Genomic DNA, 71,797 nt, shown 5'->3' with positions numbered 1-71,797 from the left:
AGTTGGAGTCTGACTACATATTCTTGTGCCCGCCCTCGTGACAAGGCGCAAAGATTAGTATCCTCGGCGGCTGTTTAATTTCTATCATTATTATTCTTATTTTTCTGCTGTTTTTTTTCCCTTCGGGTAACTAGTCCTGCAACGTTGGACGCACAGACACAAAAAGCACATCAAAAAATGCCAAAAGTCTTTTGTTAATGATTCGGCTAACTGTTTTGGAAAAAAAAGAAAGTCCCGTACAAAACAGATGGGAGAGGCACCTCATGGATGAGATGAAAGGTGATCAAAGAAAAGACAGGCACACAAAATTTCCTCTGGAATGTTCCAGCTCTAGTTATCACTGCTGTCCTCCTGATGAATTGAGTGATCTGTGGTACTTACACTGTGAATCTGTGTGATTTATATGTAGGCTACTGCTGCCATGAGAATCAGCTGTAATTAACACTCCAGAGATGCTGGACTCAGCTTAATTCCATTAATCAATTAATCACTGATTACCCTGAATGAGAACTCTAAAAGAGCATTACATAATACAGTTTGCAGACAGGCTGAGGCCTCCTCTCTATCAGTCCTCAGGCAGACGGGTAGTAATCTTTGAGGCTTTTTTCTGCTCTTCTCTTATACAACAGTTTATCTCATCGGACCGAGAGCCAAGGTGCGGAACCATCCCAACGGGGGGCACACACTCTTGCCCCCTTGTGAGTGACTATTTGACCTGTACTGGAGCTATGTTTTCCATACACACCCTGTTCACGTCATTCAGGTATTTCACAGCGTTGTGAAAGAGGCCGGGGACAGAGAACGTATCAGGACATTTCCCCTCTGTGATTGCGCCATCTGTTTGCACATGTTTACATCCTTCATGCTGGTGTTAACTCACAGGGCAATCTCGAAATCTGCAGAAATGTTCCCAGTGTGCTCAGGCCTATACATGAGTTCATTGTTTCTAAAGCTCTCCCTCTCATACCCATTAACTCAAAGAGGATTGGGTGTCTCGCGTCAGTGGTTTTGTACCAGGATGTTTCATACTAAACCTGCGTCATTCCCGGGGATGTCAATGCACCGGGGCTCAAAGGTAGAGTGCGATGAGTTTGTGAAGCAACAACTCTGCACTTGCTCGACAGTTAAACGAATGAGGCTGGTGGGTGATCACAGAGCGGTTTCACCGTATGAGAAGAGTGTTAGTGGGACGTGACGGTGTGATTATGCAATGCCCAAAAGTACTGCCACCACCACGCTCCTAGAACTGAGTCTGGTCGGTTTGTTTACTGGGTGATGTATTGGTCGCTTCGGAATACAGGCATGGGCAATAACTAAGGAGAGTGAGTTATTAACAAGCCCAATGCAAACAGATGTCGGAGCAACAAGTTCTTCTCCGCCCACCGATCGATTTCAAAATCAAAGTGTGCAAAATGGTATTTTTTCAATCAAAAGTGACCGTGTAAATAAACAGGGCCATCATATCATCCAGGAGGAAAATGCTTTGCTGCTGCTCTTAAAGAACATCATGATCCCAGGGTTGCAGATCTTTAGCCCGTTGACCTGCTTTGCCTTAAATCACAGCACTTTTTGGAAGCAAGAAAAGTGAGAGAGGAGAGGAGAGGACCATCTGCCGTCGCTTTGCTTTGCTATCCTCTCACCATCTGTGAGTATAGCATCCCAAGACCTACGGGCTGTGTGTGTGTGTGTGTGTGTGTCTGTCTGTGTGTGTGTGTGTGTGTGTGTGTGTGTGTGTGTGTGTGTGTGTGTGTGTGTGTGTGTGTGTGTTTGTTGGGATATGAACTCTCCTCCCTAAGATGTGACGTAACCTGTTTAGATTCTCCACACAACGAATTCCCGGGATATTCCGAAAAGAAATGATCAAGTGATCTGGCAGGTACATGGTGTGTATTGTGTGAGTGTGTTTATGTGTTTGATGTGATTGGATTTGTTTGTGTGGGGTCAGAGATAAAACTGGTTGTTTGGTGGTGATGTAAGAGGATCAGAAGCTTTGGAATCTGGAGATTTCCTAACAGCACTAATACAAAAAAAAACCTTACGCTGTTATAGGTGCTCATGTGATTACATCTTTGCAACAGGTTTAGATGAAAAAAGATAATAAAAAATAAAACTAAAAAACCCAGCAAAAGTCATTTTCGTGGACCAGTTACTCATCAAAAGAATATTTGTCAGATTAAAAAGGGTAATTTTAAGCGAAATTACCCCCCAAAAAAAAAAAATAAAATCTCTGAAGGACTGACATAATGAAGAAAATATGGCACTTCTGAATAAGACCTTTTCCCAAATTATAATGACAAACTTGAATGGAAATCTTTTTTGGCCCTCTTACAGTTTTAAACCCATAAAGATTAGAAACAAGGTCACAGGTAAAGGCTTTCTTCTGCAGAATTAACCGGACTAATCCTGCCCGGGAAATTCACTGTTCAATGTCTGGGAAAGACCATAAAACAGAGATAATTGCACCTGGGACATGATGTCCACAACACACACACACACACACACACACACACACACACACACACACACACACACACACACACACACACACACACACACACACACACACACTTGCCTTCACCTTAAGTTGGATAAAGTTATTTCAAAGACGGATGGATAGATCTACTGTATGTCAATGTTTTTCAAGACATTATAATCATAATTCAATTTTCAAACACAGTCATCTGTAGGCACTTATACAGAGAAGAAACCAACTATTCTGTCCTTTCATTTTCTTTTTGTGGTCTGCAAGGTCTTATTATACTCATAATATTTGGGCTTCAAATAAGATCAAGAACATCCTGTATCACCATCAGCAGTACCTTTCTGTCTGAGCATATTTCATAACACCTGCTTGTGTCTCCCTCAGCTGGATTTATTGTTGGTGCTACTATTTGCCTGATGTGTTCTTTAGTTGCGTGTCTCTGTTGCATCAATAAATGGCTTGTTTATATGTTTGTCTGTGTTGTATGTAGGTGTTGGAAGTGTGTGTTTGTTTATGTACGTAGGTGCCGTTCCTGTACAGAAGACCTGTACTGTGACTTAAATTTCAATAATTACATAAGACTTCACACGGACACACTTTGACTTGCTCCCTGGCTGCTCCATTCGCCCTGCAGCAGCAGCATCGAGCCCCTTATCTCACTTTTGGTCACAACAGCAGTGTGTCTAGGATTGATTGGCCTCTTCTCTTGGAGTGCTTGTGTCACAGTGGCACTCTCCATAAATCACAGGCCCATCACAGCTGAGCCTGAAACTCACACAGATTGCTCATCGCTTTGGCCTTCATCCTTTTTCAGTTTGCCTTCACTCAAGTGGGGGGGGGGGGTACAGAGCGGATGGCTCATTGACGAAGAGTAGAAGTGGGCTTGTGTTGGGCACAACCAGCCAACGGCATTAAGAATACCAGGAGGAGATCAGCCATGTCGTCCAAGAGTGGCAGAAGTCGGTGAATACCGCAGCAGCTGCTCTTACTGCCCCGCTTCTTTAGTCTCCCTGCTTTGGGCTCTGTGTGCCTGTCACCACGGATCAATGCACCACTCAAGCAGGGGGAAAGCACACTGTGTTCAGAGCTATCGGCTGTGCGGCAGGTCTAATGGGGAGCCTGTCTGGCCACTCTTTGCTTGACCTGGCCAAGCTGTCGCTGGCGTTGGCCCACCCTAGCATACAAATTACTGGATAAAAGGGTTACGCGATACTCTGCCTGGATTGGCTCTCTCCATCTCCAGGGTGACATCGCAGGCCAAGTGCAGCAAAAATGCCAAAAGGTGCTCGTCTGAGACAAATCCTCCAAAGCTACACTGGGGTTTAAAAGTCAATACAACTTCCGTCTCCAGTGACCGTAAACACGATGGGTGAAATGAGATTTTCCAGTCACACCAAAAGCAGGTCTGTGATAGTACGCCAACCGGCCTGTGTAGAGCATCAATCATTAACTTGCAGGATGTGATTGGAGGGTGGAAAAAAACACCTTGCTGTTGTTGCAGGACATATGCACCACATCCTAACAACGGACACTGAACTCAAGTTTGTTTTACAATAATATGTAATCCTATACCCTGGAATGCTGCAGCTCGTGGACCAACTGAGGTGTGTGTTCATTGGATAATCTTGAAGCTTGTGGGAGTGTGTGTAGAGGTGCATATATTTTCCCAGCAGCACAAGGTCCATGATACACCCCGGTGTGTTTGTGGAAAGTTTTTCAGAGGACGGGTCAGTGTAGTTCAGTTCATCTGTTCTCCTCTGCAGTGCTGCGAAATATATTGCAGAATAAAAAATAAGAAAAGCTAATGAAATGGGATTGGGGTTCATCTATTGCAGCCCATATAACCTTTATCAGGAAGGATTAGATTTGGCGATTGAGTGGCGCAAGCTTCACCATGAAATCCCTTTAAGAGCACATCAGAAATTGGGATGGAGAGACTCTATAACACTGGAGTGGTTACATAACCGTAGATGACAGAGACAGCCACGCCGTCGCTCCCCTCTCTGCTGAGCCGTTTTTCCTTATGACAGAAATGACACACCCCCCGTGACGTCAAAGAGTAATGATAACAGATCAATAACAGGGTTGGCTGGCTTTTAGGGTGTGTGTGTGTGAGCTGCTAATGAATGGGGCACATAAATCAAGTGCTGAAGCAGATAGACTGAATCCATCATCCACCGTTAAATACCTGCACAAACTCAGAAATGTGACGGAAAACGATTATTGTCAGGTCTCCTTCTGCGTCTGTGTAAAGTCTACGAGCCACAGCCGCTTCCTGTTTTAACCTGACACTCACTACTGCACACCTGTCCTTCCTGTCTGCCCTAACCTCATGCGTCTCATTCATTAATATGATTCATCTGTGTCTTTCCTCTCCCCAGTGTGTATGTCCAGTCTTTTGGGCAGTGGGTGCGATCTATCGACTGCGCTACGCAAATAATGGATCCTTAATTAGTGCACATATTTGCCGATCGCATAGTGGTAAAGGTTAGGGTTAGGGTTACAGTTAAGGTTAGGGTTAGGGGTGTTTTGGGCTTACCTTTTGGATTACCCCTCCACCTCAGATTCAACCTCAATAAACTGTTAAAACTATTTTTGTGTATGAGTCTGCTTTAAGGTTCACCACTGATCTCTGACAACTATTAATTTTAGCCACAGCTCAAGTTGTTTCATTAATAAAAACAATAAGAATTGTACTAATTTGTACATAAAGACACTACTTAGGAAACATTTGAAATATTTTGCTACAGGAAGTTATAAATACCCTTGATATGATTATTTGCTGTGTTCATTTAGGGTTCAGCTGAAAAGTGGTTGGCTCATTAACAAAATACATTCTGTACCACATAAAAGTCTCAATATTCACATAATATATGCAAAAATATAACCACAACAAAACAAATGTTTTGATAAAAATAGTAACGTGCAACTGGAATGTTTCTCTTTTAAATCATACTTGCTTTGGAAAAGTGCAGTTAATAAACCTGACTTCTCTTAGAGTGCAGAAGGTGCAATATTGATTAGTACACCCCCCCCCCCCCCAAAAAAAACAGTAAATCCAAAAAGTAAATGGTTATATAATCGCAGTGCAATGTATGAAACTTGTGCAATATAAATAGCAAGTAGTCTGGGATAGTTTTCATAATTACATAACTTATTTCGATCATGCATGAGGTGTTGAACCCTGGAGGCTGTGTTCTTGTTCCAACTGCAAAGCACAGAAGACAGAGAGAAATGTCTGAGTTTACTGCGCAAAGTATAAATAAGGAAGGAAAGTTATGAATAATCATCTTTTTTTTTTCACTTTGTCAGGTTGCTCTGCAAATTGTTTGGGATAGTGTTTGAGTTTCAGTATTCTCTTGTGAGTTCTGTGCTGATAGGGTCAGAATCATCTCTCGTTTGACGTTACTGTATGTCGTGCTATGTTTGGACAGCTGGTTGATGTTTTACCTACATTTGCAGCTCCATTAAAGCATCATCAAAACTCTTAAACCTTAAATAATGGTGTCAAAATAAAAAATCTCTATTTAATTTTTTTTTAGATGGCCTGAAGCTTTGCTTCCCCTGTGAGCCATTCATGTGACTGTCTGTGGTTCTCACATTGACTTCTGAATAATTGTTCTGCACAGAATGAATTGGAATTCGACGGCTGTAGTAGGAAGATAATAATCTGTGTTACACACTGCAAAATAAGGTTTCAGAGAAAGTCGCTGCAGCAAATTGTATAATTGTAAAATCCACAACCAATTTCGCGCCCAGTTCTCTGAATAGATGTAATCCAAACATTGCGGGAGAAAATAGCTTGAGAAGGAGATATAATGACCATGTACTGAGATAAGAGAAACACAGAGCAGAATGCAAAGTGGAAAATGTTGAAATTTGCAGAGTAACAAATGTACAAAGAATATCTTGCATTGTTTGGAGATTTAGAAAGACACACATTGCCTTTTCCTCTGATAGAAATAACTATGGATGACTAACTTTCCTGTCATTATCATTGTAATATTGTGATAGTTCAAAATGCATGTTCTCTAGTTTGGTGCATCTTCATCACATACGTTGTTGTATATCCTTTCTAGTAATATATTTAAAAAGAAAATTGTGGTTTCAGTGATATGCTGAGTCGAGCTAAAACCCAATAATGGTTTACTTTAAGTCGGGGGACAAGGAGGAGCTGAGGGAAAACGTTGCTACAGGAGGAGGATGGAGGAACAGCTGCAGGAGTGCATTTGTTCATTGTCTCCTTCACTACAAGAAGAATGTAATGTGTTCCCATCATTCAATGAGTTGAATCACGTTCATTGTGTCGTCTGAAGCTCCTCTGGAGTCCTAATGAGCTCCTGAGGGTCAAACAGAGGAAACAACAGAGACGCTGTGGGTTCATGAGCTGCTGTTTTCTCCATCATGTGAGGCGATGCGGACAAACACCCTTCTTCCCTGCAGGATTGGCCTGTGCGTTGTTTCACTCGCTGCAGTGAAAGTTCACAGGTAGACAAACGGGGAATAAACAGGTGAACGAAACGCGCTCGCTGGTGAGAGAACGGAGAAGAGTGCGGCTGCGGCGGCCTGTCAGCTTCAAAGCCTTCAGCATCCTCTCTGGCCATCAGACTGAATGTGCAGCCGAGCAGAACTCCCATCTCTCCCACACGTTACTCATTTATAGCGAAACGTGCTGCACGCATGGCGGGCTGAGCTGTGTGGATTCTCTTCACATGCCTCCACACTGACCTTTACAGATGTGGCTTCAGAAACATCGTTTTCAAGTATACAGACTCAACCAACAGAGCCGAGCTCATTCATCGTCCCCATGGTGGCTTCAGTAGTCAGGTATTCAGCAAAAATCAACACTTCAAAGGAGATAGCACATTTCACATCCCAAATCCTCTACACCTTCTTCCAAGTGTAGAGTAAGATAAAGCTAACTCTTTGAGATTTACGTTCTACATGAGAAACATTTTAACCCATTTTTTTGAACTTAAAGAAATACTCAAGTTCCAGTGAAAATGCTCTTTTAGTCATTTAATGTGTGATAAAAACCCGTGTTCAAGTGTTAAACCTCACAGAATCACATTTAGTGTAGATCGTTGTAGAATGAACGGCTAAAGTGGGTAAATAAAAAATACATATACATCATGTTGTCCTCGCTGAAACTTCAAACCAAACTTTAGCATAGCCCCGTTTTTTTAAAGTAGAGATAGTGCTGCTTTGATTATTGGATTTATTTATTTACAACAGATACGATCACGGTGACCTCTACAGTAACACACCACCTGACGCAAACATCTTTAAAGCTCTCTGCTTAAACTGGATCAGATTCTGGAGTAGATAAACCTCTCTCTTTATTTCAACCTGTATTGCCCTGCAGTAAAAAGATTTTATTTTCTAGCGTGTCGCACGCACACTTGCTTAAGTCCTTTGAACTTTTCCTTTCAACCCTCATGATGACGTCAGCAATTTTCAACAGAGTTATTACTGTTTTAATTGATGCAATTCTCTGTTTGATGACTTATACAATATGAACTGCCAACAGCTACTATCATGCCGTTGAGCGCAGTACCTATTTGTTAAATGTGTGAAGCTGATATTTTTCACACAACCACAAATATAAAAGTGGCAGCGGTTAAAAAAAAAAAAAAGGGTGGTGATCACCATGAGGTGCCAGGTTGCCATGGCTGTATGTGGTTCCTTCACACACTACTTCCTGTTTGGTAAATGATCAAGTCGCAATTAAGTCTCATTGACGTCAAACAGCCAATCCAATCAAAAAAAAGGAGTCAATAAACAAAGAGATGCTGTTTTCGGGGCAGATTTGACAAACTTTTCATGGACGCAGTCCACACACACACGTAGCTCTGCTGCTCATCCCACAAATGTGTGTTCTTCACAAATGAGGTACTGCTACAACATTAAAAGAAAAAAAAATCTTACAAACACAAACATTTTTCAGTGTGTAGTTCATCATCTGTGAAATATTGCGATCTGATAATTCAATTTCAATGATTGTTTCAGGGAAATGCAAATCTGTGAAACTCAGTTCTTCCTGTCCTGTGAGTGCTGATACAGCAGGCACCTTTGTCCTCTTTTCTGTCACAAGTATTCAACCCATCGACTCCACGACTCGCTGCTGCATGACTTTCCTCCACTTGCAGGCTCAGTGCACGAGGACCTTTAACCTACATACCATGAGAACCGGAGGAGACGAGTTATTCTGAGGAATAAAGTAAAGCACAATCACCCCGACGTCTGTCAGACTGATTGACACAAAAGCAATCCAGACAACAGGGGGGTGTGGGGGGGGCAAAGAGAGAAAGACCTGGAGAAACTAATGAGAGGGCTTGTTGTAGAGGGGGAGACTGGGTTTTCCCCAGGGAGACATGTCAGGGCCAACAAGAATGCAGTCTGTCTGATTAATCTGGTTGCCAGCCAAGAAAAGCAGGAGTGGGGAAAGGAGTTTAGTGGGTGACTGTCAGTGAATTGAAAACTTGACCAACGTGATCAAAATGATGCTTCTAAAAAAAAAGAGAAAACATAGAAAGTAAAGAGAATCATCCCTGCATGTGTACACATGTGACAGAGTTTTTCATAACATCCATTCTAAGAATCAGAACCACCTATATAGTACTGCCTATTTTTAACTACTTTCCATGTGTGCGATGCTCTCAGTGTAGATCAGGGGAGGTAGCCTGCATCACGTCAGGATATCTGCATCATCATGAACGGAGCCAGTAGATGTCGAGGAAGTCAAAGCAGTGTACGGGACATCTGACGTCTCCATTGATTCTTCCCAGAACAGTGCTGCAGAGTCCAATGTACTTTTTTTTAACTCACACTCTGAGAAGCTGTAAATGAACAGAAAAAAAACAACAAAAAAACTGCCTCTTAGAGGAATAATTGAGCAATAAATGAAGTACAAGGTGCAGTTTGGGTTCAGTGGGTTTAGCTGAGTGAGCGGAAGACTTCAACTCTGGGAGGAATCTGAGTCCTCAACAAAATGTGCTGCTCGTCACCATTCGGCTCGCCATGGAGATTCCCCATTAAGACGGAGGCAAGACCTCCCAGCATGCAACAGAGCCTGCTGGCATTTGTTAATCCAGTCACTCACTCAAACATCCCCTTTAGAGTGATGGGGTCACGTACTCGGGGTACTCCAAAAAAAAAAAAAGTCAGTGGTGTAAAAAAACAGTTTGAACTGTTGTGCATGTTGAGCAAAAAGCTTGACCACTTGATCTTTGTTTCAGGATAAAGTTTCATAATCTTTGAAAATCTATGTTCAAAAAGGAAGAAACTATGAGAAAACTTGATATATTTTTCCAATAATAGGCAACATGTTACCAAATAAATGGCATGCACCCATACATAGTGTTGATCTTTAACAAGTCAAGTTTCAGTCATAAGATTCAAACATCTACTTATGTGGGTTTTTTTTCTCTCTTCCACAATCATTCTTATCAAAAAATTAATCTCATGTTGCTTTATTGCAGAAAGGAACTGGGATAATTAACAGAGTGATCTCATTTACAACATTCGCATGACAATAATAAACAGCATTACTACCAGGAATGCCGCTTAATTTCCAATTCAAGCTTTTCATCAAAAATATGATACATAAAACTCAGGAGGTTCAGTTTGATCCACACTGCATTTAAACTCGTACACTGTACTTCATAGTTGTTGCTTTGTTTTTGTTTATTTGTTGCTTATGACCGTTGCCATAAAGCCTCATAGTTACAGAGGGTGAGTCGCCTTTAACTAAAATTGTGAGGGAGGAAGTGTTCTAGTTTATGAGGATAAGCAAAAATAAGATGATAAAAATACTTCATATGTGCATTAGGTAAGTTTATATTTTAACATTCACTGAGACTGTCCCTATGTTGTGTGACATCAGATGTGTTTTCTGTAGCTCCCAGTTTGATCATGTTTGAATACATTTTTCCCACTGGGAAATGGGATCTTTCCCACCAAGCAGTTACTCGTGAATCCATTCTAATTGTACATTCTCTCATATGTCCCTGTTGTGGTTTTCTTGTGTAAGTTTACTTTTCAAAGAGTACCATGGTAATCTTTTGTCATGGCTGCGGACTGATTTGATCTAATGTCAAATACATTGGCAGCAGTTTTTGTCAAGGTGATTTAAAACCCCATTCTGTGTTTACATTAGGACATTTTCCTTCCTACCTCCTTTTGCCACTCTGGAGACGGATTTCTGACTTCTTTATATCCCTTGACAGATTTTGTTCTCCGGTGTGTTTGCGGGTTCATATCTGAATGTGCTGAGGCATGACTGTTAATATGATGTTGAAAGAGAAAATCCCCACGCAAAGGTATGTAACCTCACAGATCAATCCGCTTAAATGATTAAAGCTGTACCAGAGGTTTCACTCCCTGCAGCCATCCACAGGTCAGCTGCCTGCAGTTATGGAACAAACTTGGCTCAACTCTAATTAGGATAATTACATATGAAGCTATCTTTACACCGGCAGTTATTCTTGAGCACACTGGATCGATTTGCATGTAGAATTGAATCAAACAAACTTTTTTGTTTGTTTTCAGCTCCATCATCGTGACACTAAGAAATGACGATCTGATATTAAAGATTTCAAATTCCACTTCACTCTCGACCCAGTTGAGACGCATGATTCAATCCTCTATTTGTTTCTTGTCCGTTTCCACACTCAACTGCGATGTAAGGAGACTAAAAGTGGGTCAGACCAAATATTGGAACATCGGAGGGGCCCTGAAGTGAGGCGGCCCAGTTGGCGAGACAATTGTTCCCGTCCACTCCAGGTATGAAGAGTGTGTGAGTGCATGTTTGGCCTCTCCCTAATGCACTGGCCGTTCTTATTCAACTGATGCTCTATTTGTGGAAGTATCCATGGTGATAATGATTTGCAGTCGTGGAAAAAAGGGCGGATGGACAAGTGGATAAGTCCATTTGGCACACATGGCTCAGATCACTGCTGTCCCCGCCACTTTATTTACCTTTTCAAACAGCAGTTGGGCTGGGTTCGATAAGAAGGCGGATGAAAGTTCCCAGAAAATTCATGGAGGATGAAGTAATAAGAGACCGAAAAGAGGAGCACAGAGACGTTAGGGAGTCATGACAGGAACAAATGGCTGACAGAGCTCCAGTTAGTCCCCCGGGGTGATATGGGTGTGCAGAGAGACATGTCGCTGTACATTCCCAGCATGACGGAAGCTGCCGCATTCTGCTTTCCTTGCTTTTCTACAGTATAAGCAGTTGCATAACCAGCAGCTTAAGGCGTTGATGATGGTGTTCACAATTCCAGTAAAGACAACAGTGCCTTCACGGTGCAAACACACTGTGGTAATTTGCAAAGAATCTATCTGGGTCTTTTTTTTTTTTAAATCTTCATGACTGACTTTGCATTACTGCCACTGATAAGAGGGAAGAGAAAGAGGGAAAGTGGAGTAACAGGTAATTAGCACAAATCAAATGTTTAAGAGACTGGGAATAAGTATAAGGTACATATACACACTTTGGATTATTACAACACTGTTATAATTCCCTCTCTGAACAGCTTGTTGTGAGCAGGGAAAAGGGTTTTGCTTCGGCGGGAATCAGCTTTTCTCCCTATGCCGCAGACATTTTACAGCAGGGTGATTTCATAACTGCAGTCCAGAAAAGAAAAGAAAAGAAAAGAAAAGAAAAGAAAAGAAAAGAAAAGAACGCAAAAAATACCAGACATCCAATTATGAGCAACTCAAAGCAGACATTTGAATAAAAATGTCCCGGAGAGTTTTAAATTACACCCATAGTGTCGTGTGGTTTTTGCTTTGATACTTTCCGGCTGCAAATTTGTGCCACATGACTGAGTTCATCAGGTCACTGCAACGTAAAAAAAAAAAACAAGCTACCTAATGCTTACTGGAATAATTATCATTATAGTGAAGAAAGTAACTATTTCTGCCTTTTTTACTGTGCTGCCTTACACTTCATTAATCCGCATCATGACTGTTATGAGAAGTAGTGGGGCACTAGGTCAAAGCGGAAAAAAAGAAAGTTAATAAAAACATTAATCTGTCTATGAACGGAAGTAAAGCCGGTTTCCATCCAATCCAGGAGCTAATAAACTAAACTGATCACGCAACCCGACGAATGCAGAGATAATTCATTAGTCATCTATTATCCTCCCCTACATGCTCTGGCTTATCTAACTGCAGTGGTGGGACAGAGTGAGCACAGTCGATGAGTCAAGAGGCAAAAGAGAGAGAGACAGAGTTTGCTGGTTAGATAACAAGAGGTCAGAAGCAGAGTGTACTGTGCGGTGAGTCGCAGCGGGCTCTGAAATACCGTAGGCCGGGGAGATTGGGTGAAGCTTCGGCCCACACCTGACCTCAGCAACTTTCTCCCGTCCTCTCGTCCTCCACAACTCCTTCTCTCTGTCACCGCCTCTTCACCCCGTGAAGAAGACATATGCACCCTTCGATCAGGACTCAGTGAAACACAAATGTTAAAGGTCAACTATCACTTTAAAAGTTACTGTTGTGCTTTAAGACCCCTAATTGGTTTAAACAGAATTCTTGAATTGAGAATATTATCCCAGTGAGTCAAGAGTGCTGCACCGCTGCGACATTCGAGGTCACTGTCATGCCCAATCTAATGTCCCATATTATCCTGTATATGAAGCTGTTCACTAGGATGCAGGCGAAACACCTGGGTCAATAAATGTGACACCATCGTCTCTTGGTTGTGTTATCAGATGTCTCCTATTACAGGATGCCTCATAACTGGTTGGAAAATAACTTGCTCTGTTTGATGTATGAGCGTGCAAGCGGCCTCAGTTTTAGTTGAATGTGTTAAAAGACTTTCAAGCTTTTTTTGTTCTGTTTTGTATTGTGTTGTTTGAGAAAATTGTATCTGTGAGTTTCGGCTCCTGCTGATGAGTTGTATTGGTTTGTTTGTATTTGAAGCATAGGTACGTAGATAGATAAACCAGTTTGAAAAGTCTGCAAGAGCATTCAGACTGCATTGCTTTGTTTTCTTAATCCTAATCTAATCAGAGTTTACTGCGGCTGTTGTGATACCGTTTTGAAAAAGTAATATAGAAAAACTGAAAATCCTCAAATTTCAACAAACGTGTTGAGATTTCACTACATCTGTGTGCATTCCTCAAGTGAAATCGATCTTTCAACCGTTGTGATTGACTGTTATGCAGGGATTGTTGTTGAAATCTTAATGGTTGAACAGGCGGCCTGCTGAACAACCAGTTATTTTAGGTTTTTTTTAAAAGCATGAATCTGAGATGAAATAGTGATTCAGGATTGGCCGTAGGCATGAATGTATGGGTGTGACTGTTTGCTCTGAGATACTGGCGAGATGGCCAGGGTGCATGCTGCCTTTGCACAATAAATCACATGAAGGGGTGTAGAGGATGGATGTGATTTTGGCACCAACCCTGCCGTTCCAACTATTCCCAGATTCCCAGACTGGGGCTTTGTACCAAGAGTTATTAACAGTGTTTTTAGGGAGACAGACTATTATTTGTGTTTCTGGTCGTTCAAGATTGATCTGGTTTCTGGAGAATATGTAACACAAAGGGTCACCTTTGTCTTTCCCCTGTTTTGTTTTTCTTTTCTTTTTGATAAATCCCAAATGTAATCAACACAGAGCAGCTCATAGTTGAAGGTAACGAGTTGTTTACAGATTAAGCACCGTTCCTTCAGCAGAACAGCCTGACCTAAATTGTTAAGGTCAGAACAGAGTGAGAGAGAGAGAGAGAAAAAGAAAAAAAAGGATGACACTGGAGTGTTACAGTTGTGTGTACGTGTGTGCAGATAATACCCACCTGCTCGTGTGAAAGGGAAAATGTTCCCGCTGAGCCCCTCACCGCAGTCTTTGGAACAGTGTCATGTGCGAGTGTTTGAGGGTCCTGTTGTGAGAGTAGAGTATTGTGTTTCTACTTTATTTATTAGCCTCTTATATAAGCACCAGCAGGGGAATGGGACACACTGAGATGGGGTAAAGGGCACCGAGCTGCGAAATACAATCAGGGTAGACAGCGTTAGACTGTTCTTCAGGTCATGTACAAAATGTATACGGTCAGGTGAAAATACATGATCCCAGGCATGGATAAAGGCTTCATGATTTCTAGAAAAAAAAAAAAAAAAAAAAGCAAACAAATAAAAAAACAACAACTCATGATTACTATTTATTTTCATTTAAAGTATTGAGTTGGTGAAAAACCTATGTTGGTTTAGCAGCATCTAGTGTAAAAACTTAAGGTACGTTTACACGATATCCGGTTCATGACCACCGTCAACAAAACGGGATGGACGTGGGACAACGCAGGGGGACGGGACGTGACAGGTCGTGGTTGCCGCGGCTGCCGCGCCAGATTTTTAAACTGTCAAAAAGTTTGCCACGGCGCGGATGAGAAACTCACCAAGCGGGATGAACGTCACAGCGTGACAGCACGTAACTGGCCGTAATAGAACTTGGAGGCGGTCCGTCGTGGGACGGGAGGCTTACAGGAAGTGACGTTTAAAGCTCGTTCTATCGCAGTTGTTTCACGGTTGTTTCGCGTTTTATCACGTCGCGCCGCGCTTCGTCACGGTTCTCACGGTGTCGTTACGGTGTCGTTACGGTGTCGTTACGGTGTATGGTAGCCGTTTCACCACGTTCAATCGCGGCGTGTCCCGGCGTGTGACGGTTTGTGGATCCGGTCTGCCACGGCGCGCACGGTCTGGGAGGAAGCCGGGCCCGGAGGGGATTTTCATTCAAGTCTGAGCAATCAACGGCAGAACACCTTCTACAAGCTCTGCCGCCGAAAAAGAAATCAAGAGGTATGTATGCACCCAGCAAAAATCTCAGGAGACAATGATTACATTCACTTTTGGTGAAGCTTTGGGGCATAAACTTGCTTCAAAATGGCCTCGACGTCCACATTTCATCCGTAGAAAACCTTGACAGAACGTGAATAACGCGCCACGCCTTCTTCAGAATTCCCCAAAATCTCAAGGCGCACTACGTTTCGGGTAAACGGGGCTGCCGTGAACATACAGTAGAGTAAATGTACCCTTACCAAGTCACTGCAGTGACCTGCTGTGACGACCCCTGTAAAAGGGAACACTTCTTAAGATGGATTGAATTCAACAGGCTATTAGAACCAGTCGTTACACAATGCATATTCTGAAATGTCTGGCGTTTTACTTTCTGGGCATTTTTTAAATAAATTTTTTTTTTTGGTTCATCAGATCTACATCACTGAATTTGCATCAATTTAACCTCAAATTCAAGCTGGAGCACCTGGAGAAATGCACTCACACGGAAAACACACAGAGAAAGGCTCTCAGTATGGGACTCAGACCAGGAGGGTGCTGACCATTACTCCACAGCTCTGCCCTGAGTATTCTCATGTGTTTACCTTTTATTTTTGCACAGAAAGAACTGATTATCAACATATGCCGAGGCCAAGCCACTGCTTTAAGCCACTGAGATGTTACACCAGGATTAGGTCGTTGACATGCTGCCTGTTAGTGTGTTGGATGATTGAAGGTCTTAAGTCCAAATTTACACTAAACACTTTGCTCCTTTATCAATATCCAAAACTCGCTCAGTGGTCAAAAACTGTTCCTTCTTATGTGTGGAACACTTGACCAACACAGAAAAGTCCCCCTATCCTGTATTAATACAGTGCTATAACAGTCATGTTCTTCGATTGGCAATTATTGGCAGATGGATGACCAATTTACTCCTGAACTACAATTGGAGCTCCTCCCTCTGATGGAGCCTCAGTTCAGTGTGTGTGTGCCAGCCAAAAAAATAAATCAAACATACTATTCCTTCTCTGTTGTGTATTTCTTCAGACAATATTATGATATACAGTACACTTTCAGGATGGAAGGTGGGGTGCCAATTAAAAAAAACAAAAAAACATACAGGCAGAATAAAGAGAGAAGGTGGAAGGATGAGAAACCCAAAAAGAGGGTAAAATGCTGCAGCCCTCCCCTCAGTCTCATCCACCCTTCAGCCAGTGCTGACTGTAGCAGTGCCGCCCCCCTCTTCCCTCCGATCTCCTCTCCTGACTGTGTTGAATTGGGTTTACATAACCTACTGCAGTCTGAGATAACGCAGCACACCACAGCTGACAACACCTCCTCTCGAAAGGTAACAAAGACTCACAGCATTTGCATCAAGCTGCATTAATCATTCATTGTATGTACTATACATAGATTAGCATGTTCTGTACCGAGCAGTTCGGGTTCTGCTGTCTGCCGTCTAAATACGGAGCATCTGCACACACAGGCCTGTTTGGACAGTCTGATGAAGACGCTGTCGGGGGCATCCCGTCTGCAGGAAAAAACGCTCTCGTCACATAAGAAAGAGCAACTTTGGTTTAAAAAAATAAAAAATAAAAAATAAACAAAACAAGGGGGTTGTGCACCGATTCTGACACTCTTCTCCAAAACACAGCTGTCCTGACGGAACCTTTCGGAACCCCCGTCCTCCACGAGCCTGAACAACACTCCAGACGTCTTTCTTCTTATACCGTCTTCAGCCACGTTCCAAACAATGCATGTGTTCGCAGCACAGAGAGGTCGTTGTCAGGAAAGGGAATGCAGCCTTTTTATGTAACTGTTCTTACTTAATCACTTAGTGTTTTACCAGTTTTGTTTTCTAGGTGGCTTCAGCCAGTTCTGTCTGGACAGGACTGGGGAGGGGAGAGGTCGTATTTGGAGGGTTGTTATCTGTCTCTGGGAACCCGGCGAAATGCTTCTGAGTGTGACGCTGTGCGTCATTCTGGCTGATGAACTGGAATCAGTAACCAGGCCTGTTGTTGCCTCCATTCTCCTCTGACTGTACGGCTCAGAGGGGATCAGGACACAATACCTCACCCCAACACATTTGGCTTCAACCGGCTGGAGCACTGCACACCTAACTGAAGACATTTGAAGCTCCTTCTGCTGCTTCATGAAGGGAATTATGAATGTCCAAATAATCAAAAATGTTCAATTTGGGTCCTCGCTCAAATATTGGGTACTGTTTATCATATGCAACAATTGCTTAATCCAGGTCAAGGCAACAGGAAGCTGGCGCCTATCTCAGCTGGCATTGGGCAGATATTAATTATGAAAAACCAAACTGTCTCAGGTGAATAGACTCATCAATTAGCCCAACAAGCGTGTCTTTGGAATAAACACTAATAAAGTAACAACAGATTATTTAAATAATTATGGTGCATCAGGTCGAGTCCTGACCTGGAGTACGGGGGACCAGATTTGAATCCTGGTAAAAACTAGCCAAGTCTACAGTATAAGTGAAAATAACATGTTGCGGTTTACATTTGTAAAGGGGAGCAGCTGAATTGACCTTTATAATGTAAATCTATTTTAGCTTAATTTTTAGAGAGATTAATGTAAATTCAGGCCAAAATGTAAATAATATTGATGCATATTTGATGGACAAAACCCTCGTCGGCACAAGAAAACAAACATGCAAACTCCACCCAAAGACCCCTATTTTAATATAAATTTTAATCTCCTTGTGTGTTGAGACCATTAACCACTGCACAGTGAAATTGGTACTGGGTAGCCAATTTGGTGACTTTGATATAATTTTTTTCAAATTCAAGCGTTTTCATGACTGATTCACATCATCAGTAGCTCACTGCACAGATTGCATGGTGGCCGATCACCCCCCAATATGTGGAATTCATTTATATAGCACATTTGACCACTTACGGAGTCTCACAGTAATGTGTTCACGCACCATTTGGACACTTCACCACATGGGCAGGACAACAAAACCTTCAGCCGAGCAACAGTCACTCTGATGGTTAGTAAGTCTAATCGGCTGTTGTTTGAACTCTGTCAGTGTGATATGTTCAGGTGAACAGAAGAGGAGAATCAGAGAAAGGCCATTCAGTTCACGTTGTTCAGTTCAAAGATGCTGGATTTTGAGCCTCTTTGTGTCTTATTTATGCTGCAAAGGACTGTCGTGTTCTTAATGTTTAGCAGAAGAGTGTGAAGCTGGAGGAAACAAAGTCAGCTTCACTTTAAACAGCTGCGACACCAGAGAGGCTTCGGCCGATATAAAACGTTATGCCCTTTCTCCGGGCTCTTCCAGGTGATCGACTGGCAGCCCCAAGAGGATCCTCTCTCTCTTTTGTCTCACTTTCCCAATTCCTTTGCTCTCATCCTCTCCTGTCAGGTGGGTTTTGTCAATTCTTTCTTTCGGCAGCAGCTGAGATCCGTTCGTTTTCCTCAGGGGCATTTTGGTCCGTCCACATGAACTGCAGGAATCTTCAAAGATAATCCAGCACGCTGGTGAAACTTCAGCCAGCGGTGAGAGATTAACAGAAAAGCTAAACCTTAAAAGCTTCATCACCTTGCAGCACCGCTCCCATTAATGCTTTTGTGGTTTTGCTGGAAAAACGGAGCTGAACGGTACGTTTCATATTATCACCACAGTGTGATTCAGACATGTGATTCATAATGTTGAAAAACACAAAGGGGCGTTCAGGAGCTTCGGTTACATAAGTCCACAAACTCTTTATTTCTCACCTCTGCTGTACACGACAAACACACACACTCACCCACACACACACTGCTCATAGGAAAATATACAAAACAAAATATGGCTGTTTATATGCCATGTGGGCTGAAGCACTGATAATACAGTGGAATGATTAAAAAAAAAAAAAAAAAAAAATCATTATTCATCATCGTCATCTTCTTCATCGCTGATGACATATTTTTTAGCCCTTTTGGTGGACGTTTCTTCTTCGTCGTCGTCGTCGTCTTCTGCCTTCCTCTTCCCTGATCCCTCGCCCTCCTGTGCAAATCAGAGCACAAGAGAGATGACACGTCGAGGAGCACGTCAGCACACTTTCTGTACAGTGTTTCTGCACGTTCAGCTGCTTTTCTTTCACTTTTTTTCTTTCTATTTCTTTCTGGGAATTTGGAAGAACCATTAGTTCACTCAAGGATAATATGAAAAGTTGGCTGTTTAACCCCCCAGAGTGTCCTGTCTCACACTGCCCCCTGTCTCTCTACCTGAGCACTGCACTTACCTCGTCACTGTCCAACTTCTTGGCCTTCATCAGCCTTTGGGCTTTATCATCATCGGAGCCTTCGTCACTGTCTGACGAGTAGATCCTTGCTCGCTCCTCTGCAATGGAAGTTTTTCATTAGACTTTTTATCATGTCCGAAATGTCTTTGAGACAGACTGCAATATCAATCAGACATCACCTCTCAGGCCTCCTCCTCCTCCTCCCTTGTACTTGCTCTTGATGGCCGCCAGGCTGATGGCCTCGTCGCCCTCCTCCTCGTCATCGTAGCGGTCGGGCTCCAGGTAGCCGCTGCTCAGGCCCCTCTGGTGCTGCTTCTCTCTCATCCTCCGCTGCTGGGACTCTCGGCGGATAGACGCTCGCAGCCGCTCCTCTTCTTTCTGTCACCAAAGGTTCAGAGGATTAGTGTTTCAAGCAAGGTACGTCCCTTCGCACGGCGGGTCAGGGACTTGTTGGGCAAATAGAGACGGCGCCGCTGTCGGTAGAGAAGAAACCACAACAAACCTACAAGCACGAAGTGGTAGAATATAGTTCTTCATGACTTGGGTCATCTCTGATCAAAAGAAAAACTCTGATTGACATGAGACGACTTGGTTTATGTGGCTCAAGTTCTTATCAAATTTATCAACACGTAAGTAACAACAGACAACTTCAAGGTATGATCCTTTCTTGCATTTGGTGGAGTCTGTTAAGGGTCAAATGAAAAGACAGACGAGTTTGAGAAAGCCTTGACCCACAGAAGATACCATTTCACCATTCAAACAGGGCAATTCACAGTGCTTTACAAATAAAGAAAAAAGAAATTCAAGAAATACAGAAAAGCCTTATAAAGACATAAAAAATATATATTAATAAAAGAAATACATTATACGATAAGTAGAAAAGATGAAATGTGCATGATTCTGGTCAGTGTTACGTCACTTCATAAGAGATTTGATTGTACGATTGGCATGCAGATGTGTCTCTGGAAGTCTTGAAGTAAAGAAATATTCTTCAGTGGCATCTTAGGGTTGAATTTACACAAAAAGATATACAGTATATTCTCTTATAATTAGTTATCAATAACCCAACTGGGGGTTTTTCCCCTAAAAAGAAAATATTAGACATTTGATTTTCAGCTTTTTAATGTGTTTCAAATATATTTTAATGTCAGATGCAAAACATGTACTGTCTGAGCTGCCTTTGCTGTATTCAGAATACATAAAGATGACAATGTGACATTTTATTATTTCTATCTGTTTCTGCCTTTTATTTTTCTCTGCCCCCTTGAAAACTCTTATGCTACTCATTGTTTTGTGACTAATGCAAAACGGCAGCGGCAACAATGAAAATCCAGCCTGTGATTAAAGTCTGAAATCAATCTACATGGAACAGACTGTTCAAGGTTGAGAGGGGGGAAATAAAAGAGAAAGGGCAATTATTTCATTGGAGATTTCTCATTCTGTACTCGTCAGGTCTTAAGGGCCAGGAGCAGATGGAAAGCTTTGACATTGAGCATCCTTTGCTCGAACAAGCTGGACTTCTGAAGCAAAAGCTGCTTTGTCAGCTCTAACCTGCCGACGGTGACCGTAAACAATCTAGAAAAAGGAACATACAGGGGCGATTGTTAAGATATCAGGCTGACATGTTCAAGTGTCAGTGTTTTCAAAACAACCTTGAACTGAAGAATGAGCACAGGAAAATAATGGAGGGCGTTCGAGGGGACAAAGCCGTGTCTTCATTCCCACTATAGAGTTACACATCCTCTTTGGGTACGTGCTGCGGCAGGTGGGCACTGGGAATGGTGACACTATAAACAGTGCTATCTCACACACACGTACACATGTTTGGGCTGAAAGTAAATCCACAAGCAGCCACACAGCCCCGCTGATACTGTTTCCACCTCTGTGACCACCGCATGACCTCATTATGTAAGCCTGTCAGGTTACGTCTTTATGTAACGGGGGGGCATGATGCCTCGGGTGAACTTTTCAGATCTCTTTGGTGACAAAAGCATTCCCAGACGAGACCTGAGGAAGGGAAACGGCGAACAGACGGACAGAGATGTGTGAATTGTGTGGCACCTTGATCATTTCATTGCGCTGTGACTCCGGATCGCGCCCGGCCATGGGCAGGATTCTGATTTTCTGAGTCTTGGAGCAGCGGTCAGCCAGCGACAGCGTCATCTTCCTGTGGGTGGCGCTGTCTGTAGAGTGGGGTCTAAAATGACGGCAATGAGACACGGTTAAAAAGGTTCAATATGGAACATTTTTGTTTAAACAAGTAAACAACAGCTTAAGATAATCAGCAGAATGAGGAAAAACATCCGAAGGACAATTTTGTGATTTTTTTTTTTGATGGCATAGTCCAGGGGTCTGAAAATGTTCCCATGAAAATAATCATTTTTGTCACTTTTCACCAATTAAAATTCTTCTAACACATTTCTAATAATACTTCTTTTCTGGTTTTAAGCAAGTTTATCAGTTTTAGCTTTTTTTAACCATTTCAGCGAGACGTATTTTTGAAAATAAGGCAGGTATGCAAATATAATAATACTAATAATAATAATAAAACAAGATAATAATATGATGAAAATTGTTCAACATATAATTTTCAGAAAGTCGTACAGAGCAAATACAGAGGAACTAAAGACGCAGGTTGCAGACCTCTGGTATAACCCAGCCTGTCTATTCCTACAATACATGTTAGGATCACAACAGTAACGGAAATCAATAACACAATGACTGAAGTGGTTGCTGTGGTCCAGCTTTACACCATTTAACCCCCCCCCCCCCCCCCCCCCCCCCAAAAAACCCACCAAAACAAAACAGTGACTCAACACTGCCACCCACTGTACAAAAAAAGCATGACTGAAATTTCACAATGCTTTCTGAAGGTCAGATTTAAGTTGGAACAAAGTCTTATCTTAGCCAAGTTTATCAGCTTATGCACATATGCGCCTGAGAAGCACGAATAGCTGGAACAGTTTGTAGTGTCAGATTTTGAAGCGACACTAGCAGTTTGTACAGACTTTATCGAGATAATTTTCTCTTCTGTAACAAACAGAAACATCACATCAGCACAGTAGATTGCTTCTGACAAACAAGAAGAAAAAATACATTAACTGCATGGCAGATCGTCTATCGCAATCTTTTTTTACTTTTCCCACATTTGTGTTGTAACACTCCAATATCTTGATCTTCCCTAACCAACTTTGTTAATTTCATTTTTGTGCTCATGGCATTCAGCTTTTATTTCAGTCTTTCCATACGGACATGAGGAAAGCAACTTCCCCATCATTATTATTATTATTATTATTATTAACAATAAAGCCTCATACTCAAAATATGTTTTTTAATCAGTAGCTTGACAGATTTGTTTTAGCAAAAGCAAACATGTTGTGGTTTTGTTGTTACACACAGACTCAGACAAGATCCTCATCCTCTTTAATATTCGACTGAATGCGCCAGTTTCATGTTTTGGTACCACTGTGGTTTTAGTGAAATCAGCATTTTGTCTCGTCTCTGCCTGCATGTGTTGTGTTTTCACAACAAACTACACTACATGCATAATTAAACTGGCTTTGTTTTTGTTCTTACCTGGTATGTTTTGCTTCAGTATTGGCTCGGCTTGAAACTAAACGTTTCAGCTCCAATTCAATTTAAAAATAAAAGGCAGTGGTCTGATTGGTCTGTGAAAACATGCAAACCTGCCGGACGTTGAAGCAGGTCTGGCTGGAGTCCTACGAGACACATGTGGTCTGAGCAGACAGAACATTGAGGTGGACTCGGAGGCTTTAAGAGGCTTACGCACTTCTTACTGGGAGAAACCTGGGCAGCGTGCACAAGGTGATTCAGCGACTTACAGGATGAATTACATTTCTGAATGAAGGGTGCCATTGTTTTTGTTTGGAATTAGAGGCCGCCCGGAGCTCGTTTAGTGCCTATTCCACTGTCAGGGAGCCAGACCGAGGGGAGAGTCTCCCCAACCACGCCCGATTTGTGCTCCTGGTAGAAATCTGTGTCTCTGCGTGAGACTCATTGCGGCCTGTCGCCATTCCGACAATGGCATGTCGGTGTATTACCTGAAGGTGAGCTTGGTTTTGAACACAGCCTGTCCCTGCAGTCCCGTGCCCTGTCGGATGAACAGGTGGTTGTGGTCGCCCTGGAGAGGGGCTTTGTAAACATCAAACACTTCGTTCCCCAGGTGGAGCGACATGCTGTGATGAGAATAGGAAACTTAGAAGCATGCCAGGCACCACGGTAAGAACGGCCGGCCCGGCATTACACACACCTGCCGTCAGACCATTTGACGATGCGGGCATTGCTCTCTCTGGTTTCAGTTCCCTCCTCGTCGCGCTTCACTCTCCACCGGATCGTATTCTCCACCTGGCAAAAGCAGTTATTGTTTGTTTTTCAAATGTCCTGACAAGCATCATGGCAGATATTTAATTCGCCGGGGGACTGGAACGTCAGCTGAAGTCATTTCCAGGCCACACAGATATCTCTTTACCTTCAGCTTGAGCCTGGTTCGTCCCTCCTCATCCAACATCTCTTCATCTTCAAACTCATCCTCATAATACTGAGGGTCAAAGGGTCTGTAAAATCACATTCACCAGGAAATTAAAGGAAAATTTAGAGTAAGCCACAAGAAACATGACTTTTCTGGTCTTGAAGCTTAAAGATGTTCCCACTCCTTTTACGCTTTTCCGTCTCCTTTTGTTTTTGTTTATTTCTTAAATGAACTTTGGAGTACCGAAGGGGGAATTAAGGTTTTTTGTTTTTTTTAAATGTGTAAAAGTAAATTAAAAATCTCTATTCATATACATAATACCAATAAAATAAAGTTGGGAAATCTCAGCTTTTTGTGCATTTTATAAAATTCAACACGAGGCACCATTTTAAAACAGTAAATAAATATTTAAATCACAAAAACTGTTCCTTTATTTCTAATTCTAATTGGATATAGCAGGTCAAAGTTATTGGATATGACAAATTTTTGCTTTTATAACAAACATGGATTTAAACACTTTCATGACTAGAACTATGATCAGGACGCCTGGATTTGTTTAGACTTTATGTCTGTTGATTTCTTTTTTTTTTTAAATGTACTAAGAGTGATTGCTTCTGCCTGATTTCCCCCCGGATAAGCTCACCTATCAATATCTGGCAGTGTTTATAAAATACTGTTTATGACGGGGAAGCTTGGGTTATAAATGTTTGGCAGACTTGTGAATGTTTTCTGGGCAAAGAGAGCACAAGTCTTGTCAGATACAGTAAAGAGTAGACATCATAAATTGTTTGACAGTTATGGTTCTGTGAGGGGAAACTATTTCAAGAGTAATAACATCTAAACTGACTCAGCTCACGATTTGGAACTAGGCTGAATTAAAAAGTTCAAATCGATGCGATATTGACAATAGCCAGGAGCCACTGTGCCACATTTTGAAAGTGCCTAGAAAGTCCATGTGTTGTTATTTGACTTGAGTGACGGTGCCAACATGCTGACCTGGGCTCCACAGACAAGAAGTTAGGCAGCTTGACAAAATAAAGGTCGGATCCCAGGTCAGTGCTGACTTTCGGGATCTCTACTTCAATACGAGTTTCAGGGGCAGGTTCCTCTTCTGCCTGCTCCCCATCCAGCCCATCTTCTGTATCCTGATGAGTGAGAGAGTGAGAGAGTGAGAGAGAGAGAGAGTGAGAGAGAGAGAGAGAGAGAGAGAGTGAGAGAGAAAAAGAACATTTCAACAAACACTCCATGATTCAACGAGCCATGATAATAAGGATCAGCTCAGAGAGGCTTAACGAGAGGCTCCGAGAAAAAGAGATTTGGGGAACTTGTATAAAAGGAAATCTGTGCAATTAAAGAGGGATGATGATCGGCACGGGAACAGGGCAGAGAGCCAGAGGACAGACTCATACCAGCGGCTGTCCCGGGGTCGGAGGCTTCTCTGCATCGCTGTCGGAGGAGATGTCGTCTGCCTCTCCAAACAGGTCATCTGCTGCCGCCTTCGTTTCTGGGGATCACAAAGAAAAAGAGGGGCTCAATAACAGTCCATCGTAAGGATGTTATTTCAGGTGCAGCTACAATTATCACCTAATAAATTTTAATTCGAGGCAAAAGTGTTTTCTTACTTTTCTTCGTCCCGATGTCACTGTCTGAATCGGAATCAGAAGCAGCCTTTGGTTTGGGTTTCCGACCGATGAAGTCGTCCTCGCTGTCGCTTCCCTTCGCAGACTCTGAAGAGCAAAATCACATCAGGTCTCGATCAGTAAAAGTTCCACATAGATAAAAAAAAAAAAACCAAAGGTGCATGACATGAACACATTTCACTGGGGAGGAAAAAGGTTTAATATGTTAGCGCGAAAAGTCAATCCAGAAATTTAATCTCATATTAACCTCACAGTTCTGAGCTAAACCTCACAGCTCGGGATGAAACGCTCACATTTAATCCACAGAATCTAATGTGTAAAGATTAATGGGCTCATAATCCCGCTCCCGTACGAATGCCTCTTAAATCTCGTTAGACACCTGATTTCCCGTTTCTTGGGCCCTCGTCGTCAGAGTTCTCCCTCTCTTCATCAGAGTAATGACGTTTCTCCTCCTCGTCCTCCGACTGGTCGCTCTTCGCTCCTCCTCCTCCTCCTCCCTCCCACTTCTCGTCATCCGACTGGTTCTCCCTGCCGGACGCTTCCCCTTCTGAATGCGGGGAGGCCAATCCCGACTGAGGAGTCCCGGGATCACTGTGCACACTGGTTCAGAGCAAACAGTGAAGGGATCAGAACATTAACATCTGGTTCTTTAACATTCCAACATGACAAACACACACATGTTGTACTGAAATCAATTATTTATCAACGAGATGATGTCAACCGGTTCATCAGCTTCAATCTCAAAGGTTCATCTGTAACTTTCCTCTCTAAAGGTAAAGTATAATGCAAATTATCTTTCTAATCGAGGTTCACAAATTATTTTAGAATTGATGTAACGGTCATCAACTAATAGTGTTGATATGCATTTTATTTTTTAGATTCATCGCTATTTCTTGTTTTTCCAGTGGAGTGCGTTTTTTTCTATAGTCCCGTCATCATGTTTGTTTTAGTGGACTATTAATGTGTGTTGTGGTTTTTCTCTCCCTCCTCGGGATCCTGTTACCTCCTCCTCTGCTCCGTCTAACCTCTTATACTCCCCCAGTAACAATAATACTAATAAATCACATTACTATATTTAAACGGGTAATTGAGTTGCTCCTGGCTGTGAAGCCTCAACTTGGAAAAAAAAAACCAAGAAGCTTCCCTTCAATGTCAGGCAATTTTTTAAATTACGTCCTATTTTATTTCTACCCAGAATTTCAATGCTGAAGCTTTAATATCATATTCTTAAATTTTTTTTTGCAATTGTTAGCTGTTATTAAACGTGCTTTACAACCAAAAACGACTCACTGACACACACAGAAATAAATTACACAAATGTGACTTTGGATGCAAAGAAAGAAAAGAAAAGAAAAGAAAACTGTTCATCAATAAAAAAAACCTCCATATCTTGTCAAGTTTTCACAGAGATGGAGCTGTTCTCCGTCATCGTACCTCCGGTCTGAACGAGGGCTGCCTCGCTCTGAACGAGGACTTCCACCACCCGAGATCCCGCTGCCCGCCGGGCTTCCCCCCTCTGACCGGTGGCCCCCGTCGTCCTCGTCTTCGTCCTCGTCGCGGTGGCCGTGCTCCGACCCACGCTCCGATCCGCGCTCCGACCCGCGCTCGGATCCGCGCTCCGACCCGCGCTCGGATCCGCGCTCCGACCCGCTGTGCTGCTCCACATCCGAGTGATCGTTGTCCCCCTGGTCGGAGTGCATGCTGGCGTCTGAATGGTTCCCGGAGCGCTCGGACTGGTTGTCGCTGCCACTGTGCTGACTGTGCTGCTCGTCTTCACTGTCGTCTCCAAACAGCTCCTGTAGCACGCAGCGTTCAACGTCACGGATATGATTCCAGCGCCGACTCAAGCATTTATCACATTTCTGACCTTAATAATAAGTAGTTTACCTTTGACTTATTTTTTTTTATATATATATTATTCCAGACTTTCGTATTTGGCTATTTGAAAATCGTGACTAGATAACACTTTATTCCAATATTCAAGCTCACTGTTGAAATGTTTTAAACAATGATCAATGACCTGGAAATCAGATTAATGATGGCAGATCTTCAAATCATCGCCGTGACTCAGACAACTTCATTTACCTCTAATGAACAACTTCTTTAGATTGCACCCGTTTGTACACACAATGGTAAAACAAAACAACCGTTGTAGTTGAAAGGTTTGAAACTTAAATGTTGTGGAACAGTTCAGAAGGTAGAAAAGACAAATAATGTTGGCATGAAAGTGTATTGAGAAAATAGTAAAGGTAAGAAAAATCTTAATTCTGTGCAGGTATTGCCACATGGAACAAAACAACTTTTCACATTAGAATTGTATTATGACTGAATTCTATTCAGAATTGTAATGATTTTTAATGGCTAAATGAACATTGCCATATACGATGTATATCCTCAGGACGGAGCAGGTCAGACTAACAGACTCACATACGAACCTTATTCATGCTGGGTTTTCCAGTGTCCTGCCCTTCTTCCTCGTCATCGTCGTCCCGCTCCCTCTCGCTGTCGCTGCCGCTGCCCGAGGCGTTGCTGGCAGATCGAGGTCTCTCGTGCTCCGAGTCGGAGGCGGAGCCGGAGCCAGACTCTGCAAACCAATAAAGCAAAGTTGGTCTTAGTTCTAGCCTACGGTTTGCTTTACCACTGCGGCAAATGGCTACAAACATTTAACAGCATATTTTGGCAAAATATACAGCTTATTAGTGTGCAATGCGCATTTGTTTTAAAACTCTAATTCAATTGTACGTTAACCATTTCTCAATTCTTTTGTGTAAAGTATTCAAATAATACTTTTTCATCAAGTGCCACAGTCTATATTGCCAGAAAAATGTTAGGTCAATAATACTAAGTGGTTTCATGTGATAGAAGGCCCCTGCATACTCTCATTTAGAAGCCATACTAATGTTTTCAGAAACACATTTCTCTGAACTGTTTCAGTAATAAAAGAGAAAGTTTGTGTCCGAGCCGCGGTGTTGGTCAGGAGCTGACAGCTTTGAGTGATGCGTCCCGGCGCATCACGTAAACCCTAACCTAACCCGCTGACATGTTAACGAGCTGCGGGGCTCATACAGTAGGGAGGTTACATGCTAAACGTGATTAAAATATGACTGATACAGTCATTAGCGGGCTGGAACACTAACGACTGGCAATGCAGCACAGACGTTCTTCGGCTCGGATGATTGGAACAGCTGAACCATAGTTCTTCTTGGCCAAAGTAAATGACGTATTTTTGTTCAGCAGGACCCCCGGAGTGCCGAACTTTCTTCTTGTTCTTATGGAGTATGAATCGGCCTTCACAATGCTTATTCGCCCACCTGTGGATGTCTTCCCAATTAGTTATTTATACACAGGAAATCATGACCGATACAAGTCAGATTTGTTTTTATTGGGAATTTACAGGAAAACAAAAAAGTCTCTGATATCAAACTGACAAATTATATATATATATATATATATATATATATATATATAGTTAAAAAAAAAACTATCACAAATATTCACTCTCTTGAATCTGACCTTATTCAATAGAGGTCAAGATAGTTGATGCCACACAAGTAGTGAAATGACGATTGACTGAGTGCAGCTGATGTGTGGCAAGTGACAGTGGTATAAAAATATAAAAAGCAGGTTCCTTGGTTTGATGAGACAGAAATTAAAAGAGTTTTGGGGACCCGAGAGCAGTTTCTATGTTTGGTGAATATAAACAACACTGCACATCAACACAAACACAACATCCACTGTCAAGCATGGTGGTGGCAGCATCATGTGTCTGGGAACGTTTCTCAGCACAGAACCCAAAATGACTTGTAAAGGCCCAGTGTGGAACATGAAAGTAGAAAAATATTACCAAATCTTGAGAGGATAATCTGACTCAGTCTGCAAGAGAACTACTACTTCAGAGAAGATGTATTTTGCAGCATGGCAGTGGCCCCAGGCGTACAGCAAAAGCTACACGGAAATGGATCAAAGACAACGCAGTGAATGTTCCAGAGCGGCCAAGTTTAACCGCAGATTTCAATTTCAGCGGGGATTTGTGGCTGGACATGAAAGAAGCTGTTCACACCTGATCCCCGACTAAATTCATGACAGAGCTTGAGCTGCTTTGCCATGAAAAATGTAGAAAAACTGCAGGCAAGGCGGTTTGAGACACATCCACACAGATTTGGTGCTGAGACTGCAGCCAAAGGTGCTTCTACTAAATACTGTCCTGAAAGGAGTCAATATTTGTACCGCCGCCCGCAAAAAAATGCACTTACCGTATTTACAGTGAGCATGATTTCATTTGCATTTTATTTTCTGACTTATCAGGAAAGTTAACTGTTATTTGTTCAAGTCAAGTAGGGTTTTTTTTGCCTTTTCATGTGGAGTGTGCATGTTTTTCCTGTGTGTGCATGGGTTTTCTGGTTCCTTTTTACTGTTCAAAAACACAAAAAGAGTGTAAGCTGGAAGTGGCTAGTTTTAGTAGATTGCAAAGAAAATATGACTTAATTAATCCTATGTTTTAAGTACATAGATGACAAAAAAAAGCTGTATTTCTGTTTCTCAAGTCTCAAACACTGTCAGATCATTGACGAAAAGTTGTATCTTTGAATTAACTAATCATGTAAATGAGGTTTGCAACGAGACTCTAATTAATAATATATTATTCACTAAAATGTTCCTTAAGAACTGAATTTGCCAGAATGTTGTTAAATTCTAGTGAAGCCAGGAAATGTGAAGAGTTTTTAATGAGTATAACCCGATTGTTGAGTATTGTTTTGCTCATTAAAAAAAATGCTAACTTGCAAACAAAATGTAGAGTTCTGCATATTAATGTATTCATGGTGAATCTGTGCAGGTGATGCAATAAGGCCAAAGAGTGATATTTACAACTTTAGACTCAGAAACACAACATGAGCTAAAAGGTTTTACTTCACTTCTCCCATGTGGTGTTTCAGATCTGTCGTTTCCTTACTCGAGCTACAAACTAATTAAGCGCTCGGTAGTCGAATAGTCGTTTCTGCGAGAATCGCTGCAGGAAACGGAGAATATTGCTAGTTACGTTATTAACAGCGGCGTGACGCGTTCACGGACCTCTTTTCTCTGTCAGCGTTAAGGAAAAGATTATTAGGGGAAACGGTGCCCCACTAAACAAGCAAAACACCAATGCATAACATTTTTTGAGGGAAGGCCTTCGTTACCTCGCTGCTCATTGTCGCTGTCTCCATCACTACCGAACAATTCATCCATGTCCGCCATTTCTTCTAAACTGTAGGGAAGCGTGACCCGCAGGAAAGTGTCACCGGCGTCGAGACGAAAACTTCCGGGTCGACATGAAGGCGTCCTGCTTATGCAGTGACTCCCGTCTGACACCAGAGGGCGCTGCACACATAAGACTCAGCTGGTCACCAAGCAAAATGTCGTTCGGGCCCGAGCGCCAAGTGATGCGACGACCCTATTGGAATAATAATAATAATTTAAATTAAATTAAATTAAATTATGGGGTGTTGTAAATAAATAAACATAAAAAACAAATACATCAGAACAGTATACATTTTTAAAAACTTTCTGATGTTTTCCTTTTTTTTTTTTTTATTCAACACAATCAAGTATTGACAAGTACCTGCAGTACGACCAGAGCATGGGCATTAAACCTCTTTTTTCCTATCATTGTGAAGCAGAATTCACCAAGCGGTGGATTGTTCACCCACTAAAAGGTTTTTTTAAAAGGCCTTTTGTTTTTTCCCCTCTCTATTTTGTATGTTGTATGTTTGAAATTAACATTTTGAAAACTCTGGTTTTTGACTTGCCCTGCCCCCCATGATTACATTCACTACACCAGTTTTGTTGTTGGAAGCCATCTCAATTCAGCTGGGAACTGCAGAATCAGTGTTCATTTTCCAAATGCTGAACGAGCAAGATCATTTTCTTTCTTTGAGGAAAAGTCTGCATTAACCTCTCCACTGTTTCTAAGGTGGACCAGAGCTTTAAAAGATGTTGTGACCGTGTATGAAAATCAAATCCAAAGCGCTCAGATTAAAGATTCTGAAGGATGAGCATGTGATGTTAGGCATTTTTGGTATAATACAGGTGGAGAACAGTTTTAAACTTCCGTAAATAAGTTGTATTTTCACTCAATGGTACTCTTATGCCCTCTGATGCATGGTCATCTGATTGAAGCTAAAGGCTCCTGATGCATGACTGAGAACTCACATCTTTGCCTCGAGTTTCTGTGTCACAGGCCAGGCATCTTGTTACAGTGCATATTATGTGAGTAGAGAGGGTACATGAAATTCTATCTGCACTATTGTGTAACACAATGTAGTGAAAGAAAGTAGGATGAGTTCTCTGTGTTCTTTAGAGTAAATTAGAATGGTGAGGTTTTAGTGCACACACAATGTGTACATCTGTGCTTTGATGGAAGAAGGAGACAAATGCAAACAAGAGAAAAACAGGCTTTTAATGTAAATCAGATAACATTAGATATTTTCCTGTTCCGTAGCCAGAAGCACATCTTCAACTAAGTTTGTCTTTTCGATATGTTTCTGTCTCTGGGTTCACTGTACATTTAATACACTTGGGTTGATTTAAAAAACAAGTTCAAGCATTTTCTGTTCATTTTTCCCTTTTTTTTTGGTTGGATCAAAACTAAATTAAGCATGAGCATTTAGTATGGTTGTTAAACAGCTGAAATTATTTTGTCAACTTGTGATCTGATAGAGATAAACAAACAAAAATCAAAAATCCACCCTCTTGACTGTCCCTTCCATCATTTTATCCAATCCAAGGTTGCAAATCGCTGGGGATGATCCCAGCTGACTATGGGCATTTTAAAATTAAACCTTTTCCAATCAATTCCTAGTGTCAGAATGACTTTCAGGTTTGGGGTTATTACAGTTAACCTCCAATCCATGTCATTCAACTGAAAGAAGAAACATGCACATGATGAACATTCAAACTATCCAAAATCTGGATTCAAACCAAGGAGATTTCTGAAATCTGAAATCTGATTTACATTGTGATCTGAAATTACTAACGACACCACCACCACCACAAATAAAAAGATACATTAACAATTTAATATGTTATTAAATTATTTAATTTGTTAGTAAACAACATCATTTGGAGGGTGTCATGGCTCTGCTTGACAATCTCATTTTGCAGAGTACATATACACTAACACTTCAGTGAATTTTTTAAAAATCACAAAACAGATGATGACAATGTTTTTTTTATGCTACATATTTTTTTTTGTCATGGATTTTATCATTCTCTTAACATCATAAAAATCTGGTTCAAAATCTGGATAATCACCCATTGTCTGACATTACAAGCATATCATGACAACAAATCATTGTATGGTTAATTTAATTTAATTTAATTTAATTTTATTTTATTTTATTTTATTTTATTTTATTTTATTTTATTTTATTTTATTTTATTTTATTTTATTTTATTTTATTTTATTTTATTCATATCTGTCTTCTGATTGGTCGCCATCATTATGGAGGCGGGATAATACACGTCATTGGTTCGCACCAGGCAAGCTGGCTTCCTATTGGTATAGTCGGACGTCACTCCGGAAGCGCTGGTCTTTCTCTTTTCCTGTGTTGCCGCCCTTGGGCTGAGTAGAAACCAAGCAGCGTTCAAGACGTCGCTTTCATTGAGAAGACTGCAGTTATCTGGAGAGACTTCAGTCAGGTCCGTGTTAACTTCAGGTAAGGGCATAGATATCTCCCTCAGGTTTTAAGTCAGTATGCCGCCCCAGTGCCACGTCGTGTCGTGTGGTTTCCTCTCACTGTTACTGTGGTTTTAGCTCAGCGGCTAACATGAGTCCACTGCAGCAGTTAGCCTGTTAGCTTCCACTCCTTCATCGGACTGCTTTCACTGGCTGTGCTGCATCCGATAAATGTAGCTCACATACTGGATTACGAGTGTCACAACCGGATTGCCCTGTCATCAGTTTTTACAACAAATACCGGGCCCGCGGCTTCCGGGCGGTGGTTGTAGTTACATATCAACATGTTTACTCTCTGTGATTGTTATAAACATGTCAAGGAGGAGTTGGCTAACGCCATTCCGCCGCCCGCTGGATCTGTCGGAAGTGAAGTTCCATCGTTCACGTATGTGGACATTTGTTAATCATTTTAACATTTATAAGTGCTCCTCAATGATTCATGCGTGATTGTACGTCTCATGTAGTCCAATCTGCCTATCGCTGTCAACATGCCAGTACATCCAGACATGGATACTCTCTGTTTGTTTGGTTGGTTAAGACAGTAGTATCTTTCAGGACATTCTGACTCACCCCAGGGAGGATGGGATGGGAAGGGATGGGCTGTAGACTGAAGTGCAAGGTCATTATACCTGTACATATCTTTTTAAAGAGCTTACGTGTTTTGCTCCCAGAGGCAGTGTGACCAGCAGGGCCCAATAGTGAATGCAGGGTGTGGTCCAAGTCCCAAGGAGGGACGGCTTCTGAGTAAAAGTGTGGTTTTCCATTCTGAGCCTGGGGGCAGGTGGCCTTCCTGAAGCTGAGGAGCAGGAATTGTAACCCAGCACCGAGTTGTGGTGCATGCTGACTTTGCCTTTCTGGTGATCTCACCTTCTGCAGTATTGCAGATAAACGGGCTCCTCTGATATGTCTTGTTTGCCCTGCATACATTCCAGTGAGGCGTGAAACCTGGCTTAGAGCCACGTTAGTGAAACTGTGACATTAGCTTCAGACAAAGGTGTGAAAGTGGCAAGCTCTCTTGAACTTGTATTATTAATGCCCCAGTCCTTTCCAGGACCCTGCTGAGCGATAGGCCAGGGCGCTCCTTCAACTCTGCTCTCATTATGTAATAATAAAGTGTGTGTAGTTAGAAAAATATACAAATTCCATGTGATTGTTGGAAGAAACACCCAACTTCCTGTGTGGACCATGCCAAGTTTATACAAGAGTTGAATGGTAAAACAAGCTGTTTTGACTGGTAAATTTAATAAAAATGTTATTCTGTCAGTCACTAAAACCAGAGTGTAAAGTGTTAAACGGCACCTATGCTATCCTGTTGTTTCACTTTCTTTTTTTTAATGTAATCCAGTGAACATTCATCAGTTGGTGTCTCTGTCTTCCTCCATCTGGTTTCTATCATTTCTCTTGCTTCCAGGCACCTCAGGAGGCTGAACACAGAACGATCAGTAACAACAGGGCGGAGAGAGATGAAGGGTAGAGAATAAAACCGGAGGAGAGTAGGTGGGAGGAGGAACTCCACGGTCTTGTCCCACGGGTAGCATTGCTGGGTCGTTCTAACTATAGGCTTTTTGTGCGTGGTCGAGGCGGTGTTCTATAATAACGTAATACCAGTCAGTACTTCCTGTTGGTCTCTCAGCAGCAAATTACTATTCCTCTGACTTCTGTTTCTGTGAGCTGAACAGCTCCTTCAACATGATATCTGCTCCATGGATTATACTTAACAGAGATTAGATATGCTGAAGTTATATGAAACATAATTGGGATTGTATGCAACCCTACTGTATGATAGCTTTCTGTGGGATACACTTTCTAAATGAAGAGGGAGTCTGACTTTTGAAAGCATTGTTAAAAATCATTATTTCTCGATTTAATCTCACTTATTATTGTTTTGTCAGTTAGAATATAAACCAGTGTGGGTTTACACACACCCTTTTTATAGTCACAATAGAGCTTTTAATTCCGTAGTTTGTGACCTACATGTCACTTACTATGTCGGATTAGTGAGCGTCAAGGTTTTTTTTTTAAGGTTACACACACTGTCAAGTATAAAACTTGGAGGAATCTTGTGCAATTACAGAGAAACAAGCGCAAAATATCAAGGCCGTCGGGTGAAATTGTCACATGTGTAGCTCTGCCCAGTAGCCCGAGTGCACAGGCCAGTACAGAATGACTCAAGGTGAGTGAAGTGCAGACAGGTTCGACGTATTATTGGCTCTGAGCCATCTGTTGTTGTCTTCAAGGATTAGCAGAGTGGAGAGGGAGAAAGGAATCAATCAGATTGGACTAATGGATCCTCTGTGTCTCCAAGTTGGCCTGAGCCCACCCATTGCCATCGTTATCCCTGACTGCATGCTCCATTACTCTTCTTGTCTGCACATTCAGATATATGGGGCCTCTCTAAAGACTGAGGCTGGTGTTTAAAATGTGTCGAGGAACATGTCAGTGGAGTGGAAAGTGGTGGGAGAAAGTTGGATTTTGCGGCCAACGCTGTCATTTCTGAGCAGATCTTGTCATAAGAGCATTATACAGTCTGTGTGGGTGTGCGCATGTGTACGTACACGTGTGTGCATTATGTTTTTCTCAGCCTGAAGTCTCTTGTGTTTCTACATCCTGGCCATAACATAACATAGCATTGATTATTTTTTCATTCAACACTTTGAAGGACCGTCCCATTATAACTTGTATTTCATAATGAATAAATCTATGAGCTCTCATCAGCCAGAAAAGATTTGGTTTGTATAGCAGTAAGTAAAAAGAGGTACAACTCAATAAGATATGTTCATGATTGCCTGGAGAATTATACACCCGGTGTTGTTTCAGTAACATGGCACAGATGGCTGATATGTGCAGGATTTTTTTTTCACAGTTTTGATTCTTGGGATATTTTTAATATGTTCAGCAGAAATGTAAAGCTGAAAATGGTCTGTTTGCATGCTAACTTTACTCGTGATTTTGATCCAAAAGTTGTATTTTCTGAGCGCGATCTTACAGCCAGAAACCTTTTTATCTGGAGCTGATTTCATTCTAATTTTGTTTTGCCTTCTCACTGGAGCTCGGATGGCTGCGGTCTTTTCCTCACTGTCAGCAGTGATAATATCCAGCAGCTGGATTGTTGCCCCATAGAACGTATTTACACACGGACTCTGTTTTCTAGTGTGTGTGTGACTGAAGTCCTGCACAGTTGCACCATTTGGGTGAGATTATACTTGTAGATCATTATATTCATACGCTCCGATAAAAGTCATTAGTGCTGACATTTGAGACCAGCTCCATCCTCTGGCACTCTGCCTTGCAAATATCCCTGCTGCTCTCTGCAACTTTCAAATGTGTGTAGTCATAGTGGACTAATAAGAAAGGCAAGGAAAAGAATTAACTCAGGACAGAGGCGCGATTGTGAAGACAATGACGTTAACAGCATGAGAGAAACGGCTGAGGGAAGGATCTCAACCAGAGAAGTTAAGTCAGGCAGCTCCGGGGAAGTCGTCGTGCTACATGTTTCAAGAATCTTCACCCATGAAGCTGAGTATTTTCTCTGGTGTCACCGAGGTAATAAAAAATGCTTCTGATCTGAATGAGTCTGGTTTGTGCAACAAGGAAGTCTTTGCACTCTGGAGCATTCACAGGCAGCAACAGGACTAATATATATTTGCTCTGTTGGGGTCAGCGTGTGATCAGAATATGCAAATTACCCTAGTGGTAGGCTACCGGAAGGTTCTACCCTGTCAGAGGTAATTTACATATAAACGAATCGCCAAACAGAAGTAAATTGTTATTTACGGGTTGACAATTACTGATCACTAGCGGTAGGCCACCAAAGTAATGGATTACTGGAGTAATAGATTACTAAGGTAATGTACCAAGTGTAAGTTATGCAAAGCTATAAAGGTTGATTGGAGTAAATAGTCAGTTATCGGCCAACAGCTTTGAGCTAAAAAGGGTCGCCTGACGGGAGGAACCTCCACGGGGTCCAATCGCGAAGGCGGTCCACCAGTGGCACGACCGGTCAACAGGCGTGACGGGTCACTCCTTTGTTGACAACTGCGGGTCAGTGGCGTGACCTACCGAAGCGCCTGTGGACCCACAGGAGGCGACTCGCTGGAGTAACCGGGGAAAAGCTCAAGCTGCGAAGGCGTCACAAATGGCTATTGACCTATCAATGAACAACGGTACTTGATTACGAGTGATGATTAAATTACGGAGAGCAACCTATGATTCAAGTTATCAATGAAACAAACCTGCGATTTGTAAGTCAATAACTGAGGGGAGGCTGAATTACTTCGGTGGAGTGGACCACCGAAGGTGATCTGCAAGTAATTTAGAATGGATTGTTAATCAAACAAGTTTGGTTATTTATCTAATAACAATCGGGAGTAATCAATGAGGAGTTGGAATTAATTAAGTAAAGTCGGGGTTTACTAATTAAATACAATGAGTTATTTGAATGAGCTAAACCATTGAAATTGAATTAAATGCAGTTAGGATTATTAATTGGATAAACTTGCGCTTTATGAATTAATAATACTGGATAATTGGATGCTGAGATGCACGAAAACCACTTAAAAATGATTAAAAGCACTCTTGAGTATTAATTGAATAAATTGACTAATTTATTAATTAATAAAGCATACAAATTATCTATCTGCAACAAAAATAAATGAACAATAGCTTAGAGACAATTCAAGTTGTGATTAGGTTAACTGGGTAACAGATCAATCAATAATAGTGCGGGTAATTAACCACAGAAAATGCGATGAAACACTTAAAATTATTTAAAAGCAATGCGGGTTATTCCCGTGGAAAACCTGCATTCATTCGCCAACGCCTCCTAGGTGTGTTAAATTACCCAAAGCGTTAAAATCATTGAAATTGATTTAAACCATTCAAACTATTAATCAATTGAATATTACCGTTACTTAATCAAAGTCGGGGCACCAGCTGAAGTTAGGGTCTTAAACGAAACATCAGTCTTAAAAAAGAAAGTTCAATTAAAATGTTTAAATTATTATTTCTGATTGAAATGATAATCGCAATTTAACTGAAGCAGGAAAGGAAGGCTGTAAATCCGAGCACTGACTGTTACAACCAGCAGTTGTCGCTGAAAAGCACACAAAAACCACCAAGAATCGTTCAATTCAACTATTAAGTGTTTATTAACAAACGTCTATTCCTAAATCATCAATCTATGAATCACATCTAATCAATAAACATCAAGCAAGATCTCATAAAACAACACAATACAAAACAAAGCCAGCTAATAAAGTGTGTGTGTGTGTGTGTGAGTGTGTGTGTGTGTGTGTGTGTGTGTTCGAGTGTGGGGGAGCGATGTGTGTGAGTGGGTGTGTGTGTGTTCGAGTGTGGGGAGCGATGTGTGTGTGTGTGTGTGCGGGTTTGTGGAGCGAAAGGGGCGTGACTTGGTGAGAGGGTAATGACCACGAACGTCCACCAGAGGGAGGTAGACGTCGGCGGTCCGGTGTAATCACCCGATCTGGCCACTAGGTGCGCGTCGGCGCGCGGGGCAGTTGTGATGACTTAATGCAACCACCAGATGGCGGTACGAGCGGTTGCAATTACCCACGCGACTACCAGAGGGCGCCAAACGGCTCGGCGACCCGGCGAGGAAATCGATGTGATTACCCACCCGGTCACCAGAGGCGCTCGGCGTGCTCTGCCTGGGATAGCGTGACGTCACTGAGCTCCGCACGGGCCGTAGCCGTCGGGAGCGCGCCGGATTCCTTGTGGCCGAGAAATCCGAGCCGCAGTGAACTACACACGGTCCCAGGGACGCACTGAAAGGAGGCGCTTGGAGGCAGCGGCGGCCGTACCGTGCGCTGGTTAGTGAACAGGGAAACAGAGGAGAAGAGGAGAGAGAGAGAGGAGAGAGGAGGGGGTGTCTGACTGTGTACACTGACGCGACCGCCTCAGCTTACACGTACAGAGTCCAAAAACGGCTGTTCAGGCAGATATGGACTCTGGGAGCAGAAGCGTGAGCTGAGGATGAGGAGGCTCGCGCGTGCGTGCGATGATTCGCGTGGATGGCCGTCCACGCGTAGACACAAAAGTACTCAGAAACAGGGATCGGCGTCCCAAAGTTACAAGTACCAACAATAAACACACAGCAATAATAATATCACGTTATTCTAATTCCTGCCCAGACTCTAAGCCTTACTTGGTTGGACGAGGGGGAAACGTGCTTCCGTGGCCAGGTGAAATCCGTCGATTTGTGGCCGCGGGCGGTTCTCTGGCGTCCCAGAAAATAGAGACCTGACGTGGACTACGGAGGGGAAACCCGTAGTGTGATCCGAGGGGCGATCAGCAGCTTCTTGCGATGAGGGGGGGAGTGAAGAAGCGATGCTCAGGTCGGTCTGCAGACGAGCGTGCGGTTGCAGCGCGCGCTCGGGGTCCGGATGATGCAAACAAAAAAAAGGAAGAAAAAAAAGAAGGGGAAACCAAAAATAAAGGGAATTCCCGCTTTTCTTGAGCTCGTCCAGCGAGGTGAAGAAAATTCAGGCCCGGTCCAGGTGCGTTAACACGAGGCGCTTTGTCTCCTTACGAAAAGGTGCGTCTGGGTTGACGCGATTTCGTTTTGGAAGAGGCTGGATCTCTTCCCGGGCCTGAATTTATACCGTTATGATGTCTTCCGGGCTCCCCGCGGCGTTGGCCGTGGTTCAGCCAATCCACGCGGGGTTGGCTTGCGCGTCACCGGGCCGGTGACCCGGTGATGACGGGATTTTGGGTCCCCCTGCCGTCGAGCTGCAGTGCCGCAGCTAGAGGAGGGGGGACCCGGGGGCCCCCCAGGGGGGGGTCATGTGATCAATGGCGAATTTTCCAGGGTTGAGCACATGGTTTCTTTGTTCTCAAAGAAACGTGGCTCACCCCCCTCCTCGCCCCCCCCCCCCTTCCTCATGAGGGTGAGTGAACAAAGGATTTTGGCTCCAACATCCCCCCTTTGTTCCGAAGAGTGGGATGCAGGTCACAGTCTTTGGAGCAAACCTGGGCCGAACAATCCATAGAATCTGTGAACGTCCCCATGTCCTGTGAAACATACTGTCCTTCTCTGTCCACCAGTTCACATGTGAGGTTATTTCCTGAGCAGGCTGGGCTAGTCTGGGCAGGCTAAGGCTAGTCTGGGCAGACTTACTATTTCTATTCTAACTATCTAAGCACACATACATTTCATTTCTTAAGGGTCGTCACCAGTGAACATGAAAGAGGTAGGAAAGGGACAGGAGAGTGAGAAATAGGAAGGGAACGGGTGGTTAGGAAAAGGGTTAGTAGGCCGTGCCTTCACCTCTTGGTTGGGTGAGGGCTGGCCTATTGTGTGTTTGTGGATGGGCCCACAAAACGTGGCGAGACCAGGGTCAGGGAATCCAGTCGGGCCTGTAGTTTCTGGATGTACTTGTACATCGCGTACGCCACTACGGCCGTGATGATCCAGCCACTGAGCAACATTCCGAGCGCTGCCATGCTGATGGGATGGTCTTGGTATGGGTGTCCACCTGCCCGCCTAGGGAAAGTGGCTGAGAGCCCTGTGGGCTTTAAATTGAATTTAATCAATTTGGTTCCCTCAGCCAGAAGCTGGCTTTGGAGGGTGGCATCAATTGTGAAATTGTGCCCGACGAATGCATCCATCATCTCAATCTCCACCTCGTGTCGGTCGGCATCGAGATGATGGAGGATTATGTCGTCAATGTGTACTGTAGCCCCTGGTGGGACATTGAGGAATATTGTTTGATTGGGCAGGGTGAGCTTGGTGGCTATATCATGGCGGTCGTAGGACATGGTCGCTTCAGAATGAGGTGTGTTGACGAGCCATCGACTACCTGCTCTCTCTACTCTGGTCTCGGTTCCTTCATCTTTGATGGACAAACTACCTTGACATTTCTGCTCCGGGGCGTCTGCCCTCAGCCCACATAGATAGTTGGTGACATCTCTAATGAAAGGGTTGCTGGGACAGATCCAGTGAATGTCTTTGGTGTTTGTGCACATGCTGAGATTGGGGACCAGGTAGAGTGAGGGGTTGTCGTCGTGGTAGGCGAGTGTGGGTGGCGTTCGGAGGTGTACGTGTGTGTTACCCTCCCAGAATCCCACATTCAATACGGTTTTTAAACGGTACACATTCTGCTTTTCAATGATTGGTAGGTTTAGGATAAATCCTAACTCTAGGTTCTGTGGGTTCACAGAGATCGGAATAGCACTGCCGAGACTATATGCCAGATGTACCTGTGAAGGTTGTACAACAGTGGTGGTAGTGGTCTTGAGAATCTGTTCAACCAGTGTTAGTGGAACTAAGTACGTGGGGATCTTCCCGGTACTGAGGCTACTCACGGAGGAACTGACTTCTCTAAGGAGATCTTGCATAAGATCCCTGACTATTCGCACATACGTTATGTCCTCACTGACGATACTTGACAAGGTTGTTAAGGCATGCAAGGTGTTATTGATTAAAGCAGAATGCAAGTTTACAGTGAGTATGGTTCCCTGAACCGTTTTGGTCAAGCCTTGTAACTGTTCACTCTGTATTAGGAGTCTCTGTTGGATTTCCGGCATTTCTTCTTCGAGTTCCCCGACATGTCTCTGAAGGGCCTTCAGGCTGACCGAGTTGGCTGCGGAGAGGCCAATCGAGAACAGCGAGCCGATGCCTGCATTGCGGCCTTGGAAGTAGGCCACTCGTAGGCGCCTGTAATACTCCTTTGGAGGTTCAGACTTCCGTTGGGTGATCGCGAATGCACCAAACGTTGCCGAAGCAGGGTCATTGTACAATGAATACTCTTCCCGGAGAGCCTGGCAGAGGGTGGAGTACCGGTCTCGGGTGTCTGGCGGCAGGGATTCCATGAAAACATGGACTGTTCTGGACGTTGTTTTCCAGAGAAGCTTTAGCTTCTCCCGCATGGAAGGACGTGCGATGTCGAGGAGGCAGCGTTCAACCTCACGGAGGTAGTCCTCGATACTCGCGTCCTTGTTGCTCGGGTCAAAGCGTTCGATGTCCTTTGCGAGGGATTCGAGCTGGCGGGTCCGGACATCCCACCCCCTCACGGGACTGGGGCCGTCAGAGTCCTCTGACGACAGTTCCCCGTGGACTGCTGTCTGACGCGGGTCGGGGCCGCTAGGGCCATACAAGGGAGGTCTACTGGGGTGTAGAGGCACCCTCCTGGACCCCTGCTCCCGACTGCTAGCGTCGCGTGGGGGCTGCAGATGGGAAGGAGTGGCGGAGTCGTCGAAGCGCCCCGTGCTGCGGCTGCGCGTGGGCTGAAAAGAATCACCATCTAAGCTATATGAGGCGTCATACCTCTGCGTTGTGGCGCATGAGGAGTCGATAGTGCCAGACCTCTCTGGCGAAGCCAGATTACGACGACCCCAATTAGGGTCACGTTGCGCACCTAGGGTGGCAGTGTAAAGCTGGTGTCGGAGATTTTCTTCCCTCTCCATGCCCATCGCGATTAGCGACTGAGCTTCTTCTAGGTTTTCCTTTAACTCCTGGATCTGAGGCTCACTCTCTAGTGTGCACTCATCGACCTTCGTCTCCTTATGAGGAGGCAGAGCCCGTTGCTTCTCGGGCTCTGAAGGCTGATCCTCGTCCTTGGAGGCGTCCAGCTCCTGTCGGAGGCGAGCGTTGTCCTTGGATAGCCTCTGGTTGTCCAGACGCAGCCGATCCGTACGCTCCTCCGCCTCCTTTGACTGTAGCTCTGCTCTACGCTGGTAGAGCAGGCTGATCTGGCCCAGGACGTCCGGCACTGTACGTGCCGGCTTGTCCCCTGGGTTGTTGACAAAACTTACCAGCTCTCGGATCTTTTCTTCGCAAATCTCAACGCTGTAGCGTTCGAGATTTGCTTTCTCCTCCAAGGAGAGACGGACGAGGTGGGACACCACGTCTCGTATGGCCGGCTCAGTTAGCACCGGCGGAGCCTCGGCTCCCTGTGCCCGGGAACCCTTACCCTCCATTGAGTGGTTGAGATTTACGCCCGAAGTCAACAACGTTAGCTGTGGTTAACGGCAAATTAGCTTTGCTACTGCACAGGTAACGGCTGTACCTGTGTCTTACAAACCTCTCGGTTTCGTTAATTGCTCGAGCTGCACCCTATCCAAGTTAGTCAGATGCGTCTAACACCTTGGCGAGCAATATTGTTAGTGTCTATTAATCGTAGTCAGAAATCTTAACACAGCGTGTTAATCATGCGTAGAATGCAGGGAAAGCAAGGCACTAACCACTTCACAACTGATTTCACACCACAAGTGACTTTGTTCGACAGTGCTGAAAAAGTGTATCTTGAAAACCAATTCTGGGAGAATAAAGTTAACGGCTACACCTTAAGTGAACGATTCAGGATTATTTTGTGCAGTTATTCGTAACAATGCTGGTTTACAACAGCCTCACACGGGGCACCATTATGTTGGGGTCAGCGTGTGATCAGAATATGCAAATTACCCTAGTGGTAGGCTACCGGAAGGTTCTACCCTGTCAGAGGTAATTTACATATAAACGAATCGCCAAACAGAAGTAAATTGTTATTTACGGGTTGACAATTACTGATCACTAGCGGTAGGCCACCAAAGTAATGGATTACTGGAGTAATAGATTACTAAGGTAATGTACCAAGTGTAAGTTATGCAAAGCTATAAAGGTTGATTGGAGTAAATAGTCAGTTATCGGCCAACAGCTTTGAGCTAAAAAGGGTCGCCTGACGGGAGGAACCTCCACGGGGTCCAATCGCGAAGGCGGTCCACCAGTGGCACGACCGGTCAACAGGCGTGACGGGTCACTCCTTTGTTGACAACTGCGGGTCAGTGGCGTGACCTACCGAAGCGCCTGTGGACCCACAGGAGGCGACTCGCTGGAGTAACCGGGGAAAAGCTCAAGCTGCGAAGGCGTCACAAATGGCTATTGACCTATCAATGAACAACGGTACTTGATTACGAGTGATGATTAAATTACGGAGAGCAACCTATGATTCAAGTTATCAATGAAACAAACCTGCGATTTGTAAGTCAATAACTGAGGGGAGGCTGAATTACTTCGGTGGAGTGGACCACCGAAGGTGATCTGCAAGTAATTTAGAATGGATTGTTAATCAAACAAGTTTGGTTATTTATCTAATAACAATCGGGAGTAATCAATGAGGAGTTGGAATTAATTAAGTAAAGTCGGGGTTTACTAATTAAATACAATGAGTTATTTGAATGAGCTAAACCATTGAAATTGAATTAAATGCAGTTAGGATTATTAATTGGATAAACTTGCGCTTTATGAATTAATAATACTGGATAATTGGATGCTGAGATGCACGAAAACCACTTAAAAATGATTAAAAGCACTCTTGAGTATTAATTGAATAAATTGACTAATTTATTAATTAATAAAGCATACAAATTATCTATCTGCAACAAAAATAAATGAACAATAGCTTAGAGACAATTCAAGTTGTGATTAGGTTAACTGGGTAACAGATCAATCAATAATAGTGCGGGTAATTAACCACAGAAAATGCGATGAAACACTTAAAATTATTTAAAAGCAATGCGGGTTATTCCCGTGGAAAACCTGCATTCATTCGCCAACGCCTCCTAGGTGTGTTAAATTACCCAAAGCGTTAAAATCATTGAAATTGATTTAAACCATTCAAACTATTAATCAATTGAATATTACCGTTACTTAATCAAAGTCGGGGCACCAGCTGAAGTTAGGGTCTTAAACGAAACATCAGTCTTAAAAAAGAAAGTTCAATTAAAATGTTTAAATTATTATTTCTGATTGAAATGATAATCGCAATTTAACTGAAGCAGGAAAGGAAGGCTGTAAATCCGAGCACTGACTGTTACAACCAGCAGTTGTCGCTGAAAAGCACACAAAAACCACCAAGAATCGTTCAATTCAACTATTAAGTGTTTATTAACAAACGTCTATTCCTAAATCATCAATCTATGAATCACATCTAATCAATAAACATCAAGCAAGATCTCATAAAACAACACAATACAAAACAAAGCCAGCTAATAAAGTGTGTGTGTGTGTGTGTGTTCGAGTGTGGGGGAGCGATGTGTGTGAGTGGGTGTGTGTGTGTTCGAGTGTGGGGAGCGATGTGTGTGTGTGTGTGTGCGGGTTTGTGGAGCGAAAGGGGCGTGACTTGGTGAGAGGGTAATGACCACGAACGTCCACCAGAGGGAGGTAGACGTCGGCGGTCCGGTGTAATCACCCGATCTGGCCACTAGGTGCGCGTCGGCGCGCGGGGCAGTTGTGATGACTTAATGCAACCACCAGATGGCGGTACGAGCGGTTGCAATTACCCACGCGACTACCAGAGGGCGCCAAACGGCTCGGCGACCCGGCGAGGAAATCGATGTGATTACCCACCCGGTCACCAGAGGCGCTCGGCGTGCTCTGCCTGGGATAGCGTGACGTCACTGAGCTCCGCACGGGCCGTAGCCGTCGGGAGCGCGCCGGATTCCTTGTGGCCGAGAAATCCGAGCCGCAGTGAACTACACACGGTCCCAGGGACGCACTGAAAGGAGGCGCTTGGAGGCAGCGGCGGCCGTACCGTGCGCTGGTTAGTGAACAGGGAAACAGAGGAGAAGAGGAGAGAGAGAGAGGAGAGAGGAGGGGGTGTCTGACTGTGTACACTGACGCGACCGCCTCAGCTTACACGTACAGAGTCCAAAAACGGCTGTTCAGGCAGATATGGACTCTGGGAGCAGAAGCGTGAGCTGAGGATGAGGAGGCTCGCGCGTGCGTGCGATGATTCGCGTGGATGGCCGTCCACGCGTAGACACAAAAGTACTCAGAAACAGGGATCGGCGTCCCAAAGTTACAAGTACCAACAATAAACACACAGCAATAATAATATCACGTTATTCTAATTCCTGCCCAGACTCTAAGCCTTACTTGGTTGGACGAGGGGGAAACGTGCTTCCGTGGCCAGGTGAAATCCGTCGATTTGTGGCCGCGGGCGGTTCTCTGGCGTCCCAGAAAATAGAGACCTGACGTGGACTACGGAGGGGAAACCCGTAGTGTGATCCGAGGGGCGATCAGCAGCTTCTTGCGATGAGGGGGGGAGTGAAGAAGCGATGCTCAGGTCGGTCTGCAGACGAGCGTGCGGTTGCAGCGCGCGCTCGGGGTCCGGATGATGCAAACAAAAAAAAGGAAGAAAAAAAAGAAGGGGAAACCAAAAATAAAGGGAATTCCCGCTTTTCTTGAGCTCGTCCAGCGAGGTGAAGAAAATTCAGGCCCGGTCCAGGTGCGTTAACACGAGGCGCTTTGTCTCCTTACGAAAAGGTGCGTCTGGGTTGACGCGATTTCGTTTTGGAAGAGGCTGGATCTCTTCCCGGGCCTGAATTTATACCGTTATGATGTCTTCCGGGCTCCCCGCGGCGTTGGCCGTGGTTCAGCCAATCCACGCGGGGTTGGCTTGCGCGTCACCGGGCCGGTGACCCGGTGATGACGGGATTTTGGGTCCCCCTGCCGTCGAGCTGCAGTGCCGCAGCTAGAGGAGGGGGGACCCGGGGGCCCCCCAGGGGGGGGTCATGTGATCAATGGCGAATTTTCCAGGGTTGAGCACATGGTTTCTTTGTTCTCAAAGAAACGTGGCTCACCCCCCTCCTCGCCCCCCCCCCCCTTCCTCATGAGGGTGAGTGAACAAAGGATTTTGGCTCCAACATCCCCCCTTTGTTCCGAAGAGTGGGATGCAGGTCACAGTCTTTGGAGCAAACCTGGGCCGAACAATCCATAGAATCTGTGAACGTCCCCATGTCCTGTGAAACATACTGTCCTTCTCTGTCCACCAGTTCACATGTGAGGTTATTTCCTGAGCAGGCTGGGCTAGTCTGGGCAGGCTAAGGCTAGTCTGGGCAGACTTACTATTTCTATTCTAACTATCTAAGCACACATACATTTCATTTCTTAAGGGTCGTCACCAGTGAACATGAAAGAGGTAGGAAAGGGACAGGAGAGTGAGAAATAGGAAGGGAACGGGTGGTTAGGAAAAGGGTTAGTAGGCCGTGCCTTCACCTCTTGGTTGGGTGAGGGCTGGCCTATTGTGTGTTTGTGGATGGGCCCACAAAACGTGGCGAGACCAGGGTCAGGGAATCCAGTCGGGCCTGTAGTTTCTGGATGTACTTGTACATCGCGTACGCCACTACGGCCGTGATGATCCAGCCACTGAGCAACATTCCGAGCGCTGCCATGCTGATGGGATGGTCTTGGTATGGGTGTCCACCTGCCCGCCTAGGGAAAGTGGCTGAGAGCCCTGTGGGCTTTAAATTGAATTTAATCAATTTGGTTCCCTCAGCCAGAAGCTGGCTTTGGAGGGTGGCATCAATTGTGAAATTGTGCCCGACGAATGCATCCATCATCTCAATCTCCACCTCGTGTCGGTCGGCATCGAGATGATGGAGGATTATGTCGTCAATGTGTACTGTAGCCCCTGGTGGGACATTGAGGAATATTGTTTGATTGGGCAGGGTGAGCTTGGTGGCTATATCATGGCGGTCGTAGGACATGGTCGCTTCAGAATGAGGTGTGTTGACGAGCCATCGACTACCTGCTCTCTCTACTCTGGTCTCGGTTCCTTCATCTTTGATGGACAAACTACCTTGACATTTCTGCTCCGGGGCGTCTGCCCTCAGCCCACATAGATAGTTGGTGACATCTCTAATGAAAGGGTTGCTGGGACAGATCCAGTGAATGTCTTTGGTGTTTGTGCACATGCTGAGATTGGGGACCAGGTAGAGTGAGGGGTTGTCGTCGTGGTAGGCGAGTGTGGGTGGCGTTCGGAGGTGTACGTGTGTGTTACCCTCCCAGAATCCCACATTCAATACGGTTTTTAAACGGTACACATTCTGCTTTTCAATGATTGGTAGGTTTAGGATAAATCCTAACTCTAGGTTCTGTGGGTTCACAGAGATCGGAATAGCACTGCCGAGACTATATGCCAGATGTACCTGTGAAGGTTGTACAACAGTGGTGGTAGTGGTCTTGAGAATCTGTTCAACCAGTGTTAGTGGAACTAAGTACGTGGGGATCTTCCCGGTACTGAGGCTACTCACGGAGGAACTGACTTCTCTAAGGAGATCTTGCATAAGATCCCTGACTATTCGCACATACGTTATGTCCTCACTGACGATACTTGACAAGGTTGTTAAGGCATGCAAGGTGTTATTGATTAAAGCAGAATGCAAGTTTACAGTGAGTATGGTTCCCTGAACCGTTTTGGTCAAGCCTTGTAACTGTTCACTCTGTATTAGGAGTCTCTGTTGGATTTCCGGCATTTCTTCTTCGAGTTCCCCGACATGTCTCTGAAGGGCCTTCAGGCTGACCGAGTTGGCTGCGGAGAGGCCAATCGAGAACAGCGAGCCGATGCCTGCATTGCGGCCTTGGAAGTAGGCCACTCGTAGGCGCCTGTAATACTCCTTTGGAGGTTCAGACTTCCGTTGGGTGATCGCGAATGCACCAAACGTTGCCGAAGCAGGGTCATTGTACAATGAATACTCTTCCCGGAGAGCCTGGCAGAGGGTGGAGTACCGGTCTCGGGTGTCTGGCGGCAGGGATTCCATGAAAACATGGACTGTTCTGGACGTTGTTTTCCAGAGAAGCTTTAGCTTCTCCCGCATGGAAGGACGTGCGATGTCGAGGAGGCAGCGTTCAACCTCACGGAGGTAGTCCTCGATACTCGCGTCCTTGTTGCTCGGGTCAAAGCGTTCGATGTCCTTTGCGAGGGATTCGAGCTGGCGGGTCCGGACATCCCACCCCCTCACGGGACTGGGGCCGTCAGAGTCCTCTGACGACAGTTCCCCGTGGACTGCTGTCTGACGCGGGTCGGGGCCGCTAGGGCCATACAAGGGAGGTCTACTGGGGTGTAGAGGCACCCTCCTGGACCCCTGCTCCCGACTGCTAGCGTCGCGTGGGGGCTGCAGATGGGAAGGAGTGGCGGAGTCGTCGAAGCGCCCCGTGCTGCGGCTGCGCGTGGGCTGAAAAGAATCACCATCTAAGCTATATGAGGCGTCATACCTCTGCGTTGTGGCGCATGAGGAGTCGATAGTGCCAGACCTCTCTGGCGAAGCCAGATTACGACGACCCCAATTAGGGTCACGTTGCGCACCTAGGGTGGCAGTGTAAAGCTGGTGTCGGAGATTTTCTTCCCTCTCCATGCCCATCGCGATTAGCGACTGAGCTTCTTCTAGGTTTTCCTTTAACTCCTGGATCTGAGGCTCACTCTCTAGTGTGCACTCATCGACCTTCGTCTCCTTATGAGGAGGCAGAGCCCGTTGCTTCTCGGGCTCTGAAGGCTGATCCTCGTCCTTGGAGGCGTCCAGCTCCTGTCGGAGGCGAGCGTTGTCCTTGGATAGCCTCTGGTTGTCCAGACGCAGCCGATCCGTACGCTCCTCCGCCTCCTTTGACTGTAGCTCTGCTCTACGCTGGTAGAGCAGGCTGATCTGGCCCAGGACGTCCGGCACTGTACGTGCCGGCTTGTCCCCTGGGTTGTTGACAAAACTTACCAGCTCTCGGATCTTTTCTTCGCAAATCTCAACGCTGTAGCGTTCGAGATTTGCTTTCTCCTCCAAGGAGAGACGGACGAGGTGGGACACCACGTCTCGTATGGCCGGCTCAGTTAGCACCGGCGGAGCCTCGGCTCCCTGTGCCCGGGAACTCTTACCCTCCATTGAGTGGTTGAGATTTACGCCCGAAGTCAACAACGTTAGCTGTGGTTAACGGCAAATTAGCTTTGCTACTGCACAGGTAACGGCTGTACCTGTGTCTTACAAACCTCTCGGTTTCGTTAATTGCTCGAGCTGCACCCTATCCAAGTTAGTCAGATGCGTCTAACACCTTGGCGAGCAATATTGTTAGTGTCTATTAATCGTAGTCAGAAATCTTAACACAGCGTGTTAATCATGCGTAGAATGCAGGGAAAGCAAGGCACTAACCACTTCACAACTGATTTCACACCACAAGTGACTTTGTTCGACAGTGCTGAAAAAGTGTATCTTGAAAACCAATTCTGGGAGAATAAAGTTAACGGCTACACCTTAAGTGAACGATTCAGGATTATTTTGTGCAGTTATTCGTAACAATGCTGGTTTACAACAGCCTCACACGGGGCACCATTATGTTGGGGTCAGCGTGTGATCAGAATATGCAAATTACCCTAGTGGTAGGCTACCGGAAGGTTCTACCCTGTCAGAGGTAATTTACATATAAACGAATCGCCAAACAGAAGTAAATTGTTATTTACGGGTTGACAATTACTGATCACTAGCGGTAGGCCACCAAAGTAATGGATTACTGGAGTAATAGATTACTAAGGTAATGTACCAAGTGTAAGTTATGCAAAGCTATAAAGGTTGATTGGAGTAAATAGTCAGTTATCGGCCAACAGCTTTGAGCTAAAAAGGGTCGCCTGACGGGAGGAACCTCCACGGGGTCCAATCGCGAAGGCGGTCCACCAGTGGCACGACCGGTCAACAGGCGTGACGGGTCACTCCTTTGTTGACAACTGCGGGTCAGTGGCGTGACCTACCGAAGCGCCTGTGGACCCACAGGAGGCGACTCGCTGGAGTAACCGGGGAAAAGCTCAAGCTGCGAAGGCGTCACAAATGGCTATTGACCTATCAATGAACAACGGTACTTGATTACGAGTGATGATTAAATTACGGAGAGCAACCTATGATTCAAGTTATCAATGAAACAAACCTGCGATTTGTAAGTCAATAACTGAGGGGAGGCTGAATTACTTCGGTGGAGTGGACCACCGAAGGTGATCTGCAAGTAATTTAGAATGGATTGTTAATCAAACAAGTTTGGTTATTTATCTAATAACAATCGGGAGTAATCAATGAGGAGTTGGAATTAATTAAGTAAAGTCGGGGTTTACTAATTAAATACAATGAGTTATTTGAATGAGCTAAACCATTGAAATTGAATTAAATGCAGTTAGGATTATTAATTGGATAAACTTGCGCTTTATGAATTAATAATACTGGATAATTGGATGCTGAGATGCACGAAAACCACTTAAAAATGATTAAAAGCACTCTTGAGTATTAATTGAATAAATTGACTAATTTATTAATTAATAAAGCATACAAATTATCTATCTGCAACAAAAATAAATGAACAATAGCTTAGAGACAATTCAAGTTGTGATTAGGTTAACTGGGTAACAGATCAATCAATAATAGTGCGGGTAATTAACCACAGAAAATGCGATGAAACACTTAAAATTATTTAAAAGCAATGCGGGTTATTCCCGTGGAAAACCTGCATTCATTCGCCAACGCCTCCTAGGTGTGTTAAATTACCCAAAGCGTTAAAATCATTGAAATTGATTTAAACCATTCAAACTATTAATCAATTGAATATTACCGTTACTTAATCAAAGTCGGGGCACCAGCTGAAGTTAGGGTCTTAAACGAAACATCAGTCTTAAAAAAGAAAGTTCAATTAAAATGTTTAAATTATTATTTCTGATTGAAATGATAATCGCAATTTAACTGAAGCAGGAAAGGAAGGCTGTAAATCCGAGCACTGACTGTTACAACCAGCAGTTGTCGCTGAAAAGCACACAAAAACCACCAAGAATCGTTCAATTCAACTATTAAGTGTTTATTAACAAACGTCTATTCCTAAATCATCAATCTATGAATCACATCTAATCAATAAACATCAAGCAAGATCTCATAAAACAACACAATACAAAACAAAGCCAGCTAATAAAGTGTGTGTGTGTGTGTGTGTTCGAGTGTGGGGGAGCGATGTGTGTGAGTGGGTGTGTGTGTGTTCGAGTGTGGGGAGCGATGTGTGTGTGTGTGTGTGCGGGTTTGTGGAGCGAAAGGGGCGTGACTTGGTGAGAGGGTAATGACCACGAACGTCCACCAGAGGGAGGTAGACGTCGGCGGTCCGGTGTAATCACCCGATCTGGCCACTAGGTGCGCGTCGGCGCGCGGGGCAGTTGTGATGACTTAATGCAACCACCAGATGGCGGTACGAGCGGTTGCAATTACCCACGCGACTACCAGAGGGCGCCAAACGGCTCGGCGACCCGGCGAGGAAATCGATGTGATTACCCACCCGGTCACCAGAGGCGCTCGGCGTGCTCTGCCTGGGATAGCGTGACGTCACTGAGCTCCGCACGGGCCGTAGCCGTCGGGAGCGCGCCGGATTCCTTGTGGCCGAGAAATCCGAGCCGCAGTGAACTACACACGGTCCCAGGGACGCACTGAAAGGAGGCGCTTGGAGGCAGCGGCGGCCGTACCGTGCGCTGGTTAGTGAACAGGGAAACAGAGGAGAAGAGGAGAGAGAGAGAGGAGAGAGGAGGGGGTGTCTGACTGTGTACACTGACGCGACCGCCTCAGCTTACACGTACAGAGTCCAAAAACGGCTGTTCAGGCAGATATGGACTCTGGGAGCAGAAGCGTGAGCTGAGGATGAGGAGGCTCGCGCGTGCGTGCGATGATTCGCGTGGATGGCCGTCCACGCGTAGACACAAAAGTACTCAGAAACAGGGATCGGCGTCCCAAAGTTACAAGTACCAACAATAAACACACAGCAATAATAATATCACGTTATTCTAATTCCTGCCCAGACTCTAAGCCTTACTTGGTTGGACGAGGGGGAAACGTGCTTCCGTGGCCAGGTGAAATCCGTCGATTTGTGGCCGCGGGCGGTTCTCTGGCGTCCCAGAAAATAGAGACCTGACGTGGACTACGGAGGGGAAACCCGTAGTGTGATCCGAGGGGCGATCAGCAGCTTCTTGCGATGAGGGGGGGAGTGAAGAAGCGATGCTCAGGTCGGTCTGCAGACGAGCGTGCGGTTGCAGCGCGCGCTCGGGGTCCGGATGATGCAAACAAAAAAAAGGAAGAAAAAAAAGAAGGGGAAACCAAAAATAAAGGGAATTCCCGCTTTTCTTGAGCTCGTCCAGCGAGGTGAAGAAAATTCAGGCCCGGTCCAGGTGCGTTAACACGAGGCGCTTTGTCTCCTTACGAAAAGGTGCGTCTGGGTTGACGCGATTTCGTTTTGGAAGAGGCTGGATCTCTTCCCGGGCCTGAATTTATACCGTTATGATGTCTTCCGGGCTCCCCGCGGCGTTGGCCGTGGTTCAGCCAATCCACGCGGGGTTGGCTTGCGCGTCACCGGGCCGGTGACCCGGTGATGACGGGATTTTGGGTCCCCCTGCCGTCGAGCTGCAGTGCCGCAGCTAGAGGAGGGGGGACCCGGGGGCCCCCCAGGGGGGGGTCATGTGATCAATGGCGAATTTTCCAGGGTTGAGCACATGGTTTCTTTGTTCTCAAAGAAACGTGGCTCACCCCCCTCCTCGCCCCCCCCCCCTTCCTCATGAGGGTGAGTGAACAAAGGATTTTGGCTCCAACACTCCGTCACTGGTAAACAAGAAAATACAGTCATTGATTCCAAGTCTTGAAAAAACTCACTTTAAATTATTTTCGGGAAAGAAACTGTTTGGCTGTGATGTGAGACATTCATACTTTACAAATTACAGTGCATGCACAACCGGGTGTGCATGAGTGGTTTTGAGAAAGACCATCTGTGGAGTCCTGCGGGGAATGTGGAAACGATGAGGTCACTTGGTGTTCGGACTGTGGCGTGGGAGAAGGAACTGACGACTGAGGGCTCTGCGTTTTGTTTGACAGGATACAAACTCGGCTCCTGACACTTTCACTTGTGTGTAATTTATTTAGTCCTAAGTATTTTGCTATTCCCAGTCTTTCAGTCTCAAAATAAAATATCCATGTTGAAGTGATCGTTTAGCTTCTTCCCTTTAGGTGATGGTGTTTTTCAAACTTGCAGATTTGGCGTGCACAAAGGCTTGTTTTATGGGAGAGGTCAGATGGTTTGAGGTCTGAGAAAGTTCTTTCTTTGTTTCAGCTGTGTGCTGATTGCATCATGACATAGCCTTATTATACAACCCAGCTGTGATCAACCATTGTAACACAAGCATCTTATAGCCAGTGTGTACAAGAACATTTCATTGTTCTGTTGAGATTCTCTCAGCCTCGACCTAAATCTGTTTTCCTTCTCTGTTTCCAGGAAGCATCTCTCCGGTCCGCAGCAGTGTGGCTGTGGTCTGCTCTTCAGCGTTGCTTAGCGAACTATAGCCAGCACCATGGCGTTGCCATTCAAGAAGGATTTGGAAAAGTATAAGGATGTGGATGAAGATGAAATCCTCAACAAGCTGTCTGCCGAGGAGCTCAAACAGCTGGAGTCGGCCCTCGAGGAGATGGACCCCGAGGTGAGCAGTCATGAGGGTTGGAGGAGCTCCAGGGCTCTTTGGGGAGAGGAAGTAGCAACGGGAGTCATTGAAAAATGCCCAGTTTCATTAGTTAATGAAGACTTTGTCCATCCTGAAAAAAACAAAACATTTTATTATATTTTTGCATTCTAAGGCCAAATTAGTTCCCAGAGTTTTGCTTATAGTTTGCAATAATTTGACATGGAAAATAAGTTGCAGGGAATTGAAGCTTCTGTGTGAAAGCTTATTATTTTTGTGCACTTGGAAAGGATATTTCTGAAGGTAAATGTACAAGTCAATACAGCCTTATTAATGGAAAAACCTAAAGAAAAACCAATGTGATTTTAAAAGTACTTAAAAGGCAACCAAATTTTTTGAACGAGCGTTGCAATGAACACATTTAGTTTTTTAATGTTTAAAGATTAAATGTTTCTCCTGGTGGCTCATGAGATTGAAAGTCTGTCCCTCAGAATTAACATGTTGTCACCACATCTGAGGATAACTGTTTTCTCCTGTCGTGTGGGACAGCTATTGTAGGATTGGTCAGAAATTTCACTGAAAAGTGAACATGCCACTTAGGCTCACCCACTCAAAAGGAGTACGGAGTACGTAATGTCTTTGGCTACAACTAACTTTGTTCTTGATCATGCCACTTCGAGAAAATATAAAATGTGTTTGAAAAAAGTTAAACAATTGATCTTTTCTTTGCTTTATCATCAGCATCTGAATATTCTGCAACTAATTGTTTCAATTAAGGGAGTCAGACTGCCTGAGACACTCACATTCACAACATTTCATCTAATTCTGTTTGTTACCGTTCGGTTGTAAGTCTCAATTAAAAGTAGACATGGTTGACTTAGATTTTGCTCTTCAAGAGTGAGGCAACATTTTCCTTTATCGCAAGTAGAACTGTACTCGTCTCTTAAAAAAACAAAAAACAATCAAGCAAACAATTGTCTCTCATTTCCACGCAGTTAAACTTGTCTCACTAAAGCTGATGTTTCATTTTCCTCTGTGCTGAACCAACTATCGGCAGACTGTTTGGGAGGAGAGCTGATTGTACAGCACAATGTGATATCTGAACTAACTCCCAGTTCCTCTATACTGGTTGAGATGAATCACACTGTCCACAGGAAACCACTGGCAGCAGTGGGAACGTATTAATTTCTGGATCCCAAGTCAGTCAATAAACTATGGAAAACTTTGTGTGTTTACCAATAACCCCCCTTCGGTTTCAATTGCTTTTGCATTCACAAGCAAGCACAACAATTTCCCAATTTCCACAAGGCCTTGTTCCACTCTGCCAACGTGTCACTCAGCTACAGCAAAAGGCTCATAAGTGGATGCTTTGTTTCATTGGTCTTGAAAGTCATGCATCATGTTAAACTGGTCCACTTCGTGTTTCCTTCCTGCTAAGAAAAGCCGTCATTCACCTTCAGTTTCCCAAGAAGCTCAAACACCTACATCTGCAACTACTACACAAACCTGGATGCATAAAGGATTAACTGACAGCGTAGCTTGCAGAGCAACCTCTCGCAGCATTCATTTTCTCCAGCTGCTGCATAATTATATAGAAAGCTTTTAAAGGGGTCAACTTAAAGACATTTTAAACCAGCATGATGAAAGAAACCTCACAGAGATGTTGTGAGCCAGTTTGGTAGCGCAGTGAACACCTTATCTCTGCATGCAGTGACATTAAACACCTCCACATTTTATTTGCCTTTAGTTTGTGAATGTGGGAGTTTTATCTCTTTGTGACTCCTCATGTCTGGTCTCCCCAGAACGCTCTTCTCCCAGCGGGTTTACGCCAGAAAGACCACACGATTAAAGCAGCCACGGGACCGTTTGACAGGGACGGTCTGCTCAAGTACCTGGAGAAGGAAGCCATGGAGTACAAGGACAGAGAGGATTTCGTGCCATTCACTGGGGAGAAAAAAGGTCTGTTTGTTTTTTTTGCATACCATATAAAAGACGAGAAAATATCCATATATTCCAACTTGAATCTTCCTCAATGTTTAATATCATTCGTTGACCTAAAAGCAGAATTGGGACACACTGGGAGACCTCTATTAACTTAAGCCTAAAGGATTACAAATAAAGCACATCCTCAAAGAGGAATCTTTTATATAGCCCGCTCCTCACCCACCACCACCACCACATTCAAATGAGCAGAGACGATATTAACGTTGGTTTGGGACATTGGTGTTATGCATTTTACTTGAATTCAAACTATTTACAAAAGATGCAATAGACATGCTTTATACCTGAAATCATCCCAACATAACAGTTCCTATATTGATGTATGTTTATTGTGACATAAGAAACTGATGCAATCATCAGTCAGTGCTGTATTTAGCTGCCATGGACTTTCTGTATGTGCACAGCAGTGCACATACATCAGTGATTACTGTTCTGCTGTCTTTGTCGGTTATTATTAATCATGCTTGCTCTTATGCAACACAGCGGTGTGGGGGAGTTGTGGTTGTACCAGCGAATGTGAGGAAGGATGCATGTTTAAGGATCGAAGGCCATGAAAACTCAGTTTTTATTCATGTTAGTCGATTAGAATGTTATTGAGTTCAGAGTCTAGTGCGATGAGTAAATATTTGACGGCCAAGCTTAAGCTTTAGTTGTTTGCGGAAGAGTTATGCAAATCTGAGCTTAACACGTTATTTGAATGGAAGTGATGTCACAGCTGCTTTGTTTTGCTCATTGATTGAAATCGGTCAGTGGATGTCCTTGTGGCGAACTTCTTGAAGAGCAAGTTGAAATGCCATAAAAAAAAAAACTAATAGCTAACCAAATTTTTGTAATCACGCATTAAACGGCAGTCGTTCTTATACAGGAGGAATAAAAAGAGACACTAATGTGTGCAGTATCAACAGTCTAGTGAAAGAGGATTGTGATGATGATGTGATTGAATTTTAAAGGTGGGTGGGGCAGAAAAGGGGCAATAGCAGTCGTATTATTCTTAAAAAGAAAATCCTTCTCCAGCGGAAGAGATTCCTCATGTTGAGATCTCCAGAGATTTCTGGAAGTGGAGAGGAAATATAGACTTGACATCGTCCTCTGACCTGTGTGTGTGTGTGTGTGTGTGTGTGTGTGTGTGTGTGTGTGTGTGTGTGTGTGTGTGTGTGTGTGTGTGTGTGTGTGTGTGTGTGTGTGTGTGTGTGTGTGTGTGTGTGTGTGTGTGTGTGTGTGTGTGTGTGTGTGTGTGTGTGTGTGTGTGTGTGTGTGTGTGTGTGTGTGTGTGTGTGTGTGTGTGTGTGTGTGTGTGCGATGACAATGTGGAAAACTCACATCACTGTGGTGGTTCTGTGGAATGTAGCTGCTTCTCTTCCTCTTGTTATACTCACCCCCTGCTGATAGACAATGTGGTCATGAGTATTTGTGTCTCCTGCCTCAATAACTCTCCTAATTCCCGAGAAAAACCGCCTGCTTAAATGCTGTAGCAACTATTGGAGCCTTTAAGCCAATTAAATTCATTGCATTGGATCGGTCTCTCTTATTGAGCCTCAACAATCCTTTTTTACTTTTCATTCCTTGTTTGTCCTGGATTCCCCTCTGTGTTAATCCACAACCTTAACATAAAGTTGCATTTTGTGACTCAACATTCAGTAGAGTGAACCTTGAGTGTTTGAGCAAAACAAGACTATATGGAGGCCTTCAGGACTCAGTGTTGTTTCATTTTACAGGAGATGAAAAAACTGTTTTGTTTTGGGGGTTTTTCGAATTGCATTCATAGCTCATACGTTTGCCTTGTGGGGTTTATGGATCTAATTACCTTACTCAAATGATTGTGCATGGCTGCTTTGAATTCTCCGCACAAGATGGAACAATCGTGTTATTCACAGAACGACTGCTTCATCACGTCATATCGTTTATTCCTCTCATTACCTCACCAAGTTATTTGGTGTGATCTGGTAATGAGGTACACCAACAGGTTTGAGTTATTTTGAAGAGAAACAAGCAAAAGTTTATTGTAAATACTAATAACTGCGTACTTGGCAGTATCGTGTGATTGGGTCACATTTTACCATCAGTAAAGTGTCTGAAATATTTGAAAAACACTCAAAAGATCAGTCAATAAACCGTGTAAAACCTTGGGTACTGGCAAAACAAACAAAAACTGTCAGTTTCATTCGCCATTACTTTCAAAAGCAAGCTCAGCAATTTGTCTAAATTTCCACGAGGCCTGTTTGCCTCTGCCAGTTTTCGCTCCATCATAAATGGATGGATTGTTTCATTCATCTTGGAAGCCATGCATCACGTTAAACCGGTTCACCCCATGTTTCCTTCCTGTCAAGAAAAGACATCATTCATCTTATTTCATAAGAAACTCAAACACCTATAACTGGCCCTGTCAGCGACTACACAAAGCTCAAACAGTGGAGCTGCCTCCCACTGAAGTGTGCGAGCAGGTCCGCCATGTTCCCATGCAGTTAGCCATTATTATTGTTTTGGCTTGCTGGTTTTAGGTTCCGCCTCTTTAAATGTTGTTGCTGCAGTTTCCTGGATTCGGGCTGCATGAAGAATGTTTAGTGTTCCAATAATGATATGATTTGTGATAATTGCAAACAGTTATGCAGATGGCATTCATTTCTTTGTGCTTTGACATTTATTTTTCCACTACTCTTTGTCTTGCCCCTTAATTACACTTTCATACGTAGTGACCTCAGCTGTATTCGCCATCAAGTAGTAGGGATCTGCCTGATTGGCCAAATATGTTGACAGTTTCAATTAATTGAAATGTGACATTTTTTGTATTTCAGGCAGTATTTTGCGATATGCATGTATTCCTGTTACAAGAAATCTGGATGAACAGTTATCATTCATAGTCCTTTAATGGATCATGTTACTTGAGTGTTTTGTATGCTCAACTGACTGTCTCAGCAGTTTTTCAGGTTTGTAGCCTGATGTGATCCTCAGCCTCGTTCCTCAGCTCGTTCTCCCATCCTTTCAGACGGCTTAGACTCTGCTGCAGAGGGACTGGCACAGGATGCAGCCTGATGACTGTATTTACTGTTTACTGGCTTTCAGGAAGTGCCAGGGCCTCCACAAGGGGCCAGTTTGAATCATTTGAGAGGCTTGACTGACTTTTAAGGGCGGGTGAAGGAGGGAGGGCCTGATCTTGGGGTGTTTTGTTGAAGGGGAACGGCATAAAAGAAAGCAGCTCATGGCACCCACTGGATGGTTTCTCTGTCTAGTACAAGTGTTGTTTGCCTCAGCAGTGTAGTTTCGATTAGACTCCAGGCATTGTTACCTAGCTTCCTTTACACTTTTTGTTTCTTCCCCCCCGATAAGCGACTATGGCAGGACACCAGCATTCAGTCATGGACTGCGTTCAGCTTGTTTGAGCTGTTGATGGTTGGTTGCTGTGGTGTAAAAAGACGGGGGGGGGTTGTCCTCGTTTACCTCGCTCTATTCTGGCTCTCTGTCATTTATCCCCATAAATTGAATTAACCTATTTTTTTATGCATTGTTGTACAAAAAAATGCATTTCAGACTGCTATAGACCTTTATAGTAGGAAGGTAATCTGGTGATAAAATATATGTTACACAGCTCAGGAGTTAAATGCAACATATGATGTGACCCTATTCACAATTATTTCAATAAACTAATCAATATTTCTCGTTTCACTGAGTGTTGCACCAGCTGGAGCAAATCTTAGTGGTGGAAATGCAGCGTACATCCTGGAAGGAGTCACTAGTCCGTCACAGGGTCAACACATCCAAGTGTTTTTTTGCAGACATTTTAATTCATGCAATAATCTAACATAGTGAGCGGGGCAGAGCCCCTGCTGAAATGAGCACAGACTCTACACTTGAAGGCCTTAAAGCCTGTATTCAACTTGGGGTTTTCTCACTCTGAGGTAAGACCCCTAATAACAGTACCAGTTTGTGCAACAAGCAAGAAAACTGCCTGCTTTTATAAATATCTTGAAAGTACTTCCTGCTTTCTACCTTTTGCAGTGTTGTAATCTACCCTTTCATAGAAAAAGTCACTGAGACAGGAAATTTGTTATTTGTCATCACATTAGACAAACAACGGTTGAATATGAAAATTGTTGATCCAATGTACACGTAGAAAAAAAGAAAAATCACTCGTTTCTGTCAATTTATATTCTGTGGGCTAATGTACCATCATTGAGTGCATTGATTGTTTTCTTCCACACCCACTAGTGTCAAACATACGAGAAAATATAAGCTCTAAATATTCTTTTTAGTTTCACAGCTCAGTGTGTGGAGCCACCCCAGTTTAGGAAAAACAAAATTTTACTTGGAGCTCTCATTGTCCTGTGACTGAATGAGCAAGTAAGTGGTTGCAGGAGACTAGAGTCACATTAACAACTGGGCTTTTGTGTCAAAATCGGTTACGTAACATCTCGTAAGACATTCCCCATCCTTGTTTAAACCTGCTTCTTCTCTTTACTGGCTGTTGTTTATTGCCTGATTGTTTTCATGTAATAAAAAATAACACGTTTTATTGTACACAATACATTCGAAAATCTCAAAGACATAAAAGCAGATCTACAATTTAACGAAAATGTGACTGAAATGTCTCTTACTCTTCTAGGTAAGGCATTTGTTCCTAAGGAGAAAGCAATAGAAACACGCCAGGAAGAAGTCACGACCCTTGATCCAGAACTAGAGGAGGCTTTGTCCAGCGCCACAGACACAGAACTTTGCGACCTAGCAGGTGAGAATGAATACACATGATTGAGCGTCTTTGTTAGGAGGCTCTAAAAGCATGTGCCGCTCTAACACAGGCTCCTTTCACTCCCCCTGGTTTTCTTATGGTTCTTTCTTTCTTTCTTTCTGTGTGTTGACGAGTGAAAAAGGCTCATTGAGTAAAGTCACATTACTTGTTTGCCTTGTTTTCTTTACTTGATTACCTTCATGTGTCATAGATTGCCTTATAATCCTTTTACGACATATATGTGACACGTCACAAGGTTTAAACGTCCTGGTGAAAATATGAGGCTAAATCAGCCTCCGCTGATATTCATGATGACTTCACCACAGCGCCCGAGTCTGATTTGATTTGTTTGCAGCGATCCTGGGTGTTCACACACTGGTGACCAGTACTCAGACATACGATGGAACTGGAAGTAAAGAATCCTACAACAGTGAGTATAACAAGGATTTTGTCTTTTTTTTTTTTTTTTGCTTTTGAAACCAAAGAAAAACTACCTTGACGTGTCTTTTACAGATGTGGTCAAAGGGGAGAAAATGAACCCGGTGTTCGACGAGCCTCCCAATCCCACTAATGTAGAAGAAACTCTGCAGAGGATAAAAAGCAACGACGGCTCCTTAACGGAAGTGAACCTCAACAACATCAAGGTACACAGAAGCACAAGCTTTCTGATTGTGAGTGAGCGTCTCCTTCATTGTTCTCGGACCAACGCCAATGTGCCTCTTGTTCCTCAGAACATTCCTATTCCCACGCTGAAGGACTTCGCCAAAGCCATGGAGAAGAACACGCACGTGAAGAAGTTCAGCCTGGCGGCGACACGGAGCAACGACCCCATCGCTGTGGTGAGAGAACGAGAGAGAGAGAGGGAGCTACTTGTGGGCTTTTAAAAGCTCCGTTGGCTTGTGAAACGTCCACATTTACGCCGCCGGGGCTCTTCGTTCCCTCTTCCTGCAGGCATTCAGTGACATGCTGCGAGAAAACAAGACGTTGAGAAGTTTAAACTTGGAGTCCAACTTTATCACTGGTGCCGGAGTTCAAGCTCTGACCGACGCGCTGCGGGACAATGACACGCTGACAGAAATCAAAATAGACAACCAGGTACGTTTCCACCGTGATGCTCAGCTTTAGAACCTTTATGGTAATTTTTTTGTGTTGCAGCTAAACAATCCTATACAATTACTAAAGTACAATCATTTGAAGTGTATAAATATGTGAAAATCTTAAACATATTATTATGTCTGTCAGACTTTTATTTCCCCACTGAGACTGGAAATCTATACAAGGAATAAGCTGAGGATACATTAGAATGTGTCTAAAAATACATGCAGTCGGAAAACGTCTCAATTAAACTGACTTCTGTGCAGTCGAAAGTAGAAACAAGAGAAAATGCCAACTAACTCAAACCGCTGCAGAGTCAAACGTACTGGAAGTTGAGCCGATTTCTCTTTTTGTTCCCAGTCGTGAAGAAAAAGGAAAACCTAATATTTGTGAAGGAATTTTTACTGCCATAGAGGAAAGAGTTTGTGACTCCAGTGGGCAGATCCTGACACGTGCATGTGTGTATATGTGTGTGTGTGTGTGTGTTTCAGAGACAGCAGCTGGGAACGACTGTAGAGATGGACATAGCGAAGATGTTGGAGGAGAGCAACAGTATAGTGAAGTTTGGCTACCACTTCACCCAACAAGGGCCCCGGTCCAGAGCCGCTGCAGCCATCACCAAGAACAATGATCTGGGTATGACACACACACACACACACACACACACACACACACACACACACACACACACACACACACACACACACACACACACACACACACACACACACACACACACACACACACACACACACACACACACACACACACACACACACACACACACTCTCTGGGTGAGTTGTTTCAAGTCACATTACCTTCCAAATGGTGTCTGTCCTCGTGGGAGTGCCGTGACGTAAACCTCCCAAACAGATGTTGAGTTCCTCACTCCACAGGACGTCGGTCCACAGTGACGACCTCTGCTCTCTCTTTTAGCCCCGCCTCCCGTCGGAGCCGCGGTAGCTCAGGTCTGGTGCATGTGGTGTGTCAGTGCATCAACGATAACAGGGATTCCTCTCACGGTGTTTGACTGGAGCGTTCACAACTTTAACAGTATGCGAATCGACACGGTGTGATCCAAGCGAGTGATGACGACACACTTCTTGTTTGCCGTGCATGCTGAAGCATGCTGTAAAAACCAAACCAAAAAAAAGTTAAATGGGTGTGAACTTTGACCGCAGAGCTCATGATGACTCACGTTGCGTCTTTACGGACTAACAGGCTTGTGGAGGTTTAAAGCACGCCCACAGTCATGCTTTCGGCTCTTTATTTAATGAATCATTTCCTCTCCAGTCCGCAGGAGGCGAGTGGAGGGGGATCTGTAGGGACCTGGCCCGCCTCGTTCCCCCGCCGATCCTGTTTTTCATCTCAACTTGTGGAATAATTTCAGCCAATGCCCTGGTCTCATCTCACTGTGTGGAAACTATTTGTCCTGTGCCAAACTGCGGGGCAAGGCATGCTCAACCAGAACAGACATCTGAGAAGAAGGGAAATAACTGGAATTGCCCTCTCCCATGCATATTGTTTATTGTCATGTTGTTATTGTTGAAGGTGTAAATGTCACTAGTTTTTAGGCATTTCATTTCAGCTGCTCCTATTTTGAGCCTTTATATGATCTTTCATGACTTTTTACTTGCTTTTCTTCCTTTTATACAATGATATAATTATGTGAACTAACCAGAAACATTACCAAGTCCCAGAAACATCAACAACAACAAAAACAAAATAGACACTTTAAGACTAGTTAACTTTAAGAAACCCCCTTGTATCCTCCATTCTGGTGGTTGGCTGTTGATATCAAATCTTTATGTGGAATTTGTGTTGAACCGGCAGGTGTCATGTGAAGCGTGGGGACGGATTTTAGGAGCTTTTGCCCAGACTTTAGCCTCCGGTATCGATGAGGTCAGTCTATACGGGACAGGATAGTTGAAGCTCGGTCAATGACTGCTGACCGGCAAACTCCCAGCTCACAGCTGTACGTGGTGCCGTCAGGATTCTGAGCCGTGGTTTTTGCCGAGTGGTTGATTGTAATTAAATTGCAACAGCAGGGTGGTTTGCAGGTGTTGATTATTGAAGTTGCCTTGTAAAGCCAGCGTGGCTATTGAGCTGGTTTGTGTAGACGGTTACTGTCGTCTATGATGGCGTGTTAGACCCACATTAAGATAGAAAAAAATAGGGCTTTTATTTTTATAGCACTTTCAGAGAAACTCAAAATACAGTTCAGAGAAAGAAAGAGAGAATATTTCGTCTTTATTCTCACAACTGTATTTTGACCTTAATGGTAGAAAGGAAATTAAAGTCTGTTCTTTTCCTTCCTGTGGCTCTATTAGGCCTTTGTAGTTGTCAGACCAAGATCAGGTGCTTGACTTCAGAGTCTGCTAATAACACGCCTCTCACTGCTCTTTTATCCTCATGAAAGCGCTCGTTTTTTTGATACGGTTCAGATTCAAACTGTTATTTTGATCACTTTTATCTTCTTGCTGGAAATTCTAGATATATTTTGGATCAAGTCACATGTGCTGTGTTAAAAAAACAAAAAAAAAAAAACGAGATGAACCCCTCGTCTTAACTGAAATGGCTTTGATCCGCTCTTATAAATGACTGAGTGATTTGTTCAACACACTGGGTTTCTTTGATACGCAATGCCAAAGACAAAGTGTTTTCAATATTGGACCCAACGGTTCCTGCTTCAGACTTTGGCTTCGTCGCAGCACAGATCTAGTAAAGGAGGCGCTCTCTCTTAATAATCTGGACGTTTTTGCAATGTATACATTTCCCCCCCGTCTTTTGTGGGCCTTTAAGAGCCAATAAAGTTGTTCTGTGCGATGTGGAGAAAAATTTGCAAACGGTTTGTGTGAAACTTTTTTTCCCCTCAGGCTGCAGCATCCTGTGAAATAATTCGAACACTTCTCGGACATAAAAGTCTTAAACTTAACGTTTTTCCCCTCCTCCCTCCAGCACTCAAACACTTTGATTTAGGTCTCGGCAGCAGTCCGTCATAGTTATGTAAGCGATATATAAAAACGTGCTGCATGTACATCTAACGGAGCTTCCTTTGGTTAGCGATGGGTGTAACGGGGCTGTTTCAGGGGAGCTTGTATATACTGTTGCTGTGTAATAGGAACAATATGCCGGCACGAGGTCTTGACTTGTGAACGTCATGTTTTCGACCAAAACGGTTCTTTCATCAGCCTCACATTCCTTGGAGTCTTATTTCTTTAAATTTTTTTTTCTATCTGTGAACCTTTTCCTATCATCATTTCCCCTAGTAGTTCTCACAATGTTCTATTTTTTTACATCACTGTTTTTTTGTTGTTTTTTTTTCTTCTTCTTTTTCTGGTGAACAGTCAGGTTGAACGTAAAACTACTCCTGTGCGTCGGCTTCACAATAATTTCATGTGTCTCATAAGATGTATATTGCCATCTCAAAGTTAAAGTGCACACATGCACGTAAGTGTGTGTGCCGAATGAATCTACACAACTTCACTGCTGAGGGTTTTTTTTTTTTTTTTTGGGTAACCTTAAAGGAGACATATCATGCTTTTAAATCCTTCCTTTTTACATATAAATCATACAGTTGTGGTCTATACAACGCGAAACTGCAATGCTTGGGTCTGAATTCCTCATTATTATAGCTCCACAGGCCCCTTTTCAACCCCTTTTCTGATGCGCTTCTGAGAGCAACTCGTTTTGGGGCGGTCTCTTCAAATGCAAATGAGACACTTCATACCCCGCCTCCTCTCCAGGTTGCAGAGGTCACACTCGGTTCAACGTCACCCTGTTCGGCCATCTTTGTAGTTTGATAGAACAGATACAATTATCTAGCGGCGCAGAAACTTTATATTCACACATTATTTACAAAATGTCAACAACGGAAGATTTGTCCATCCAGCCATACATGTTGGAGCCAGAGTCGGACCCGGCGGAGCGAGATGAAAATGACGATGATGCACCTTCAGAACAACGTCTTCATATGGATGTAACGCAATGGTGTGTTACTATATTTACACTAACTTCTCCATCCATGCCCACTACTACAATACTGCCTGTATTACAACGACTATTTAACACAGAAGTTACATTATAATCTAAAACGAGCACACAGCGCTAACATATGAAGACGGTGCAACTGCTAATGCTAACAAAACAATGACAGGGACGTCTTATCATCACACTTTTTAGCGTTATATACAGCTTACCGAAGTGCTCTGTTCGTCGTCTCCATAGATAGAAGGAACTGACCGCTCAATCAGACCAAGTCTTTCGGCAAATCCTTCTTTATACTGGCGGAGGTTGCTGAAGCAGTCGTCCTTAAAGTGATTCGCGCACACAAAAATGACCTTACCCACAGATGTGGGTACATTTCTGTGAAAAATAAAACTCAACCAGGCACTTCGAAAAGGTTCTGATGCTGGGAGACGGTGTAACGAAGCTTGTGGGTTACTACATCCAACAACCGAACATTTCGACTTATCCTCTCGTAACTTCGGTTGGACTACAAAATCGCAGCGAGAAACAAAAATGGCGGATTGCTCGAAACGTCGATGTCCTAATTTGGCAGTTCCGCTGAGAATACTGTGACGTCATTGTTCAAAAAACGTAATAGAGAATAGAAAAATCGAAACCGATCGCAAAATATGACCAAAACAGAATATAAAGATATCAACGGAGCACCTGAAGAGACTACTTTGAACTTTTCTGTACTTCTAAACACTCTAAATATACACCAAAATGCATTTAAGGGCTAAAAAAGTGGATTTAGCATGATATGTCCCCTTTAAGCAAAACCCAGGTGTTAACACAAGGAATATGTATTATTGTAACACCACAAGACTGGTAAAACGCACTGCTAAATATAAATAAACAATAAATCTTTTTACTTACTCTTTTTGCGCTCTTATGGTCTTTATCTATTCAGCCTTTGACTCTGTAATCTGTAATAAATGGGACAATGTATGTTCGTGTATTGTATGAATTAGATTTTATATACTAAGGAAATGAATTACTCATGAATTCCACAAGGCTTTTTATTCATTTATTACCTGTTGGATTATGCTCATGTTTAGTTTGTACTTTACAATTATTAAGAAACAAGGTGTAAAGGAGGGAGAGTTTATAAGAAGACACACATTTTTATATTTGATACATGAACTCACCACTAGTTGTATTTATATCGTATAAGAAGAACACCTCAGTGAGAATATCTCCAGTTTTGAGTCTGGATTGCAGCCCATTAAATGTATTTGTTTAGGTTTTAGATACATTAAATTTGATCTGACTGTGGCATTGGGATACTGTAATCCTGGTCCAATAGGGTCCTGCATGTTCCAACACACCTCAATCTGGTAAATCTGTCGACATTGATCGTACCTGCTCATTACAGTCGGGGCAAGTTGGAGCGGGGCAATGTCTCGAACGTGGGGAAGACCGGCAGTCATCGCCACTTTGAAAAAATACAAAGGGATCCCGACACTGTGTTTGGCAATCACTAGATTATTGTGCAATCTTTCAACCAATAGCTGTTCATACATGCCACGTCCATGAGGAGGATGGAAAACCCCCGTTGATGGCTGAGGTGGGTAAGATTCATCCTTTAGGGAATATTCCACTTTAAATTATGAGCAAAAGCCAGCCATGCATTTTTAATTTCAACAAATTTCCCGGCCCCCCCTCCCCCCAAAAAAAAAATAAAAAAATTTGAAAAGTCTTACTCTACTTGTAACTACTGAGATGTCAGTGATCAGGTTCAAACGGCGTCCTAATGACTGACAGACCGGCCTTTTGGTTTGAGAGGAACTCTGGGCGGCGTACGTAAGCCGTCTTTAATCAGATCCAGTTTGTGAGATTGTTTGCGCATGCCTGAGAGCTGATGTAATGGAGATGACTCCATCGCTCTCTGGGTTTCCTGTGCCAGAGTGCTGCGGTGAGCTGCTGTCAGAGAAAGGCTGCACTGTCGGCAGTGATCTGAGGCCGCTCCAGTGAAAAGGGGGCGGTGAGGACAGAATGACTCAAGTGTTTCCACTCTGAGTAAAAAAAAAAAACTAGAAGAGTGGGTTCATGTCATGTCTGTTAATCATACTAGAGGGCATCATTTCAAAGAACTGGGGCCAGAGTGAGAGTACAGTTGGAATATATTTTATTTTTAATACTGTCTCAACATGTGGTTGATATAACGTCTTTATAAGAGGATGTTATTCTGATAGCGGTGCCAAAAAAAAAAAAAAAAGTATGATTATGATGAGCTTAGGTTTGAACTGCAGGCAGATTGCTGTGCACTTTAATCCACCGTTCAGCAAAACTGGTGCTGAAACACATGTTACAGTTCATGGAAAGATGCAACTATTGGCCAAGATGTGACAACCAGTAGTGATAAAGCAGTATAATCTCATATCAGTCTTTATGGACGGAAGACTCTCCTGCACAGTTTCATTGCATTACTGCTTCAACATTATTGTATGGAATGACAGGAAATCAGGCTTTAATCTGGTTACCTGGAGCAGGAAGACATTGAATCCATACAGAACTGTTGGCCTCCAGCATGAAGAGCCCTAGCTCAATGCAGTTTACTATTATAAACGTGTGTCTTCACATTCCCCCAAGAATATTTTTTTTATTCATCTGGCCAGGAGAACCACATTGAGATTAATAATCTCTTTTACAAGTGTGTCCGAGAGAGCTGGGGTGGGGGGTGGGGTCTTGCTCAGGGACCCCCAATGCATGTTTTTTTTTAATAACCTCTATCAGTGAAGCAAATGCTCAGCTGCAGGTATTCAGTTGTTCTCAGAGCTCAGTGGATGTTTTAATCACCCTGCAGGCACAGATTCAATTACTCCTCGGTCCCATCCTGCCTTGACTTCATGCACTCTGAAAACAAAGGCCGACACGTTATGACGGAGGAAAGCATGGGAAGGGCACTTGTTTTGTAATGTACTTGATTACAAACAGAAAAGCCACGGTTACTTAAGCACACTTGCGATTAAGTTGTTTGCCACAGGCAATGCAACCCTTCAGTTTAGTCAATAATGTTCAACCATATCATGATCAGATCCTCAAACCTGTTCATTTCCCTACTGAAGCCCCTCAAGCTTCGAGCTCATAGACTCCCGTAACGATGCAGACTGCTGGTGTCATCCAGACACTGCCTCATACCTGACAAGGTTATGTAACAAGTGAAAAAAAACAGATATCTCAGGGGAAAGGAAAAAAAGAATGTGTTTAATTTGGTCCATAACTCATGTGACTGTTTCACTAATATCTTTGGTCTTATCATAAGTGAAAAAGTCAGATCTCAGTCTTTGCAAAAAAAGAATAATGCAACAGCTTTTTTTTTTTTGTAGATGTAAGAATAGATATAATGATTTAAAAAAAAAAAGTGTTTCCTGTCCTAAATGTCAGCTTTACTAATTATATTACAACTTACAAACGCAATACTGTTCATTTTCCTCCCATTTGTGTTCAAAGTAGTGAGCGGTGTAACGCCGAGCAGGACACTTTACTGCAACAAGCCGCCGGGACAGAGTGGGGTAAAAAAAGAAGAAAAGATCATTAGCACAGAGGAAAGCAATATGGCTTAGTTGTAATAATAATTTGAAAAAAAAAAGGTGCTGTCTGACAACCATGCAAAGGTTGCACTGTGACATTGTCTCTTCTTGCAAGAATCATGTAATAAAATTGTCTCAAACTTTTTCCCCCTTGCTTGCTTGAACGTTTGCTGTGGTTTTGGTTTTTCTTTATTGGATGTTGCCGATCTGTCTGACAACTGAAAAAAACCCAAAAAAAAACAAATGTGTAATACATATACTGTACAAATGCCAAGAATTATGAATAAAGATTAAGTTAAAAAAAAAAAAAAGGCTTTCATGCACTGTAACAAATGCAAATATAGCAGAAACCACAGTTCTCCTACTGTCACGTACTGTAATCCAAATACGGTAATATACTGTTAAATGATTTACAGTGGATGTGCTGTAAAATTACCATAGCCTGATTATCCTCTCAGCCAAAAAATGGAATTATACTGTTAAATAAATTACGTAGATGTTATTTTGTGGTCATATACCCTAATTTATTTAATATACTGTTAAAAGAACAGTAGTTGTATTGTAAAATAACAGTAAAATACTGGCATTCCTGCTGCCAGTATTTTACTGTTATTTCACACTTGTACAGTTGTTACAGTGTGTAGTTCCCAAGAGCAAATTACAGGAACTTGTAAGCTCGAAAACGGTGATGTCATTTTGTCTAGATCAAAGTTCACAAGATCTAAGAAATGGTGTTCCTTTTCAACTCTTTGACGACAACCACTACTGTGTGTTTTTATTGGTGCCACTAACCAACCCCTTACATTTTAAGTCCACAATTATATATACACATACATTTATAGTAAAAGAGTTGTCCTCATTCAAGATGATGTCGGTTTTTGAAGAATTACGCAGGGAAGGAAGTTTGTGTGACGCAGTCCTTAAAGTCCAAGATGCAGTATTTCAAGTGCACAAGGTCATCATGTGCAGCTGTAGTGACTACTTCAGGTAAACTGAAACAGAGAATATAAGGTTTTTCCTTAAAGTTCTACTTTTCAACTGGTATAATGAATAGAATATATTAAACTACTGAGCATTCAATGATAAAACAGTGATAAAAAAGAAGATAATCTTTAACCTTTTCACAAATGTTTTCTTTCTCTATGTCTCTGTCCTCAGAGCTCTTTTCAGTCGGTGGACTAACCCGAATCAGAGAGTTTATGAAGTACGTTACATAACTCCTGAGATTATGGGACTCATCATTCAGTTTGCATACACAGGCTCTTTTCCTTTGACAGTGGACAATATGATGGTCGTCATGCGCACAGCGGATGAGCACAACATAGCGGGCATGGTACAAACCTGCACTCTCTTCATGGAGAAGCAGTTCCGCCCAGACAATTGCATCCGCATCTGGCAGTTCACAAGTTCCTGTCGTTCCCCCGACCTGCATTCTAAAGCCTTCCTCTACATCCTGGTTCACTTTGACGAAGTTTGTCTCAGTGACGAGTTTCTTATGCTCAATGTCTGGGAGCTCAGTAATTTCTTTGGTAGAGATGACCTCTGTGTGAGGACAGAAACCACTGTGTATGAGAGCATGATGAGATGGATCAACCACATGCCAGAAGAACGACGAGTGCACCTACCTGAACTGATGTCCAAGGTACAATAATCTGTGTAACTCATACTCATTCTGAGCACTGGGGTGATGGTGTTTTCCTTGATAACACTGTGATGAAGTGTATAAGTCAAGGTTTAGTTGGCACATGATTATGAATTGAGTTTGTAAAGGCTCTTAAACTATTTCTATTATTTAACATTTCCTTTTTTTTTTTAAAGTCTGGAAGGCTTGATCCCAAATAATGTTTGGCTAAAACATCAAAATAATAGACAAATA

General features: G+C 43.5%; 2 protein-coding genes across 4 annotated transcripts; one reads left to right on the top strand and one right to left on the bottom strand.

Annotated features, from left to right (window-relative positions):
- Positions 1-18,969: 18,969 nt before the first annotated feature.
- On the bottom strand, positions 18,970-30,924 carry leo1 (LEO1 homolog, Paf1/RNA polymerase II complex component). Its single transcript, XM_080491169.1, has 14 exons — positions 30,822-30,924; positions 28,080-28,228; positions 27,079-27,440; positions 26,024-26,244; positions 25,627-25,731; positions 25,414-25,508; positions 25,001-25,149; positions 24,005-24,089; positions 23,786-23,880; positions 23,577-23,711; positions 21,577-21,712; positions 19,695-19,893; positions 19,516-19,613; positions 18,970-19,277 (listed from the first exon to the last, which is right to left on the bottom strand). Exons 1-14 carry the CDS (start codon positions 30,877-30,879, stop codon positions 19,158-19,160), a joined length of 2,007 nt encoding a protein of 668 aa, XP_080347295.1. The 5' UTR covers positions 30,880-30,924; the 3' UTR covers positions 18,970-19,157.
- A 2,286-nt stretch (positions 30,925-33,210) lies between these two features.
- tmod2 (tropomodulin 2) lies at positions 33,211-67,266 on the top strand. 3 transcript variants are annotated; one of them, XM_080493581.1, is made up of 10 exons: positions 33,211-33,338; positions 54,384-54,585; positions 56,367-56,523; positions 61,163-61,285; positions 61,641-61,715; positions 61,799-61,929; positions 62,017-62,124; positions 62,237-62,380; positions 62,872-63,016; positions 63,674-67,266. In XM_080493581.1, exons 2-10 carry the CDS (start codon positions 54,460-54,462, stop codon positions 63,703-63,705), a joined length of 1,041 nt encoding a protein of 346 aa, XP_080349707.1. In that variant the 5' UTR covers positions 33,211-33,338; positions 54,384-54,459; the 3' UTR covers positions 63,706-67,266. The 3 variants fall into 3 exon arrangements, with proteins under 3 accessions (XP_080349707.1, XP_080349708.1, XP_080349709.1); XM_080493582.1 differs by having other exon boundaries at positions 33,242-33,321; positions 63,674-65,982; XM_080493583.1 differs by lacking the exon at positions 33,211-33,338 and adding an exon at positions 34,810-34,828 and having other exon boundaries at positions 63,674-65,982.
- The last annotated feature ends 4,531 nt before the right edge of the window (positions 67,267-71,797 follow it).

Source organism: Lipophrys pholis (genome assembly GCF_963383615.2).
Source record: "Lipophrys pholis genome assembly, chromosome: 2".
Taxonomy (NCBI): Eukaryota; Metazoa; Chordata; class Actinopteri; order Blenniiformes; family Blenniidae; genus Lipophrys; species Lipophrys pholis.
This window is presented reverse-complemented; position numbering and strand designations above follow the sequence as displayed.

What these genes read in the sequence shown, in the direction of transcription:
- leo1 (XM_080491169.1), bottom strand. Translation starts at nt 30,879, where the DNA reads ATGGCGGACATGGATGAATTGTTCGGTAGTGATGGAGACAGCGACAAT. An exon ending in GAAAACCCAGCATGAATAAG is followed by an intron (nt 27,441 to 28,079) that starts GTTCGTATGTGA and finishes TGCGTGCTACAG; the next exon opens with GAGCTGTTTGGAGACGACAG. An exon ending in TTCTTGTCTGTGGAGCCCAG is followed by an intron (nt 24,090 to 25,000) that starts GTCAGCATGTTG and finishes GTGATTTTACAG; the next exon opens with ACCCTTTGACCCTCAGTATT.
- tmod2 (XM_080493581.1), top strand. Translation starts at nt 54,460, where the DNA reads ATGGCGTTGCCATTCAAGAAGGATTTGGAAAAGTATAAGGATGTGGAT. An exon ending in AGAACTTTGCGACCTAGCAG is followed by an intron (nt 61,286 to 61,640) that starts GTGAGAATGAAT and finishes ATTTGTTTGCAG; the next exon opens with CGATCCTGGGTGTTCACACA. An exon ending in AAATCAAAATAGACAACCAG is followed by an intron (nt 62,381 to 62,871) that starts GTACGTTTCCAC and finishes TGTGTGTTTCAG; the next exon opens with AGACAGCAGCTGGGAACGAC.